Source organism: Lissotriton vulgaris, chromosome 7 (genome assembly GCF_964263255.1).
Source record: "Lissotriton vulgaris chromosome 7, aLisVul1.2, whole genome shotgun sequence".
NCBI lineage: Eukaryota > Metazoa > Chordata > Amphibia > Caudata > Salamandridae > Lissotriton > Lissotriton vulgaris.
This window is the reverse complement of record NC_141695.1, coordinates 937,582,831-937,653,013: the sequence shown is the minus strand read 5'-3', so window position 1 is coordinate 937,653,013 and position 70,183 is coordinate 937,582,831. Positions and strand designations below refer to the sequence as shown.

General features: G+C 42.5%; 1 protein-coding gene and 1 pseudogene across 1 annotated transcript; both read left to right on the top strand.

Moving 5' to 3' along the window:
• Positions 1–9,724: 9,724 nt before the first annotated feature.
• LOC147702748 (uncharacterized) lies at positions 9,725–36,963 on the top strand. The gene is made up of 3 exons (XM_086929444.1): positions 9,725–12,541; positions 16,838–19,174; positions 36,940–36,963. Exons 1-3 carry the CDS (start codon positions 9,725–9,727, stop codon positions 36,961–36,963), a joined length of 5,178 nt encoding a protein of 1,725 aa, XP_086785570.1.
• Positions 36,964–55,632: 18,669 nt separating this feature from the next.
• On the top strand, positions 55,633–57,819 carry LOC147702747 (protocadherin gamma-B5 pseudogene; annotated as a pseudogene).
• Positions 57,820–70,183: the final 12,364 nt, after the last annotated feature.

Genomic DNA, 70,183 nt, shown 5'->3' with positions numbered 1-70,183 from the left:
AATCTGCACTCTGAATCTGCACTCTGCACTCTGAATATGCACTCTGCACTCTGAATCTGCACTCTGAATCTGCACTCTGAATCTGCACTCTGAATCTTGAATCTGCACTCTGAATCTGCACTCTGCACTCTGAATCTTGAATCTGCACTCTGCACTCTGAATCTTGATTCTGCACTCTGAATCTGCACTCTGAATCTGCACTCTGAATCTGCACTCTGAATCTGCACTCTGAATCTGCACTCTGAATCTGCACTCTGAATCTGCACTCTGAATCTGCACTCTGAATCTGCACTCTGCACTCTGAATCTGCACTCTGAATCTGCACTCTGAATCTGCACTCTGAATCTGCACTCTGCACTCTGAATCTGCACTCTGAATCTGCACTCTGAATCTGCACTCTGAATCTGCACTCTGAATCTGCACTCTGAATCTGTACTCTGCACTCTGAATCTACACTCTGAATCTGCACTCTGCACTCTGAATCTGCACTCTGAATCTGCACTCTGAATCTGTACTCTGCACTCTGAATCTACACTCTGAATCTGCACTCTGCACTCTGAATCTGCACTCTGCACTCTGAATCTGCACTCTGAATCTGCACCCTGCACTCTGAATCTGCACTCTGCACTCTGAATCTGCACTCTGCACTCTGAATCTGCACTCTGAATCTGCACTCTCCACTCTGAATCTGCACTCTGAATCTGCACTCTGAATCTGCACTCTGCACTCTGAATCTTGAATCTGCACTCTGAATCTGCACTCTGAATCTTGAGTCTGCACTCTGAATCTTGAATCTGCACTCTGAATCTTGAATCTGCACTCTGAATCTGCACTCTGAATCTCCACTCTGCACTCTACTCTGAATCTGCACTCTGAATCTGCACTCTGAATCTGCACTCTGAATCTGCACTCTGAAGCTGCACTCTGAATCTGCACTCTGAATCTGCACTCTGAATCTGCACTCTGAATCTGCACTCTGAATCTGCACTCTGAATCTGCACTCTGAATCTGCACTCTGCACTCTGAATCTGCACTCTGAATCTGCACCCTGCACTCTGCACTTTGAATCTGCACTTTGAATCTGCACTCTGAATCTGCACTCTGAATCTGCACTCTGATTCTGCACTCTGAATCTGCACTCTGAATCTGCACTCTGCACTCTGAATCTGCACTCTGCACTCTGCACTCTGAATCTGCACTCTGCACTCTGAATCTGCACTCTGAATCTGCACTCTGAATCTGCACTCTGAATCTGCACTCTGCACTCTGAATCTGCACTCTGCACCTCTGCACTCTGAATCTGCACTCTGCACTCTGAATCTGCACTCTGCACCTCTGCACTCTGCACTCTGCACTCTGAATCTGCACTCTGAATCTGCACTCTGCACTCTGAATCTGCACTCTGAATCTACACTCTGAATCTGCACTCTGAATCTGCACTCTGAATCTGCACTCTGAATCTGCACTCTGAATCTGCACTCTGAATCTGCACTCTGAATCTGCACTCTGCACTCTGAATCTGCACTCTGCACTCTGAATCTGCACTCTGAATCTGCACTCTGAATCTGCACTCTGCACTCTGAATCTGCACTCTGAATCTGCACTCTGAATCTGCACTCTGCACTCTGAATCTGCACTCTGCACTCTGAATCTGCACTCTGCACTCTGAATCTTCACTCTGCACTCTGAATCTGCACTCTGAATCTGCACTCTGCACTCTGAATCTGCACTCTGAATCTGCACTCTGCACTCTGAATCTGCACTCTGCACTCTGAATCTGCACTCTGAATCTGCACTCTGAATCTGCACTCTGAATCTGCACTCTGAATCTGCATTCTGCACTCTGAATCTGCACTCTGAATCTGCACTCTGCACTCTGAATCTACACTCTGCACTCTGAATCTGCACTCTGCACGAATCTGCACTCTGCACTCTGAATCTGCACTCTTAATCTGCACTCTGAATCTGCACTCTGCACTCTGAATCTGCACTCTGCACTCTGAATCTGCACTCTGAATCTTGAATCTGCACTCTGAATCTTGAATCTGCACTCTGAATCTGCACTCTGAATCTGCACTCTGAATCTCCACTCTGAATCTCCACTCTGCACTCTACTCTGAATCTGCACTCTGAATCTGCACTATGAATCTGCACTCTGAATCTGCACTCTGAAGCTGTAGTCTGAATCTGCACTCTGAATCTGCACTCTGAATCTGCACTCTGAATCTGCACTCTGAATCTGCACTCTGCACTCTGAATCTGCACTCTGAATCTGCACTCTGAATCTGCACTCTGCACTCTGAATCTGCACTCTGCACTCTGAATCTGCACTCTGAATCTGCACTCTGAATCTGCACTCTGCACGAATCTGCACTCTGCACTCTGAATCTGCACTCTTAATCTGCACTCTGAATCTGCACTCTGCACTCTGAATCTGCACTCTGCACTCTGAATCTTGAATCTGCACTCTGAATCTTGAATCTGCACTCTGAATCTTGAATCTGCACTCTGAATCTTGAATCTGCACTCTGAATCTGCACTCTGAATCTGCACTCTGAATCTGCACTCTGAATCTCCACTCTGAATCTCCACTCTGCACTCTACTCTGAATCTGCACTCTGAATCTGCACTATGAATCTGCACTCTGAAGCTGCACTCTGAAGCTGCACTCTGAAGCTGCAGTCTGAATCTGCAGTCTGAATCTGCACTCTGAATCTGCACTCTGAATCTGCACTCTGAATCTGCACTCTGAATCTGCACTCTGAATCTGCACTCTGAATCTGCACTCTGCACTCTGAATCTGCACTCTGAATCTGCACTCTGAATCTGCACTCTGAATCTGCACTCTGAATCTGCACTCTGAATCTGCACTCTGCACTCTGAATCTGCACTCTGAATCTGCACTCTGCACTCTGAATCTGCACTCTGCACTCTGAATCTGCACTCTGCACTCTGAATATGCACTCTGCACGCGCACTCTGAATCTGCACTCTGAATCTGCACTCTGCACTCTGAATCTGCACTCTGAATCTGCACTCTGAATCTGCACTCTGAATCTGCACTCTGAATCTGCACTCTGAATCTGCACTCTGAATCTGCACTCTGAATCTGCACTCTGCACTCTGAATCTGCACTCTGAATCTGCACTCTGAATCTGCACTCTGAATCTGCACTCTGAATCTGCACTCTGAATCTGCACTCTGAATCTGCACTCTGCACTCTGAATCTGCACTCTGCACTCTGAATCTGCACTCTGAATCTGCACTCTGCACTCTGAATCTGCACTCTGAATCTGCACTCTGCACTCTGAATCTGCACTCTGCTCTCTGAATCTGCACTCTGCACGCGCACTCTGAATCTGCACTCTGAATCTGCACTCTGCACTCTGAATCTGCACTCTGAATCTGCACTCTGAATCTGCACTCTGCACTCTGAATCTGCACTCTGAATCTGCACTCTGCACTCTGAATCTCCACTCTGCACTCTCAATCTGCACTCTCAATCTGCACTCTGCACTCTGAATCTCCACTCTGCACTCTCAATCTGCACTCTCAATCTGCACTCTGCACTCTCAATTTGCACTCTCAATCTGCACTCTCAATCTGCACTCTCAGTCTGCACTCTCAGTCTGCACTCTCAATCTGCACTCTGCCATCGCACTCTGCACTCTAAATCTGCACTCTGAATCTGCACTCTGACTCTAAATCTGCACTCTGACTCTAAATCTGCACTCTGACTCTAAATCTGCACTCTGACTCTGAATCTGCACTCTGACTCTGAATCTGCACTCTGAATCTGCACTCTGACTCTGAATCTGCACTCTGACTCTGAATCTGCACTCTGAATCTGCACTCTGAATCTTGAATCTGCACTCTGAATCTTGAATCTGCACTCTGAATCTTGAATCTGCACTCTGAATCTTGAATCTGCACTCTGAATCTGCACTCTGAATCTGCACTCTGAATCTGCACTCTGAATCTGCACTCTGAATCTCCACTCTGAATCTCCACTCTGCACTCTACTCTGAATCTGCACTCTGAATCTGCACTCTGAATCTGCACTCTGAATCTGCAGTCTGAATCTGCAGTCTGAATCTGCACTCTGAATCTGCACTCTGAATCTGCACTCTGAATCTGCACTCTGAATCTGCACTCTGAATCTGCACTCTGAATCTGCACTCTGCACTCTGAATCTGCACTCTGAATCTGCACTCTGCACTCTGAATCTGCACTCTGAATCTGCACTCTGAATCTGCACTCTGCACTCTGAATCTGCACTCTGCACTCTGCACTCTGAATCTGCACTCTGCACGCGCACTCTGAATCTGCACTCTGAATCTGCACTCTGAATCTGCACTCTGCACTCTGAATCTCCACTCTGCACTCTGAATCTGCACTCTCAATCTGCACTCTGCACTCTCAATTTGCACTCTCAATCTGCACTCTCAATCTGCACTCTCAATCTGCACTCTCAGTCTGCACTCTCAGTCTGCACTCTCAATCTGCACTCTGCCATCGCACTCTGCACTCTGAATCTGCACTCTGAATCTGCACTCTGACTCTAAATCTGCACTCTGACTCTAAATCTGCACTCTGACTCTAAATCTGCACTCTGACTCTGAATCTGCACTCTGAATCTGCACTCTGACTCTGAATCTGCACTCTGACTCTGAATCTGCACCCTGAATCTGCACTCTGAATCTTGAATCTGCACTCTGAATCTTGAATCTGCACTCTGAATCTTGAATCTGCACTCTGAATCTGCACTCTGAATCTGCACTCTGAATCTGCACTCTGAATCTCCACTCTGAATCTCCACTCTGCACTCTACTCTGAATCTTCACTCTGAATCTGCACTCTGAATCTGCACTATGAATCTGCACTATGAATCTGCACTCTGAAGCTGCAGTCTGAATCTGCACTCTGAATCTGCACTCTGAATCTGCACTCTGAATCTGCACTCTGAATCTGCACTCTGAATCTGCACTCTGAATCTGCACTCTGAATATGCACTCTGAATCTGCACTCTGCACTCTGAATCTGCACTCTGAATCTGCACTCTGCACTCTGAATCTGCACTCTGAATCTGCACTATGAATCTGCACTATGAATCTGCACTATGAATCTGCACTATGAATCTGCACTCTGAAGCTGCAGTCTGAATCTGCACTCTGAATCTGCACTCTGAATCTGCACTCTGAATCTGCACTCTGAATCTGCACTCTGCACGCGCACTCTGAATCTGCACTCTGAATCTGCACTCTGCACTCTGAATCTGCACTCTGAATCTGCACTCTGAATCTGCACTCAGCACTCTGAATCTGCACTCTGAATCTGCACTCTGAATCTGCACTCTGAATCTGCACTCTGCATCTGCACTCTGAATCTGCACTCTGCACTCTGAATCTCCACTCTGCACTCTGAATCTGCACTCTCAATCTGCACTCTGCACTCTCAATTTCCACTCTCAATCTGCACTCTCAATCTGCACTCTCAGTCTGCACTCTCAGTCTGCACTCTCAATCTGCACTCTGCCATCGCACTCTGCCCTCTGAATCTGCACTCTCAATCTGCACTCTGACTCTAAATCTGCACTCTGACTCTAAATCTGCACTCTGACTCTGAATCTGCACTCTGACTCTGAATCTGCACTCTGAATCTGCACTCTGACTCTGAATCTGCACTCTGACTCTGAATCTGCACGCCTTAAAATCCACTCTCGGTTCCTTTGTTTGCCTGATGTTCGTTAAGAAATTTTATTAAAAGGTGAGCAGGAAGTTTCAAAGTGCGACAGCATAAACATTTTTTTTAACTATCAGCTTACGATTCCTACCTTATTTGGAAGTTTATCTACTTGAAATATTCCCTTTGTTCTGTAGTAAGCAGACCTTTTTATTCCTCGTGTTAATACGCATGAAATGTTTGTCAATGCCCAGCTGGTCAGGCAGTGTTCAGTAGCACAATATTGCTGCCTAGTGGCCTTTCGCTGCCGCGGGAACTGCACAATTAGGCGATGCTGGGATCCCGGGTGCACCTTTCTGGTCGGAAAGTGGAAAGTTAGTGGTTTCACAGTGGGGATCGGTGCCCTATAATAGGTAACACATGGGAAGCTCTAAATAAATAACTTCATCTAATGAGGCTGTCATTAAATAAAAAAAAGAAGCATGCTCGCCGCTGGGACATTTATCACCGCACAAATTAGTCTGTTTTCGCCTCATAAAAATAAAGAGAAACCAGCGTGAATTCGGTATACTTTACTCCCATGAAATAAAACACATTTTTTCCATGTTGCTGAAAAGGTAAACGATAGAATGCATACGGAAATGTTATACACAGGGCATCTTTAACATGGGATTTTTTTTTCCAGAAACGTTGCACCCAGCAAAGGACCTAACTCTAAAACGGATATTCACACGGTTTTGGTTTTTAGAATAAGATTAATATTATGTTAGAAACGTACAGTGTTGCATTTTAGTTTATATACCCGCCTGCTTCTGTCCGAGTGTGGCAGGCCTCCCAACAATGAAAATGCTGCATCGGAAGGCGGGTGCCGGCAATGCCGGACCAGATTCGGGGGCGTTCCCGAGGGCTTTTGGCTGACGTAGCGTGACGTAGCCAAAAGCCAAAAAATCTCGGGAACGCCCCCGAATCTGGTCCGGCATTGACGGACAGGCCCGTCTTCCAATGGCTAGCCTCCATTTATGGAGCTAGCCGATGAAAGACGGGGGCGTTCCTGTCTCCCGTACCATTCTCATCAGGTTTTCGCCTGCGCGAAAAAGATGCGCAAAGCGCATCTTTTCGCCAGGCAAAACCTAAAAAGTTAAGATGGGGGTCTCCAAAAGGGCGGGGAAAGGGAGTAATAAGTTGCATTTTATACCACAGGAGTAGTACTCACTTAGTCATATTTTATGTTCCACAAATCAATCTCATGCTTTAATGATTGAGCTAACTACACCCTCAATTGCAGTGAAGGTATTTTTTGTCTGAATGAAGGTATCTCCCCATGCGCATTTTCTTACTTGATGTGATTTCCCTTATTTCTCAGTTTGAGCATATTCATGTCGGTAGTGGATTAATTCCCAAATGGCTGTGATTCTGCTCAAGTGTGTGTGTATTCCCTTTCCCTCTGTAAGTGTATTTGCTGATCTGATATGAATGCTACCTTGTCCTCATATCTGTGTATTCCCTATCCCATTGTACTTGTCTCCCCGTCCAAATGTGTATGTTTTGTACCCCGCAGTGATGACCCCCTTTCATGATACCAGTGCTCAGCATGTTCCAGTATCCAATTATTCCTTCTGCAAGTTTTGAGATACTCCATCACAACGTTCACCTGTTTACTGGCCCCAAAAGTAACCCTTTCCCTGTGTCAATGTATTTCCTGTCACAGTGCTGTTCTAACTCCTGTCATAAGCCTGGTATCGCTCTATATTACATTGCAAGTGTCGCCCCTGTTGCATGTTGGTGTGTTATCGGCCAAAGACAGTGTATTAATGTTCATCTGTGTCTCACTGTCACATTAGTGTACTCATTGGCCCCGTGTCAGGGTTGGCCATGTCCCAGCACCAGTTACTCCACTTCTCACTGTTGAGATCTCATTTCCCTAGTTACACTGTAATCGATGTTCAAGTGGTTGTGTTATTTCCAGCGCCTACCACTTTATGGTATTTGTTTTGTAGACTTGTCTGTGTGTATTTATCAATGTTTGCAAATTACATTCATATCCTTTATATTTCCCTGCCCCGGAATTACTGTTACCAGGGAGCATGTAATTCCGGGGCAGGGAGATAACAGGTATTACAAGATTTTGAGAAACGACATGTGGGAATTGGAGTTTCCTTGCTGAATCCCATGTGTTCCCCTGGTCCTTCACACATAAATGTGGGCTACTTTCAGCTGACAAAATCTACAGGTAAAATAGCAGAAGACATAACTCTAAGTCACAATTCTAGTAGCCCAGCCCGTCTGAATGCTCAAGGCAGTCGGAATCAAGTCCTAAACTGACATAGAGTGTTATCTGACTTTGGAGTGACTGATGGCTGAAAGGTGTGTTTTACGGAAATGGAAAAAAGCTTCATCTGCGTGCCCACTGCCAGGAAATAGACTTCTGCAAGGGAGTGCGCTTTACTTTGTTTCCTCATATTGAATGGGAATTTATATCTGAAGAATTGAGTGAGTCACGCTGGTAGTAAAATATGTATATTGTTCAGAAAAGTATGCAGATTTCGTGATGGTAATGTCAGTTTCCCTCTCCCTCCCTTAATTTAAGTTTAGAAGCCCTCATTGGAACAAAACACCTTACATGTTTTAATGTGTTTATCACTTCAGTTATGATTCTTCCTCTCTCATTCTTCACATCTGTACAAACAGTAAACTGTAATTTAATGGAGATGTGTCAACAGTTTCATTTGATTTGAATTATTCATTTATTTATGTATAGGTTCGAGACTCGGTTCTTCTAGTTAATTTGTTATAGAGTAAGTGAATTTTTTTTTAACTCAATTTATCCTAAACTATACTGCGATGTCAGCAAACAAACACTCAAACCAAGCATATGCCTAATTTAGTTGTGGGTTGATATTCCATCGTTTTAAACTATCGGTAGTTGTAAAAACGAAATGACTAGACGTATATATGGGACAAGTGTGCTCTAAGCGCAGTGATTAGACTTGAGATGGGGAAAACAGTAAATAAAGTCTGAGCAGAAGGATTTTATTTAACACAACCCTTTTCAGTTATTCTGCCTTACTCTAATTCCTGGCCATCTTTAAAATATGCCCTGTGGGCTATTCTTTGGTCTCACCCAATCTATAGACCATACCCTTGATCCATCTGACTGCCAAATTCGATATGGAAATAGATTAGCGGATCTGATTGATCACTGTGAAAAGTATTTTAAGAATTGATCCCTCCTCGAATTAAATGTAAAAAAAAATCTGCACATCTTGCCTGCCCATTGAAAAGCAAATAAGGCCAGGACTTGAATTTTAGTTATCACCTCCAATAGAGGTCACCTGAATTTTTCAAGCCCAAAATTGTTTCTAATTATTAGTGAATAATGTTAGAAATGTAAATGAAGAACTGTATTGGTGTTCCTATACATTAACTAACAGAGAACGATGCACACAGATGTGTGGATACTACCTGGTGCAGTGTGTGTTAGGAGAATATGTTAGTGGACGTGTAACTGATTAACAACTCTAGGCTTAACATCGAAAGCTGTTTGCTCCTTCCTGTGAAACCCTTGTAGCAACTTGTTATCTAAAGAAAAATCCTGCTGCGTCCCCGTGGAGCTGTTCTACTATATGATCTGTGTAGAGCTATTTCGTGCTCCAATGTGCCATTGATGCGTATTCAGTCTTCATAAAATGCAATAACCACTCGTCGAATAATGAGAGAAGGTGGTGAAATTCTGCAGTCTGATTCCTTGCCCGTTGTAAATTCTGTTGAAATAAGGAGCCAAACTATCTCTATTATTCCCATTAGATTGACATCAAGTTGACTCGGCTGCAAATATGAAGTGAGACACTAGGTGTCGCTGTTCACCATAAAGAATGGAGAGGGAACTGATTGAAATTCATCAGGGTGCGTAATGCAAATAATACCGTGAATGATCGCATACAGGACGGGGGTCGGTAGGCAGCTCAGATCACCACAGGTTCTCCAGCAGCCAATCTAATTCGCCAACTCATTCGTGTTTAAGAGACTAATACAGAAAACGTAAAATGGAGCTTCTGACAATCCGAAGGACACCTTTGCCTGCAGGGGCTCTGACAGAGAGACTCATTTACTCCGGGGCTCAGTCACCGAGGCTCTGTTACTCGGGGGCTCGGACATCGAGGCGCTGTTACTCCGGGGATCAGTCATCGAGTCGCTGTTACTCCGGGGATCAGACACCGAGTCGCTGTTACTCCGGGGCTCAGGCATCGAGGCGCTGTTACTCCGGGGCAAAGGCATCGAGGCGCTGTTACTCCGGGGATCAGACACCGAGTCGCTGTTACTCCGGGGCTCGGGCATCGAGGCGCTGTTACTCCGGGGCAAAGGCATCGAGGCGCTGTTACTCCGGGGCTCAGTCATCGAGTCGCTGTTACTCCGGGGATCAGACACCGAGTCGCTGTTACTCCGGGGCTCTGGCTTCGAGGCGCTGTTACCCTGGGGCTCCTCTGCTGCTTCTTGTTGCTCTGCTGACAGTCTGTGGAGCCGCTTCCGGGCAGATTCGTTATTCCATTCCCGAGGAGATGAGGAAAGGCGCTTTTGTTGGAAATGTGGCTCTGGATCTGGGGATGGATACAAAGAAGTTATCAGAAGGAGGAGCCCGGATTGTGTCCAGAGGTAGGAAGCAGTACTTTGCTCTTAATATGAACAATGGGCAGGTATACATCAACGAAAGAATAGACAGGGAAAGCATATGCGAGCGCGTAGTCCAATGCCTGTTAAATGTAGAGATTTTTCTGGAGAAGAATATTAAAGTGTTTACAATGGAAGTAGAAATTAAAGATATTAATGACAACGCCCCTGCATTTATCGCGGATGAAATATCCCTGCAGGTCAATGAAAGAACGGCGCCCGGTGCGCGCATTGTGTTGCCTGGGGCGCACGATGCAGACGAAGGGCAGAATTCTCTCAAGAGCTATCGGCTCAGCGCAAATAAACACTTCACTCTGGATGTACAAAGAAGAGCAGACGGGTCGCAGTTTCCGGAACTAGTCCTTGAGAAATCTCTCGACCGCGAAGACCAGAATGTTTACCGGCTACTCCTGACAGCCACAGATGGAGGGGACCCGGTGAGGTCGGGCACGGCTCAGATTCACATTAATGTGCTGGATTACAACGACAACGCCCCGGTTTTTAACCAATCTGTTTACAAATTCGTTGCGCCGGAAAATGTGCCAACTGGAGCTCTTGTTGGCACTGTCGGAGCTACAGACATCGACCAAGGTTCAAACTCAGAAATAACCTATTCATTTGTCAAAATAAAGGATACGGCTCTAAAGAAATTCAAACTGAATTCTACCACGGGTCAGATATTTCTGACAGAACAACTAGATTTTGAAGAATTTGAAAATTATGAATTTGAAATACAGGGAAGCGACGGGATTCTGTCCTCGCGCTGCAGGGTTCTAATAGAAGTCATCAACATGAATGACAACAGCCCTGAGATTTTGTTGTCTTCTCTACTTAAAAAGATTTCAGAAAACAGCCCACCGGGCACAGTCATTGCTCTTGTAGAGGTCTATGATAGAGATTCAGGGGACTATGGTGGAGTTACTTGTTTCCTATCTCCTCACCTCCCCTTTCAGTTACAGAAATCGATTGGCAGTTATTATAGTTTGGTAACAGACAGTGCTTTAGACAGGGAACAGGTCCAACTATATAACATTACAATCACTGTCACCGACAATGGAAGTCCCCCACTGTCTAAGACCAAAACCATAAGCCTTGAGATTATAGATGAGAATGACAACCCACCAATATTTCCAAAGATGTCATACAATGCATACATTATGGAGAATGTACCTTCAGGAGCTTCCATTTTTGGCGCCAAGGCAACAGATTTGGATTTGGGCAAGAATGCCAAAATTACATATTCCATCCTCAATGGGAACAATAGTGATGCAAAATTGTCTTCTTGTATATCTGTGAATTCTGAATCTGGTGTCATCTATGCACTTCAGTCCTTTGACTTCGAAGAAATTAGAGACTTTCAGGTACACGTACAGGCAGAAGATGGCGGTTCTCCACCTCTTTCCAGTAATGTCACAGTGACATTCTTTATACAGGATCAGAATGACAACACTCCTGAAATATTATACCCATCGACCCCCCTAGATGAGTCCTCTGGTGTGGAAATAGCGCCTCGCTCTTCTGAACCGGGTTATCTGATAACTAAGGTGGTCGCTGTAGATGCTGATTCGGGACAAAATTCCTGGCTCTCCTACCAGCTGCTGAAGTCCACAGACCAGGGACTGTTTACTGTAGGTGCTCACACTGGAGAAATCAGGACAGCCCGTCCCATTATGGAAAAAGATGCCATAAAACAGTTCATTGTGGTCTTAGTGAAGGACAATGGACAGACCCCTCTCTCTTCTTCAGTTACAGTCACCATAGTTTTGGCAGACAGTATGCCGGAAATACTTCATGATATAAGTAACCCTTCAACATCTGAAGAGTTGGAGTCGAACCTCACACTTTATCTGGTGATCGCAGTTGCTGTGGTTTCCTTCTTGTTCCTTTTCCTGATCATTCTTCTTTTGGCCATCAGGCTTCACCACTGGAGGGAATCTCTTCTCCGAGACACATCCAGTGTTAACTTCACTGCACTTCCTGCCTCTCAGCTTGTGGGCATTGATGGTGTCAGGGCTTTTTTGCAGACCTATTGTCACGATGTTTATTTAACAGGAGGTTCAGACAAAAGCCAGGTGAATTTTCCAATTTCAAGCGATTCAAATACACCTTCGGGAAATCACAGTAATGGGATGCAAGGGTCTATGCTCATCGACGACGTTTTGAGTATGGCTAAAGAGGACCAGCCTTTTATTCAGGTAAGGGCATTTTGTATAGTATGTGCTATGATCAAGTATATACATGGTTTGTTGACTATCGTATGATCTCTGTTACCTTACCATAAAAAGGGGTGATATGTTTTGAGACGTTGATGTGCTCTTTTCCAGCTGTCAGAAAAAATGCCCCTCGCTCAGCAAATTTCACAGCATGTTCAGATGGGAGACTTTAAATGTTTTCAGACCATTGGTTTCCATCAAAGCGCCAGGATGGTGGGACTCATGTCAGATTTTCAAAATGTCAATATAAAGCAGAGGTCTTCAATCTGTGGGGCGCGACCCCCAGGGGGGTCGTGGAGTCCTGGGAAGGGGGTCGCAGATTCTGTTGGAGCGTGCAGCAGTTCCTGGCGTCAGGCTGATTGAGGCCGGGTGATCACGGTGGAGGCCTAATTCACGCCTCATTAACAAGTAAAGGTCTTCTGAAGACCTGTGAAGTACTCGGGTGTGCCTTTCTGTGGGTCCCGAAGCTGTTTCAGCCGGGCTCACTTACACGTGCTGGGGAGTGGTGGGGGGGGGGGGTCTGGGGGAGGAGGCTGTAGCCCTTTGAGTTCAATCAATGGACTTAGCTGGGGGGTTTATTTTTATTTTTAACGTTTTATATAGCGCTATCTTAACCCGTAGGTATCAGAGCGCTTTACAAACACACATAGCAAACAGCAGAAGGACATTACATTCATTGGTTCAAGTCCCACATACCTGGCGCCTGTGCAGGAGAAATGTGCCTGAAACTGTTCTTCACCGTGAGGTGTTTATACAGCCTGTCTGCTCCCCCCCCCCCCCCCCCAAGCAGGGAAGCACAGAGATGCCCTCCCATGAGAGAGGAAGAAGGAAGAAGACACAGAGAGATACTGACCCCACCCCCATGAGAGAGGCACAGAAAAGGTGGGTGGATGAAGGATGAATGTATGTGTGGATGGAAGGATGAAGGGTGGGTGGATGGATGGATGGAAGGAAGGATGAAGGATGGATGGGTGGATGGAAGGATGAATAGATGGATGTGTGAAAAGGTGGGTGGATGAATGATGAGTGGATGGATGTAAAGATGAAAGGGTAGATGGATGGATGAAGGATGAATGGATGGATGTGTGAAAAGGTGGGTGGATGAATGATGAGTGGATGGATGTAAAGATGAAAGGGTGGATGGATGGATGAAGGATGGATGGATGTGTGAAAAGGTGGGTGGATGGATGGATGAAAGGGTGGGTGGATGAATGATGAGTGGATGGATGTAAAGATGAAAGGGTGGGTGGATGGATGGATGAAGGATGGATGGATGTGTGAAAAGGTGGATGGATGGATGAAAGGGTGGATGGATAAAGGATGTATGTATGGATGGATGTGTGAAAAGGTGGGGGATGAATGATGGATGGATGGATGGGGGTGGATGGATGGATGGATGAAAGGGTAGGTGGATGGATGAAGGATGGATGGATGAAAGGGTGGATGGATGAAGGATGTATGTATGGATGGAAGGACAAAAGGTAGATGGATGAAGGATGGATGTATGGGTGGATGGAAGGATGAAGGGTGGGTGGATGGATGGATGGATGGAAGGATAAAGGATGGATGGGTGGATGTAAGGATGAATAGATGGATGTGTGAAAAGGTGGGTGGATGAATGATGAGTGGATGGATGTAAAGATGAAAGGGTAGATGGATGGATGAAGGATGAATGGATGGATGTGTGAAAAGGTGGGTGGATGAATGATGAGTGGATGGATGTAAAGATGAAAGGGTGGATGGATGGATGAAGGATGGATGGATGTGTGAAACGGTGGGTGGATGGATGGATGAAAGGGTGGGTGGATGAATGATGAGTGGATGGATGTAAAGATGAAAGGGTGGATGGATGAAGGATGGATGGATGTGTGAAAAGGTGGGTGGATGGATGGATGAAAGGGTGGATGGATGAAGGATGTATGTATGGATGGATGTGTGAACAGGTGGGGGATGAATGATGGGTGGATGGATGGATGAAAGGGTAGGTGGATGGATGCAGGATGGATGGATGAAAGGGTGGATGGATGAAGGATGTATGTATGGATGGAAGGACAAAAAGGTAGATGGATGAAGGATGGATGTATGGGTGGATAAAAGGTTGCATGGATGGATGTGTGAAAAGGTGGGGGAATGAATGATGGGTGGATGGATGGATGAAAGGGTGGGTGGATGAAGGATGGATGTATGGATGAAAGGGTGGATGGATGTATGGATGGAATAATGAAAGGGTGGATGGATGAAAGATGGATAGGTGAAATGGTGGATGTATGGATGGAAGGATGAAAGGGTGGATGGATGAAGGATGGATGTATGGATGGATGGGTAAAAGGTTGCATGGATGAATGATGGATGGATGGATGTGTGAAAAGGTGGGTGGATGAATAGATGGGTGGATAGGTAAAGGATGGACGTATGGATGGAAGGATGAAAGGGTGGATGGATGTGTGAAAGTGTGGGTGGATGAATGATGGATGGATGGATGTGATGAGGTCTAACAGGCGCATTTATCGTTGTCGATAGTTGTTGATGATGAGGAGTACCAGTTTCTAGAATCTTTTGTCGTAAGGGGGTCCTTACGCCTAAAAAGGTTTTACAAGGGGGTCTCGGCATCAAAAAGTTTGAAGACCTCTGATATAAAGTGAATAGACATACAATGGAATTGAGTGGAACTCATTCACATATTTAGAGAAGGTGGCATTGCATTGATCCAGCTGTGTTGAACCTAAGTGGACACTCCTGGTTAAGACAGTCTAAAACTATTTCACTGGCTTATGAAACCTGGATAGAAAAAAAATCTGAAACATACTCGGCTCACGTGTAGCAGAAGTTGTGTACAGATAACTCGCCCTTTTCCTTGAAATTTGTAAACATGATCTTAAGAACGATCAACAAATATGGCATGCTCGATAGAGTAATATTTGCCATTCACGCCTGACAGTACTTCATGGCTTTATCACGTTCCCTTTAGTTTTCCTGTTTTCTCGCTATCGCAAATTCGAACTGCAATTCGACACTTTTTTTTCTGACTGACATTTTTATACCTAACTAGACACATTTCTCCGACTTCCACTTTCCATTTGTCCATTTACAGACCTCCACCGGATTATAGAAGACACACTGTTACATGCGAAATGCGAGTCTATGTACCTTGCTTTTCAAAGCTGTGGCCTGAATCCTCGGCTTCAACTTCTCCCAGCCAATCAGCGTACATATCTTATCTTATTTTCAATTACATGTGTGCAACAAAAGCAAAATATGTCTTCTGTGGAAGAAAAAAAAACGGTGACAGGCACCCAAGGTTTGCAGCACCTGTCTAATGTAATTCAGTAAAAGCTCAAAGATCTCCTCGAATGACAGGGCACCCACTTGTAAAACTCGTATTCTGATTATCTTTGCCACCTCCGTTTGGTAAATTCCACGTAAAATGTATTTGCACGCCGTTTGCAAGGTGCACAAAAAACATTGTATTTTTCCATTCTGGTGGCAACCTAATGTACGCATTTGCTGCAGTGATATGTAGTGGCCTGCAGGTTAGTAGCTGAATCCCGGAGAGACTGACTCACGCTTTCCTCTTTCCGATGTCTGTACATTGAATGTCAGTAACTGCGAGATGTACAGATCTTATTTACAGCGCGTAGAAAAGGATGAAGCACAGTGTAAGAGGCTTTCCAAAATCATGCTTTCTTATTTGACCCCGAATCACTACGGCAAGAAAGTACATAGGTCAGGAATTATGTATTCTGCTAAATACAAATATGTGACCTACATTATGAAAAGGCAACGTTTACTTCTATTTTGTACTAATGATAACGTCGAGTAATCACCATGCTACGTTTGCTTGCATTACATTTTATTACATGGATTTATCAGCGAATTTGAGCGGTTTACACTGTTTTCGGTAAGGAGTACGATTCTAAAGTTTAACACAGGGTGTCGCTATTGCTCAGCGCACAGCTTCAGAGTCGCCATTTGATCCTGCTGTCGTCTCCGGCATTCTCGTTACTCATTCGACGCGGGACAGCAGCACCAAAGACTCGCCCTGCGCGGCGTTGGAGAGGATTCCGCCGGGATCGTTTGCCATTGATTGACGCGGAAAGAATCCGTTATTTATATAACATTTTTGAACATTATTGGGTGGAAAGCCGAACTTTTCGTCAAACTTTGACTCTGACGTGAGTGGCGCTGATTATGGCTGTAATGGCGCCCGGCTCCAGAGGAGCAGAGCGGAGAAGCAGGCGGCAAGTACTCCTTTCTTTGTTATTTCTCTGGGTCTGGCAGGGAGTGTCTGGACAGGTGAACTACTCTATTGATGAAGAAACGAAGAGAGGCTCTGTTGTTGGTAACATCGCTAAAGATCTCGGGTTGAATGTCAAGCAATTGTCTGACAAGAGACTACGCGTTGTTTCTGCCGCTGGGAATGAATATTTTACACTAAACGCAGACACCGGGAATTTGCGTGTGAATGACAGAATAGACCGGGAGGAAATGTGCGGAGAAGCGTCAGATTGTGTCATTAATTTCGAAGTTGTTGTGGAGAATCCTCTTAATGTATTTCACGTGGAAGTCCATATTCAGGACATTAATGACAACCCCCCGAATTTTTTGACCAACTCAGTGGATTTGGAAATTGTTGAGACCACTTTGCCAGGAGCCCGCATTTCCCTTGGAAATGCCCGGGATCCTGATATAGGCGTCAATGCCCTGCAGGGCTACACGCTGACCCCAAACCCACATTTTATCCTAGAAGAAAGAGTGAGCAGCGATGGCAACAAATATGCAGACTTGGTGCTGGAGAATCTTTTAGACCGTGAAAAAGAAAGTCATCATCACTTAGTTCTGACAGCTTCTGACGGGGGAGAACCAATCAGATCGAGCACAGTGGACATTAATATTAATGTTATTGATGCCAATGATAATTTCCCATTGTTTAGTCAACAGAGTTATAAAGCCAGCATAAGTGAAGTAGCAGAGCATAATTCTGTAGTACTCCAGGTGAAAGCCACTGACAAGGATGAAGGCTCAAATTCGAAAATCACCTACTCTTTCAGCAGCATCTCAGACAGTGCTCTTAATACCTTCAGCTTAGACCCAGATACAGGAGAAATTAAAGTGAAGGGGCATATCAATTTCGAACAAATCAAATCTTATAAAATGGTAGTAAAAGCGAAGGATGGAGGGGGACTTGTTGCTCACACGGGGGTATTGATAGAGGTTATTGATGAAAATGACAACGCTCCAGAGATCACCTTTACATCTGTCACCAGCCCAATTCCAGAGAATTGCCCCATTGGCACAGTGGTTGCCCTAATCAATGTTTATGACGAGGATTCGGGAAATTATGGCCATGTGGAGTGTCATGTTCAAGACAATGTGCCATTTACATTAATTTCATCTTCTAGAAAGTATTATAAGCTTGTGACATCTGGCTCGCTTGACAGGGAAACTGAGTGTGAGTATAATATCACTGTGACAGCCACAGACAAAGGCTCGCCTCCTCTGTCCACAAGCCAAACTATCCGCTTAGAACTGTCTGATATTAATGACAATGCTCCGTTATTTGACAAGCTCTTCTACCAGCTCTATATTCATGAAAATATTCCACCCGGTACCTCCATTTACAGTGTAAAGTCATCTGATGTCGATTGGGATGAAAATTCTCGAATCACATATTCTATAGACGGTCACTTAGGTGAATTCCCCTTATCGTCCTACATCTCCATTAACTCCCAGACCGGGGTGATCTACGCCCAGCGATCCTATGACTATGAGCAGCTCAGGGAGTTTCACTTCCAAGTCAAGGCTCAGGACTCTGGATCGCCTCCACTCAGCAGTAATGCCACTGTGAAGGTATCCATTGTGGATCTGAATGATAACCCCCCTGAAATCCTGTATCCTGCACTTGAACCTGATGGTGCAGTATTATTCGAGATGGTTCCTCCTTTCTCTGATGAAGGTTATCTAGTCACAAAAGTAGTAGCTGTTGATGCCGATTCCGGACACAATGCCTGGCTGTCCTACCACTTGCTTCAGACATCCGACTCACCGTTATTTAAAATAGGGATCCATTCCGGAGAAATAAGGAGATCGAGAGCCTTTCTTGAGAAAGATCTCCTCAAACATAAAGTAGTAATAATGGTGAAGGACAATGGTCAGCCACCTCTCTCAGCTACAGTAACTCTGACCATGGTGTTTTCTGAAAACATGCAGGACATCCTTCCCGAGCTCAACAACCAGCCCCAGGAATCTGACAAGCAACCACAATTAGAGGTGTATTTGGTCATTGCTTTGGCTGTAATTTCGTTTTTATTCATTCTATCACTGATGCTCGTGGTGATTATCAAATGTAGGAAGCCAAAGGGACTTGTGGTTTTAGATTCTTTGAGTCCTGCTCTGTATACACACATTGATCCACGACTTTCATCCAATTATCACAATGGAACCCTGCCATTGCCCTATTCCTATGAGATCGCTGCAGCCCTGAATTCAGGGAAAAATGAATTTACGATTCTTAAATCAAGTCAAGAGATTTCAACTGACATTGTTTTTTCTGCGAATGATTCTGGAATAGGGAGTGAGTTTCTTGGAGGGACAATTGCCAGTGAGAGCATAAAACAGGTGAGGCATGTTTACGATTTTATAGCAATATTATACTACTATAGTTTTCTCACTAATCTTATACCATTAGAAAAATATGGGGTGCTCATGTTTTTGCAGTGATTCTTAATACAACCTCTCTGAAAGTGGCACCATAGCTTGCTAGATCTCACATTTTATTTCAACAATCTCTGCTATGGATTGGTTTGTCTGTTTTATTGCCATTTACACATCTGCCAATCTTACGGGCTGCTAGCGTTTTAGTGCCCTATCATTTTAATAATTTAGTGTTAACACTATCAGATACATTACTGTTGTAATTATGAGTCACCCATGATGTGGCATGCCTTATGGACAACCTATTATATGTTTGTACAAATAAAACTAATAAGGACAGGTGTTTGATGAAAAAAAGTTTAATTGGAGGTATTAGTTACCCTAGGACTTATTACGAGTACAGCAGTCCGCGGTGGTGGTCTGACCACCGCCACACTGCGGGCCCGCCTACATTGTTCTGAGTGCGGCGGTCAGACCACTACAGGTCTGCAGATCTGTTGAGATCCAGGATCTCACAGTGGTGGCACAATGGTCAGGCACAGTAATATGCTGCGGTGTAGCTGTGGCACTGCAAAGCATATTACGAGTTGCCTGTCCACCGCCCATTCCATGGTGTTGAACCTGCTATGAAAAGGGTGACAGAGAGGCAGCTAAGCAGGCCTTAATAGCGCCTCCTGCTGCTTTTGTTGTGCCCCCCCCCCCCTAGAATTGCACCATGTTCCTGCACGGTATCGCATGCACGAAATGGTGCATGCCACGCCATGCAGGAACGTGCTGCAGGTGCAGTCACAGCAGTGGTCTGCCGTGCCCGACCTTGATTTAACTCTGAATACAGCAGACGGGTGCACCACAGTCTTGGCGGTCCTCCTGCGGATGAATCGGTTGGAGTACCGCAGGTGAACTGCCAAAGTCACAGTAAGTCCCTAAGTGTATGAGACGGAATAGGCCCCTAATCACGTAGCACATCTTATTTTTAGTTTTGCTACCCTTATTGTGCTCTTGCCTATGCCCAAAATATTTGGGGGCATATTCTTGTCAGCATTTCAGCACATGTGGGCAAATCACTCCATCAATCAAATATTTGTAGGAATGTTCTGTTCTTTCCATGGAAGAGTTGTTTTTCTTTTGTGACAACATATACAATTTTCCATTGTTTTGTAAGCACCCAAAGAGAGAGAAATTCATAATAGAACACCAACCCACAACATTTCACCTTTATTGCTTTCACACTTTGGATGCTATAGACTCTGAATATGTCAAATGCATTTTTGCTAACTGAACATTTCTCGGAATTTCCCTATTTAAATGTGTAACTATGCATTTTTTTTGCTGGTTATGGCAACTTATTTTAAACTTTGTATTGGCATAGAGTGTATTGTACAGCCCAGTTTTATGTTTTCTATTACAATACACTGTCACAGTCAGTGGCAACAGAGATCATTTTCAGTAAATTGATAAAGAATTGTAGTCCCCCACAGAAAGCTGAATAGCTCACATCAGTTATTGTGCTTTTCATTGATGTCAAATTGGCATTATTTATCTTCATAATGCCTTCAATTGAGCCCCTTTATTAAACGTACAATTTGTGTAAACTAGCAACAAAAGGCACCTTAAGTGTATTATATATATATATATATATATATATATATATATATATATATATATATATATATATATATATATAAATAATACATTTGCCCAAACTCTGGATAAACGTGCTGATGTAAGAGAGGGCGTGTGGGGGTGGAGGTGTTCATGAAGATATTTCATTGGTGCTACAGGAGTGCATTTCTAACCCCTTGCAAGCTATGATTGGTGGGATGCTTTGAAGGCCTGTGTGAAGAGGTGTGTTTATCAGTTTACTAAAAACATGCACGTTTTAATGTCATCTATAACAGAGCTCCAGACTTGATGGTCCTGGGCAAATCCTCTAAGAAAAACAATCTGGGAGCAAATTAGGATAAGCTTAGAGATTGTTAGTAAGGGCAAAGTTCTAGCTTTATTTAGTCACAATATATTGCACGTTTATCAATTTGTTGACTGCATATGATGGTTTAATGGATAGTGTTGTAATACTAATCTATTTGCATTATGTTCAGGAGTTGATGGCCATACAGAAAACAGAAACTGATAAAGTAACGCTGTTGTGGTCATTGGCTTGCTCACTCTAAAAATAGTAGGCCTGTAGCAGCATATAACCTGAAAATTGGTGGCAGCCACATTGCTGCCAACCTTTAAATGAGGTCCTATGTGATATATTTGATGGTGTTAAATAAGCGCAGTTTTATATGAAAGAAGCACATTTGACCAGAGTTGTATCTGTGTTAGGATTCTGAAATAATAGCCTGTGCCTACATCAACGTTTCCTATTTTGACAATGTATACACTATTGCATACTGTCTCTCACAAGTGTTTATTCTCTGGTAACTGGTGAGCATTTTCTGTGCAAGTACATACCATGCATAGCTTTTTCTTTCAAGGTACTTTGCAACCGTTTCATGCTAGTATATTGTAGGCATTTTGTACGTGACTTTACACCATGCTCAGTTATCCCCGAGTGAATGACTCGCATAGCATAATTTGCTTGGCTATTCTTCACGAGTGACTCGAGATAAATTACACTTAAGGCAACATGTTAGTGAAATTCCCAGCATAGACCTGAATGTCCTATACTTTGCTCTTGCACAGAACAATGGGTAATTTGCAAGGTGTTCATAGTTTCGGTAAGATTTGCACATAATTTGGAAAGAAAAATGCAAGAAATTTCAATACCCCTCACCACTTTGGTGCAGAAGTGGAGAATAGTGAAATCGAAGTGTATTGGAATAAATAATATTTTGACAAAAACTTGAAAACTCAAGACTTGAGTTCCGTAGTGAGTGTGAGATTTTTCACTCTTGGTCTCTCCCATAATGTCACTGCCTACTTGAAGAAGGTACTCACCCCAGTTCTTGCCATTCCATAGGATATCATTTTGAGCACAAGGCCTCAACATCAGTGCAAGGTGTGGTTGGGTTGGTATTGAATGGCTTTCTGCTGTATGAATACTGATCTACTGTCATACTAGTTCTTGGCACTACGCGGAGGACTCCAAACCTCATTTGTTAATGACAAGGCGCCCAGAGCAAACAGCAGTGGGCTGAAGAAAAATGCTCGGATTTCTTCATTCAAAGAATGAGTTGTAGACCATATTTGGTAGAGTGTATAGTGGGTTCAAGCGGTGCAAGGGAAATATCAATGAAATTATGAATTCTGGAGGAAACACACTCACCAACAGCAGAAATTACCTGATAGAAATAATGACAGACTGTGCATGATTTGGCACATTTGTAATAAATAATATTTGGAAACACATTAGAATAAAAACATAGATCATAAATTACTTTCTTTTTTTAGAAGAAGGGAAAACGCCAATTGCTGAACAGAATAATGTAGTCTCCTGCGTTAGTGGATCTGTTTTCACAAGCATTTCTGATCTTCATTACTGAGATTAAAATATATTACAAACACCCACCGATGAATGTCCAGTAATGCCAAGCTCATGTATGTTGATGATTAAGCAGACTTCTTGAGACTCGAGACCAGCTGCCTCCCATTTGTTTACATGAAACATTTTGCGCCATACGCATGGAGGAGTAAGACCAGATCTAGAGGGAGAAGGCAGATAAACCACTTATACAGCACCTCTCAAATCACAGCTTTTGAGTGGAATGAAAAGGGGCTTGTGCTACATATTTGGACCAAATAAAGTGAAAAAAGATCCCACAATGCAGTGCATTTCTAATTTCAACATCCAAAATGTATTGAAGTAGTATCAGATGTTCAACGGTGTTGGAAAATGCAGATATGTTCAAAAGGACTGCTACACTTGTACAACCACCACGGCCTACCTTTGATCAAATAGCACCATTGGCGAATAAGGAACTATTCTCACTGTTCTTGCCATTCTCACTTCTATAAGAGAGAATATACAAACCATTGCTTATTAAGGTAATAGTAGTTCCATGCACAATCAGTTTTTTGTTTTTAACATACCTTTTTGGTTGTAGGGAAACTGTTACATTCTCTTCCTTCTAGCAAGTAATAATGTCTACTATCAGTGTAGTGGCTTGGGCAGGGGTCTGTAGCTTTCTAGAATCTGAAGTTGAGACTGTGGGTGAGGATCTAAGGCGTAGTTTATGGTAGATGGTTTTACGTTGTTATTAAATTAATTAAGATGATTGTTCAGTCTCGGATAGTCATATTAAAAGTTAATGGGCTCTATTTAAAGCAAATTAAATTGATTCTTTTAGCTGAAAATAGACATAACAAAACAAACGACCAGGTTATATCCCTAAATGTTCCAAATAAATTGCCTGGATACCCTTGCAGGTATGTTCCAAATACAGTGCCTGGATACCCTCACGGATGACAAGAAGTGCTCTACTAATCCACCTTTTCATTACATACATAAGCCAAACAACTTTGACACTAAAGCAGACGTAAATGCAGTAATAAAAAAACAAAATGGGCCAAAGTTATCCAAAGGTTTAATGATACTTTTTGGCCCAATACTACAGCCCTGGTGCTGTCCTTGGTTCCACTGTTCCTCATATTGACGATCCATGGGAGAATTCCATGGTCACAAAAGGATCACTTATTTTGGGCAAGTAGGTTTACATGCCCTCGGTGTTCAATTTTTCATGCCACCCTTGCATTTCTTCCTTCTAAATTATCTAGGTAAAGATATAAAACAATAGCCATTAGAATACGTTTTTGTCTTCAACCTATATTGATTACTCCTTCTCAGACTGCCCTGACCCTAGTTTATTTCATAGTTATATTAGTAGCCTTTAAGAATTGAATGGTCTCGTAGAGCGGTGGATTCATCCAGAACTTATTGGTCCCCACGATAATCCCTGAGCTGGTGAGAGTTACTGTTATGTTTAAGGATTCATGGGAGGCTGTTGTTTGATTTTGTTGTATTACTTTAAAGCTTCTCAGCTTGAGAGTATCTCCTGCAGTTGCAGCTTCATTGTGAGGACAGAGAATCAATATAGGCATAATAAGTCAAGGTTATTTGATATAGTCATCTGTTTGTTTAGTTTACTGTTTCTGTACAGCAATTAGTACCATTTGGGGATGGTCTTAGAGTTCTTAGAGGAGGAATATGAAGGGCAGGGGGAAATAGCACTCAAGGGCCTGCATTACACGTAGGGTGCTCTGCCCTGGTCTGCACCACAGTGCAGTTTGAAATTTTGTGCGTCAGTTGCAGACTTGGGTCTGTACGCCCTATCACAATGAATGCATTGTTGCCAAAGTGAATGCATTGTTGCCAGTGCAGTTGCAAACATGCACCTGCAAAAGGAGCAGCACATTAGTGAAATGCAGACTGGCTGATTAAGACCGGCAGTCCGGCCTTCATTGTGCAGGTGGCAATCACCCTGCATTTCAAAGGGGTGCAGGGATCCTGCATCAGCAATTCATTGAGTGCCTGCACCTGCCTGCATAAGGATGCCTGGGGGTTCCTGAGACACATTTCTCCCCTTTTCAAGGTAATTTCAAGGCTGACTGCAATAGCCTTTTTTACCCTCTGTGTGTTCCTCTGTAATATAGCATGGGCACAGAGGCAAAATATTTCCGCTTTTGCCTGGGTACACACTCCCATGCAAGTGAGGGAATGCTTTTTTGTGAATTCACAGAAGCACTTTTAGCAACGGTGTGATCTGTACTATAGAAGAGGCTGTGAAAGTGTCTAAGGCACCTACTTTAACACGCAAAGAGTGATCTGTGGGGGAAAAAACTAGGCACACATGCCCTTTATGCCCCTTAGCACTTTTTCTAATATGACCGTGAGTGACTTTATTCAAGCAACTCACCAACTGAGGGTTTGCGTCTTTTTGTGAGAACTCCCTCCTTGTTTTGGAATGCATTATGGATAAACTTTGAGTGGACACACCACAAAGTTGTGATTTTATTTCTGGAATGGTAAAGTAACAGCCTTTCTTGTGTATTTGACCTGCAAAGACCTAGATCAATAACAGATAGCCACTTATCACCGTAAAATATTCTAGAAGAAGGCTAACTGTAGGCCAGGATAAATAGATGAGTTTCCATGGCCCTCCTGAATCTGAGGAAGCTGTTTTACAGTCTCTGTGTGACAATAAAGTGTTGCATGAGGAGCAGCAGAAAGTATAGTCAAATTTCCTGTATCTGGTTTACTGTAAACTGGGTAAACCTCTTTATAGTTGACGATGAAAGGACAGCTGAGGAATAGCCAGCTTGTAAAAATAAGTAGGCAAGGGGCAATGTCATGCTTGGTTTAGTGATATTGGAATTCTAAGTGTAATCTTTATTTTTCTCCATACCCATTGCAGGGATGTTACTGCAGCGTGATGTGGTGGTATGCATTGAAATCGGAATAGGAGATGAGCAGCATGAGTCTGACTTCTTCATAGTTTATAGAATGATTTTGGTCTTGATTTAAAGTTTGGTGAGCTGGGTACCCCACCAAAAATGTGATATAGTACATTGTTCACCAAACTGATGGTCTGTCAGCTCTGTTTAGAATCTGAAGGACTATCCTTTTTCCAACAGCGGTGTCTTACTGGTGCCACCGATGGAAACTCTACACCAACAGAGTTGTGGCCGTTCGTGTAAGTGCATTGGGCTCTCTACCCAATTTCGAGCAGACCACCTGGTGTACTTTGTTTCTTTTTGTTCAGGACCACCAGGGAACCCCTGGTGGTCCAGAATAGTCTAAAATTGACCAGTGGTTACAGATGTTGATGTCATAAAAAGAGCACCGTATGGTCAGTGGTATCTAATGTATATGAGAAGTCTAATAGAATTAGTGCACTATATTGGTCACACATGTTAAGTTAATTATTTCCTGATTCATAGAGCCATTGTCTCAGTATCTAGTTGTCCCAGCTATTGTGGATGATAATAAAAGTGTTTTTTTTGGTCAGTCGATAGTAATGACAGTCACAGGGGCAGGACCTCAATTCTGTCTGTTGGGTGTCAAATTGTTTTGAAGGTGCAGTACTATGAAATTTCGCTGCACATATCTTAAAGGGGACAAGAGTGTTAGCTAGTCAACCACACAGGAGGAGAATTGGTTCTGTGTAGTGTATCTGGTAATGTGGCCTTTCAAGGGAGCAGAACCAGGCCTGGACTTCAACAGATGGCCCAGAGGCAATGCTCCTTCTTCATCATAGATGTTGCCACCTTCTTGGCTCTGCGCCTCTAACTGAAGTGTGGTTTTGTCCTTGTAATGTTGATGATCCCATAAAAGATTCTTAACACACTTGGGCTCACTTACTTTTGTTACTGTTGTTTTGTTCTATACCTTAGCAGGCTCCTCTCTGGCACAGCTGTTTTCTAGCCAGGCAGCTTCAAGGATTTATTACTTTTGGAATGGCTGGTCATGCTTTATATCTGTCTGTCTTTTTGTTGGGATGCTTATGGGCCAGCATGCATGCAGAGTATGTCCAAGACTTTGTCCAATTAGCCTACCTAGCTACAAAGTAGGCATTTCCTGGTCAGCACTATGAAAGTTTTGTCAGGTCTTCTTGTAACCATCAAATGATTTAATGTAAAGGACCCAGTAGGCTACTACTTCTACTGTTTTCCACTTTTCCGGGACAAACTGACAATTCCCAGCCAGGTCGCAGCAAGGTTTGTATCTTGTTACCCTGGACACTAAACAAACAGTGCATGATTGTTGGAAAACCCATGGGGGATTAGAAAAGAGTGGCTTGGATGTAATATTTCCAGCCTGTCCTCCCCTCCATTAGAAGAAACACCTTTTCTTATGATTGTATTGCCAGTTTGGGTGGTGCTTTTAGGAAGAGGGCATGTGCAGAGAGAAAAATTGTGCCCCTGTAGTACTCCTCTAAATCAAATAGAGATGTATTGTCTAGCTCTATTCTTCAATGTCTTCAAAATGTCTCCTGTTCATTGTTAGGGTACCACACCTATGGCAGGGAATATAGGATATATCTGTATGTAGTTGTGTGAATTTTATACACAGTGGATGGAGGGAAGTGCCCCCTACTACTGTACCTCCAAGACAATGAATTGCCTGCCTCCAACCACGCATTTATTCCCCAAAACAAGAATGCTCTGTTTACTCACTTGACACTTTAGCTTCCCACCCTCACTCAGAGCCAAGAACAATGTAGACTGTGATGGTGCATACCTTTACGAATTAACATCCTTGTGCGATCTGAGAAACAGTGTATTGGGAGTGCCATCAAGCAAGGAACCAAGTAATGAACAATTGAAAAAGTGGGACTGCACCTTGATCCATCTTAGGTTTTCATCACTAACCGTCAAATTAGGTTTTATCCGAATTTAAATGCAGAAATATACCAAGTAGTAGAAAATAACATTTTGGATGATATCCTCACACCTAAATCCCGCTTTTATGAGTTAGACCTCTTGTAATGGCAAATAACATGCCATCCTGGTTCTACCAGTTTAATAACTGCAGTTCCGGGCTGAATAGCATGCCCTTTTCTGCTTCCATTTACCATCTTCTTCATCTATGCAAGTTGGATTAGGGGTCAGGAGGTGGTTTTGGCATTGGGAGCCAGGAAGGGATTGCTGGCTGCTATGGTGATCCTTCTACGCCAGTGCGATAGGTGGAGGTTGGGAGAGGCCCAGGATTTGCCAGTATCACCATTCCCAGCCCATACTCTCATGCCAGGTGATTTTCACAGGAAATCCTGGTGCAGGAACATCAAGCTAGTAATCTGGGTTGAAGGAACACCACCTTAGAGGTGTCACTTACATTCATTGCAATAAGATTTTCAGACATCAAGCTTTTATCAAGCATCTGTCTTTATTAAAAATACATTTTCTTGTGTGTAGGTTGCTTGCATGATTAAATCATTTTGGTTTGCAGTAAATTTCAGCCTTTCGCAACATTAGGCTATTTCCATATTTGACAAGGCATTATTTGAAGTTATTATTCAATTCACAAATAAATAAAGAGTTCCTATAAAGTGTTAAATACCTGTGCTTCCAAATGCCGTACAATTATGTGTAGCATCAAATGTGATGTTGTTATCTAGCAGAGACATACATATTTAATTTATAAAATGAATGCCTCTGTTAAACCACAATTACAAATGTTAAACAGCTAATCTGTAACTTTGTTCCTAATTGCAATTCAATACAGTTGTGTGATGTTGCTTTACCTCGGGGGGTTCCAACCTCTTATGTAATAAGAGCTACTACTGTTCAATGAAAATCATCACAAGCTACTAAATTAATGATGTACCTGTGACCACATACATCAAGATTACATTGGTTGGCGCCTCATGCAAGATTATCAGTAGCAATCATCCCAGTTCTTCAGGTAGTGTTTGTTGCCTGCAGTAGTGTAAAGAAAGAAGCTGTATCGACTTGGAATGCGTGTAAATGGGTAATGCATGCCAGCTAAAGTCGCAGTGTACCAAGTTAATAAATCTCCCCAATGTTGCAGGTTTTATCAAATATTATCTTCAAATAGAACCGAACATAAAAAGTGCAATCGTAAAGCGCATGTTCCTCCTCAAGTGTATCATGACGTTGAAATAACATAAGATTGTTGTTACCCAACTCAATGATTCGCATGGTTGGAAGGGAAAATGATTTGGAAAATCAACCATTTTTCTTCAAACACCAGCTTATGAGTTCTGGAAATTCACTCATTTTCTCCCTCAAAACACACTTTTCAATTTTAGTTAACATACATTAATTCAATTTAGAAAATGCATATAATTTAGTAGGATCTGCTGCACACAAAAGAGCTATTTACAGCTACCTAGAGAGCTACCAATATCTCACAAGCTACTAGTTGAAGAAGCCTGTTTTACCTAATCAATGTAAATGTGTGTTCTTAATGTTCTAGTAGGCTTCACGGGTAATCAGTCACTGAACAAACTTTATTCGGTTCCGCAACCATAAAAGTAACATAAAAATACATAAAATGCAGGAAAGACATCAGCATAATAAAAAATCGTTACACACATTATGCATAGGCAATGTCAACTCATCTAAGATATTATTTCCTCACACAGGGATATAAAGAGCATGTGTTAAAATGGCCTTATTCATACGCTCCAATGCTCAATTGATCACTAAAAATAAATTTACACTCATACAGGTTTCATTATAATTTGCAGTTCATCTGGACATGAAAGACATTTAAATTGCAGAGTGCTTCAAAAAAGTGCTACTAATTGATGACCTTTAAAGAACAAGTATTTTCTGTATGAGCAATTTTTTAACATAAAATGTAGTGCTAAATTAAAATTAATCATTTCCCTACTAAACTCTTTAAACACACGCAGCCGAGAGGAATTTATAAATCATTTTACATATGTGTTCTTTTTGAAGGAGCTGAAGGTAATCGCGTGTTGACCTACATTTCCTAATATTATGTATTCTCTGTAATGGAATAATACATTCTCTACGTGTTGTAGAATATAGATTGCAGAAAAAATGGAAGTAAGCATATTCTGGGATGAGTTGGAGTCACATGGACAGAAGTCCAAGTGAGAGTCGCAATAAACTTTGCTGGGATAAGAAACCAGTGAGTGGGCAATATTGAATGTAAATCTAATAATATAAAACTTTTAGAGTGCTCATAAGGAAACAGAAGGTATGGCTCTATTCTTTCAGTGCTAACCAAGGGCAGATAATCAGCTACACTCTTATTGCTAAATTCCATGCATTTCCTACACTCAGTCAGAACAGTTAAAACTTCTGCTCTGAGATTTTGTGACTGTGGTGATGCGCTGTGGGTTGGAAGAGCAGCTTCACCCCCCCTATGAGTTCCAACTGCTTTGATGTAACTGGGCCAGGTATTTTATGAGCGTGATCCAAACTTAAACAATCCTGAATTATAGCTCAATTAAGGGCTGGTTCATCATTCATCCAAATTGAGCGTCCTAACATAATGGGGGCAGTTTAGATACAATGTGTTAAGGGAGTCAGTCCTAGCTTCATATGGCAAAAAATACTTGGCAGGCTAAAATGGAGTGGCATTAGTCTTCTGAGGAAGACATTTTCTGTTGTTTGTAGGGTGTAGACATTACAAAATCCCCAGATCTCTGCCCCATGCAAGATGAGCACAACACTGTGCAATATAGATGTTAAATATTGCATCAATAGGTTTGGATCCCAATTTCTTTTTGAACCTGGATAGAGCCTCAGGAGTGTTATCAAAGCTCCTCTTCCTGACCTCAATAAGATGGAGCCAATAGTCTTTATGGTCGAAAAGAACATCCAAATAAGAAAAGTTTGATACTTGAAGTAATTTATCCTTATTGATAAAACAAGATCTTAATTTGGAGTGTGCCTTCCCCACCTCCATAACATGTGACTTAGTTATATTAGTATTTTGGCCCAAAGTACTCATAAAATTGTTAAATCTATTTAAAAGAATTTGTAGGTCCACTCCTGTTCTCGAGATCAGAACACAGTCATCTGCATATAATAGTGCGGGGAGATTTCTCTGACCCACCCTTGGGACATCAGCAGCCCCCTCATTCAAATAGCTCTCCAGATCATTAATATGTAAGCACAACAATAAGGGGGCTAACACGCACACTTGTCTAATCAAGGGTCATAAAACAGTAACTGGTTTTAGGATATGCAGTGGGATTATTTTATAATGTGACATAGATTAAAGAGATTCTGCTTGCCATTGATTGTTTTTTACAGTGTGTGTATCAAGTTACAGTTTTACAATTTTCAGAGGTCAAAACAAAGCTCTTTATAATTTTTTTAAGCAGTCTCATTTCAGAATTGTATGAACTTGTTAAAGATAATACAATTTTAGTAATTAGAATGTAATATTACACTAATAATTGTATTACAGTGATATCTTTTAACAATCTTAATAGATTTATATAATAAAATCTTGAAACACCCAGTATTAGCATATTTTATTTCAGATTCAAACATGTATGTGTATGTTAGTCATTCCAATGATAAACTTGTTTAACCCTTTCATTACAGTTCTTTCATGGCCACAGGCCTTACTAATGTTTACATTACAACTGTTTGAACAACCCCGGTCCCTGTGTTCTTCCGTCAATGGCTTATGCTACCTGTGTGCCCCACCTGTTCTTGTTTAGGTTTGGGTTCCCTTTCTCAAGTACTGCTACTGATTTTGTGAGAGCCTGACTTGTGTCTTTGACCGATGAGGCAGTGTCACAAGTTTGTATTGTTCACATGAAATAGCTGCCAAGTGTGCTGTACTAGGTAACCTGAGTACTGACTTAAAGGAAATAGAAAGTCTTTCTCAATTCAGGGCTGGTTTGTATCTGGACTGCAATGCTCCTGGTGGGTAGCAGCAGTAGTCTTATTTACAGAGTGGAATTAATGAGTATCAGGAGCAGAACATGGACCACTTTTCAAGATCAAAACTACTGAGAAGAAAAGTGACTGTGTCTCTTGTGCAGTCATCTTACTGACTTGCAAAAAGGGATCGACTTGCTGAGGAATAGAGAGGCAACTTCAGAGGTTTAAAGTGTCTGGTCTGCCTTGAGCTATTCCTGGGATATCCTTTATAGTACTGTGTGTAGAGCAAATGCCAACAGACTGCTTTGTTGCTGGGAAAACATTTTCTTTTTTAGTTTGGTGCAGTTTTGAAATTACGTATGAAGCTGAAAGAAGTTGAAAAACTGGGATGCAATAGCTTTGGATGCAGTGGTCGCCTATTTTCTAATAAATAAGAGCACTGATGCCCCAAACTCCTCAGAGTGGATTATCACAGCCTCCGTTCAACTTTACTCAATGAACAGGAGGCCATTGCCTCTGCCTGTCGTGTGCTTTGTGGCGTGTTTGTGCGCATGATCGTGTGTGTTTGTGTGCCTGCATGTATTTGTGTGTTTGAATGAGCAGTCCAGCCAAGTACCACACATCAGGGGTTAGACTAACACATTTTAGTGCCTAAGCACACATAAGAGAAAGTAAAGTTCATGTGAACAACTAGTTGAAGAACACAAAAAGTCTCATTCGGTTGGAAGGAAAAAAGTATTGCGGTAATTTGAATTCAAAGTTCATTCAGGTAGATTCTTTTTATTCCGTTTCAACAGTGAGGGTACATAGAACAAGCCAGCCGACACGTGTTTCGTCGCTTAATGGAGTAATGGTCCGCAACTTCTTCAGGGCTGGGGAAGAATACAATAAAAGTACATGAATGAATGTATTGTAATAAGGGCTTTACAACATGAGCCCTGTGTGTCATTTGTTAAGGTGTTAAGGTGATTAACCGCAAGACTTTTTCCCTTCCATCCGAATGAGACTTTTTGTGTTCTTCAACTTGTTGTTCACATGAACTTTACTGTCTCTTATGTATGCTTTGGCATTTTGTTTTTGTTTGCTTGGTGTGGTTTGTTCCACACCTACTCAAGGGGTTAAAGGGCTTATCCCCTTGCCTAGTGAGCACCATATTGTATCTACATGCTTCTTACATCATACTCAATAGCGTCTAATTGCTGAGTGCCTAACCAATCCCTGAACTAAAAACCCTTCCCAGGTGTATTAACACATTTTAGTGCTGGTGTCTGCATAACTACACTAAAATGCATTAGTCGAACATTTATGGAACTCCTCCACACTGCAGAGATCATGAGGCGCCCTATTAAATAGAAGCATCTCATGCTCAGAGCTGGTTATTTACTGCTGTGGCTCTCCGCCTGTCCAGGCTGACCTGTTGCTATGGTGACCTGGCATAGTGTACTGGAATGGATACATTGTTTCTCCGCCATGCGACAAACAAAATTGTGCTTTCTGGTAGAGCCCGACCTCCAAGGGAGACCATGGACATTTACCACTGCCGGGGTCATTCTGCAGGAAATTAAGTCAAGGAAAGTAACATTTAAAAAATAAAACAAATACACAAACACTAGGTCCAGTCTCGTGTAGATCTGAGGCATTCTGCTGTTTTCCAGACCCAACTCACCCCTGTAGGTCATTGTCATTCCAGCTGACTCTCTGCAGGAAAAAGTGGCTGTTTCCCTCTTATCTACCAGCATACGCAGGTGAGGTTGTGTTGCTATGGGTATGTGTTTTGGGGGACAAACATAGACCTGAGGGTGTCACTACTCTGTATTCTCCCGGCCCGCAGAAATCAGATTAACAGTTCACAGCTAGGACAGATGCTGCCTGTAACTTTCCATCTGCTCACAGGCTCCAGGCACAGGCATGTGGGTTCCACAGCGGGCTGCAGCTACAGGTTATGTAGATACTTTCTCCTGTGCAGCTGTGCCCGTCTCTTCCTTGACTGTGCTGGTCATTGAGAAAGTGCCCCACTGCCCAGTATTTGTTTGACCATCTGGTGGCGATATGATATAATTTATCTAAAATCTGTCCTGCTTGTTTCCCCAAGTCCCTACAACCTCCCAAATACCATACTTTTGCTGAAGATTGTTTAGTTGTTGACTGAACACAACTGTTTACAACATGCCCTCTTTCGATAATGTGACACACTCTTACTGTGCACTGGCACAGGGGTCCCATGACTGCCCTGGCCACAGCGAGCTCAGACAAAGCGCTACCCAGTGCAGCTTGCTTTAGGCCTCGGAGCAGTTCAGCCCCTACAACACACAGGCAGCAACCCCTCTCTGCTGAAACAGACCTTTAAGAAGCTCTTTTCTGCATGCAATATCCACAATGCAGCACGTACAATCTGAGGCCAGCTCTAACAGGACAAGCTCTTAGTCTCTCCTGCAATAATGAGCAAAGCAACGCCAATGGCCCATAGCCCCGTCTCAACCTAGCCTGAGTTTTGGCATAAGTGAGAGTTATGTGAATTGTGTTAAAATGTACTGGAAAAGGGCAGGTTGGTTCTGGTGGATATAAATGGAGTTAGTTCTGATGGCTATGTGGTATTTAACTCACGGGTGGGGGCAGGTTGGTTCATTTTGGGAATGGGGTTCTAGGGTACTGAGTAGAGCCAGACTGGTTCCAGTGAATGTCATAGAGTATACCGAGCAGGGTCACTCAGGTTCTGGTATAGGGGAAAGAGGCTAGAATGGATTGAAATGGCTAGGCTAGCTCTGATAGATTTAAATGGGATTAGAGTGCCTTCAGAGCAAGAACCAGATGATGGATACATATAGGAATTGAATGCACGTGGCAGGGTTAGCTTGTTCTGATAATGATGGACTCCATTAGGGCAGGCTACTTCTGATGGCTATTAATGGGGATAGAATGGGCTAAGTTGCGTAAGGCTGTTTCTGCTCACTGTGAATGGTGTTATAATATACCATACAGAGTCATGCTAATGCTTCTTAGTGCTGCATACACAGATTTTTTTTTATGTTTAGCTCTGGTCTTCTTTGCTTGGTTTTACTCACATGAAGTGTTACTCTAAGTGTCACACAGTTGGTCGCTGAATGAGCTGAATGACATTCATAACTGCTCTGAAACCATGGAAATATCACAAATAACCAGTCTGTAAACTTGGCAGCTATGCATGAGTGTGCATGACTTTGCATGCTTCTTGCACATGTCCGTCGCTCAATTTGCAAGCGTTACTGTTTTTTACATGTATTAAGCTTGTGGATAGTGCATGTTCCCTTGTCATGTTCTGCTGCAATTATATGTGTGTGTCTTTACATCAACCGTGCCTCATACAAGAGGGCAGCCAGGGCTCTTTATTCTGGGCTGCAAACTTTTTAAGGGCCTGCGCTCTTGCTTTAAAAGCTCTGTATAGAATTTGTTTTAAACACAGGCCTGGCCTTTTCATTAATGATGAAGCAGCGTGGTGGCATCAAATGCTGAAACTACGTATTAAAGTAAAACTCTTTCCCAGAAACCATTGTTCATAAAATGAAGGGTCCCTTGTTTGAAAAACTGGGTGGGGCAATCCATACCGTTTTTGACATAAAATCTGATAGGCTTGGCCACAAAGTGTACTTACCGTCATCTAAATCTTAAGTATGTTTGATTACTTTTCTTTCTAGGACTGTTAAATACTGCCTATAATTCTTTCAAAGTGTTACTTATTCAAGTGCAACGACCATGATGATGCTTCTGGTGTTTACATGTGTCTTTTCTAAGCCTCTTTTCAACAAGTGAATTTGAACAGAGGTCGTACATTCATGCCTTGGTAGATAGTAAAGAGAATGCATATGGTACTGAGTAGAATGTTGCAGATTTCGACAGGTGGTGTGCCATTAAGGTAGATATATGTAGGGTCTCGGAGTAGCGTGCTACTCGCCAAAAAAGCACTTCGAGGCCTCGTCAGGGGTAGTAAGCGCTATATAAATGCAATTACAATACAATACAATACAATATGTGATACACTGATAATTCACCCAGTAAAGAAACAGTGTTTATTGTGCTTAACCCCTTCGCTGCGGCGGCTATTCCGTCGCAGCGCTAAGGGGGTGGGGCGGCCGCGCGGCGGCTCCATACTAGTGACGGAACCGCTCCGTCACGGCTCGCGGGTGAGCTGTGCTTGTGACGGAACGGTTCCGTCACGAACCCGCCCGCCCATTAAAGCGTCAGCGCAGGCGCGTAATCAGCGCCGCGCAGGCGCGGCGAGCGGGCCGTGACGGAACCGTTCCGTCACAAGCACAGCTCACCCGTGGCTTGTGACGGAGCGGTTCCGTCACAAGCATGGAAGAGGCTAATGCTTCTTTCATTTTCGGTAGGGGGAAACGATTAGCTTTATTAAATTGTGGTTATTCTGTGATTTAGCTGCAAATGGGTACTTAGAATTACACATTGTAAAAAATATTGAACGCAGAAATGTTTACTGCATTTTTCAATGATTTTCACGGTTATGGGTATGCGACAATTAATATGGTTAATTTTGTATTCTTCTTTTCCCATAGACTCTTAGGTGTGGTTATGTTTGTTTCTATTTTGAATTTGTTCAGTGATAATCTTTGTAACTTTGCTATTTGCTTTGCATGGCTTGTTGTGTTCTGGTGATTTCATATCTCATGGGTGGGACGGCTTGTTTGTTTTAGTTGTGTGGGGTGCTCATGGCATTGTTAATTGGAAAGTGGGGGTTTTCCTGTGCATATTAAAAGGCGTTTTGGGCAATGTGGGGTCATGACTCCACTGCAACACTAAGCACAAAGAGTGACGGGACGACTGTGCATTCTGCTTGTGAACTATATGCATGGGTGGGCATTGATAGCTCCACTGGACATTTTGTGTTGAGCAGTAGCTTCTCTGAATGTTTTTCTAATGAGCTATGTTCACTGTGAAATAATGTCTTGATCTTTTCTCATTTGCTATGCAAAGGTGGTGGAATGAACTCCACTGAGTGATACTAGTTTGTTTTGTGGGGGTTGGGGCAGTGGTGGGCGGGGTTATATACACTGAGTAGGAAGCCAGTGCAGTGTGTCAGCCCGTGGAGTATGTGATTCAGTCAGGTGTGTGTCCTTTTATGTTATTGAGATTGTGTCCATACTGTGTTTCATACACAAGAGTTTCTCATTTATCAGTTTGCTCTGTATAGTGTGATCATGTTGTGAGGAGTTGTTGACAGACAATGTTGAGGAAAGTTATTGTTTTATATGGAGTGTGTATGTATGTGTCAGTGAATTGCTAATTATTCGTTTTTGCAAAGTGTGCGGCTGTAAAGGTTTTTAGGTTGCTGTATTTTGGTAGTTGTACATTTTACAATCTGAATTTACACTTCATATGCATACGTTATCTGTTTCATATGCAAGTTATAACTTGTGTATATAAGTTGTGCATGTCTTATGTTTTCTTTGTACTTGCAGCACCAGAGTAACAGTTCCAGGTAGCACCTTTAGCTCCTGGTGCAGTGTTGCATCTTCTCTGCATATTGAATGAATGAACCTGTATGAAGCGTGGGGTGTGCCATGCTCCTAGTGTACAATTGTTATGGAGAGTTCATGAAACCATACACGAGCATACAATTCAACTAATCATGAAACTCATCACCATGCATCAGGCATGTAACTTAAAGCTTTCTCTTTTACAATAACTCTTGCATACATTGCGTGGGGTTCAGAAATGTGCAGTTTGCCTGTTATATATACTACAATACAGAGGACATATCTTTCCAATTCTGAGTTACACGACCTGCCAGTGGCAACAATTGATTTTACGGGTTGTTACTTTAGCACGAAGGCTTGTTGTAGGCCTTGTGGAGCATACTATCAATGTGGTCCCTCATGTCTAATTAACAGCTGCTGTTCTTTTATCAGCACACAGTGTTATGAAGTAACTGTGTTCTCGAACTTTCTCCTGCCTGGCCGGTTGTTCTTGAAAAGAATGTAATTGAAAATTAGGAAAACAGATGATCGTTCGTCCTTATGCAGACTTCTTAAGCCTATTTATTAAATTATTAACTTTCCTGTTTTGTGTCTTAACCTTTGCTCTTCCCTCCCTTTTCGAGCTTTAAAATGTTTAACGGAAACCTGTTTATAGTGCCTATGTGAGCACTGAGATACACTCGACCAATTTTTGTTGTGCCACATATGCCCAAAATAACATGGCATGATATGACATGACCTAGCATATCATACCATGTCATACCACAGCTTGACCAAACAAATTAACCCACAGAACAAAAAATAACACAGCAAGTCATATCATGATAACAGTTGTCCAAAAATATTTAGATATTTTACTGATTGCTTCAACTCACGGGTATGTCTGAGAGAGAGAAATTGTGAAATATATGAGTTTTAGCCAGATGTCTCATTAAAACATTGTGTTTTGCCCCTGGGTGGTCATCTACTTGAACTCTATATGTGAGGTATGCTCTTGAATGCAGTGAACGTCGCTAGCACTGGAACGTTCTGGACTGGCCCTGTCTAGTTTTTACAATTCCTGCGAGAAATCTGATTCAACTAAGTCTCCCATGAGTGAAAATTCCACAAATCGCATTAGCATCTGCAAAAGAAAAAATAAGCAAACTGTATGGAAATCAATAATCAAGAATGTGTGAGATTGTACTGATATAAAAAATAATAATACTCTGCCTCAGGGGCTGTATCATTATTCGATTCTGCCCCATGCTACGGAGGAAGAGTGGGCTATGTGCTGCTTTTGTAAAATAATCCTGCCTGTAATGCATGCACTAATCCAGTAGCTGTGCACGTGGACTGCCAATCTATGGAGCCATTTGCAAAGGTATTTATAAGCATTGCTGCAGGAGTGCAACTTCGCCTAATCAGAAATGTCTTTGTGAATTTGCCTAAAAACATCTAAAATTGGAATAGTCAGGGAATAATCATATACAATTGGTACAAATAAAAAGGGCTTTACCCTTTTTTGCACTCATACTAATAGGGTGTTGGACATTTTTGGAGCCAACTAATGAAGTACATAATGACAGGCTCCTGTCCCGCTACTTTACATACTCATAAACCTCTTTATAGATTGATCCCTGTGATTCTGATCTGTGCGGTCTTCAGCTTATACACTCACTCAAATTAACAAGTTAATGTATGTTCTGTAGATAGAGTAATTGTGTTGACAATGGGTAAAATCCACTATTCAGTGCCTGTCCTTGTGCACAGAATGGAACATGGTAGAGCCTTATGTATTTATCTTTAAATTTCCATTATCATTAAATATCCATGTAAATGAATCAGCAGCACTCCACATAAAACCTTTTGATACAGCAGTTTTGGAGACAGGGAAGACCAGACCATGGATTCAATTGAAAGCTACATTCGTTAACTGTGATCCAGATCTCTGTTCGCTCATGTTCCCTAGTAAATACACACTTTGTCCCAGCGCGTACATGACAATAATGCCTTAATGCTAAATGTTCTCTGTTTGTCTCACATGTGTTATCACAGGCTCTGGGGAGTCACACTAAATTCTACAGTGGTAGGCGATGTTTGCTCTTCAGCAAACTCAGACCCCTCTAATTTGTTCTTGCAAACTGAATTTTAAAATGAAAGACTTTGTTAAAATTGCATGCACTTAGAAGGGGGGCAATGAGGACACATATTTAGAATGACACAGGCTTACCGTAATAAATGTGTGTAATTGAAAAACTGCAAACTTTGAATGTACAGTTGTTATAGCAATCGGCCTCAACAGTTAGAATGAAGGCAGGACTTCAGAAACATAAAGCAGCCTCTGGGCATTGGTATGTTTTAACGAGCTCCAAGAATGACCTTGTGGACCCTCAGATACCCCAGAAACTGAAGTATTTCTAATGGCAGAGGTAAGTGAAGGGCAGCAAACAAGTCTGAACAGCACAGAAACAATGACTGACTCGGTAACTACAACCTGAGGGAACCCAGATGGAGAAAAACGACAAAGGTGCAAGAGGACAGGGCTGATTAAGGAACTATGTGGGACCAAAATGCTGAGTGCAACTTAAAGTGTTTACAAGCAATGGTGTGCTGAAGGAACACCCCTCTCCTGCTGACTGTGATTTCTGTGACCAGATACTTCCTGATGGCCTGTTATAGGCCAGCCATCACAGGCACAGTCTCCACATTCCCTGAGCTTCTGCCATCTTGCTCTTAGTGACTATGCAGGTGCAAAGTGTTGTTGAGTGGATTGCATAGGGAGAGTATCAAAGTTTGTGATATTTAGGAGTTGTCTTGACGTGTATAATTTACCATTTGAGTAGTGCCCTAATCCTGAGGTCTGACACGTTTGAAGTAATCTCAGCCACTGATTTTTACTCCGGGGTGCCCCTCATTTTTTTCCACTCAAAACGTAGACCAGCCATATGCAAAAAAAAATGTGGTTCTCCTCCAATTCACCTCCAAAAAGGAGCATAGACAACCTTCGACTGGTTTTGCCTCATGGAATCTCTTCAGTGACTGCTGCTTTAGTCCTAAGACACAATGAGCAGGGAGCCTCATACTTGGGGTGTCACATGTTGAAAAAGGAAAAATGATAGGTGGAATGCTTGAATTTGCCTCCACCACTTGTACGCGAGGACCCCCGTATTTTGTGCACATTAGGACACTGCTACAGAGACCAGACATAGAAAAATCTATCTTGGACCTGCTTAAATCTGTACATTTCTGTCCAAACTGCCTAGGAAGGTCCACGAAAGGCAGGAACCCAAGCAATCCCAAAATGACTTCAGTTTTTTTGTGCCTCATCAGTGAAGTGCATCTTGAGACCCAAGAGGACAGGGCTGTGCATTACACTGATCGGTGAAGCCATTACCTTCAATGCATAGTTTTACTTCCTTGTTATGAAGACAGCCCACTGTAAGGAACAGGGATCCAAATGCCCCTGAAAATTGCATTAGGTTCACTTTCCCTTCTGTTGAATACAACTACAAAGAATGCGAGGACACACATGTGCTTTTCAGCTCAGAATTTCTTCTTCTCACACTTGCACCTTGGGTTATGATTTCCTACCTCGTTGGCACTGCTAGCAATTTCCAGCCATTGGTGTACCATGCATCTCCTCATAAGCTTTGTCTTCGATACTGATGTGCTGATATGGGCCTAGGCTTCAGCCACTCTCCTCTTGCTGTCTTGTATAATCTTGACGACCTTGTGCATTTGAAAGGTTATGATGCTCTGCAGAAGTTTGCAGAATATATTCACTCACTACACTAAATGCATATGCTTCATTAATGTTCAATTGCGTTCCTGTCGCAGAGGGCCACCAGGGTGGCTGCAATTATACTGGCTGATGACAGACTCAAAAGAATCCCTTATTTTGGTCCATGACTACACTTGTGGCGCATTGTCAAAGGATGGGCTGTGCTCCATCATTAAAACTGCACACTTCCTTGAATTGTGCTCTGATTTCTCCATTGGAATCTACCAGAGAACATTTGCTGGCTAGACACAGAAGCCTGTCTTGGAAAAATGCACCTTAGCTCAAGAGAGTACCAACCTTTTGTTATCCCTATTTACCAATGGCCTGATGCAGGCAGCATGACGAGTCATGTTGGGTATCATCTGGAATAAACTTTGAAACTCTGGACATTTCGGCCTGCCAGGTGGAATGGAATACGTCTCTTGGCTGTGATATTAGCGTGTTTTGTTGTGAGAAAGTCCCTTCTTGGTTCTGCCACCCAAAGAGTGCTCACTTTGGACCCAATGTAGCGCGGACAAAGTGTACCCAGACCACACATTGAGGGGCGATGACAACCAAATGCGCCCACCACATGCAGAGACCTTGGTGAGAGATAGTTGCATCTGCTGACCCTTGCTGGAATGTGCTCATTGTTGCCACATTCTTATCATGTGAAGATTTGTAGTAGTTGTCCACTCATTTCCTCTTTGACCCCGTTGTATTTTACTTGATTGGACTGTCATATCACGAGGGAATACTGTACCCACCAAGATACTAGAAAGTGTGCTGAACCTGGCACGTGAACAGACATGAGCTCGTGGACTGTGGAGAGCGGATCATGGTTTGACCGAAGGGGTGGCTGCTAAGTTTTGCAAACCTTGCTGAACATTAGAGCTGCAAGAAAGTACTCATGCTAAAGTTAAAACGCACGTGTCCTTGCTGTGGACTATTTTAGAAATTCACACTATCGATCTCACAGTCTAGAAGAAGGTTAGTCATTCCTCAAGGATTTCACCAAATCTGTGAATCAGAGACTCACGCTTTGAATTAACTGTTCCCGAGACAGTTCAGCCACAATGATGTGCGTCTAGAATAAGGGCAGTTTATCAAGGCTTCGCTGGATGTAAATAACACCTTTCTATGAGTTTAAAAAGAAAATAAAGTCATATTACAAATATGCAGTTGGGAGTAGACATCCGCATTTGGAGATTTTTCCTGTTATTGAGTCACACTCGACGATGATATGCTACAACAAAGCTGGTGTATTTGTGTTAGATGTTTTTTTTTACATATTTTTTTTTACTGTAAAGACTATTGTAAAATCTACTTTAGTAGAGCAAATAAAAATGACTGTATCGACGCTTTATTTTTAAGATACCATATGTTGCCTAAATGATCACTTGAGCAACACATCTTGCTTTGTTGACACTACATATGACGATGTCAGTGCAGTTGTTTCTCGCATGAGGGCCCTAACTCAAAACTGAGCTTTTTAACCGTGAATTGCAATTATCACTCGTCAGCTCAAAAGAGAATCTTCCTATTCTATACTGAAACGTTGAAAAGTTGATATAACAAAATGAACGTGAAATTGGCTGTAAAATCCATGCTGAAGCTCCCGTTTATCTTTATCGGTTGCATGTATCGTTGAGGACTCTGGGTGTCGCTGTTAACCAAGCAATGGGAGAAGCACAAGCGGACGTCGAGCCCACAACAAGATCCAATCACAGCAAAGCGCATTCTTATGCCATTTGGGGATCCGGGGAAATAAAGGCACATCGTTCAGCAGGTCGACGCACAGCCTGGTACAGAACGTGTCACTCCATTCAACCCCGAACAGCAGCAGATTGGAGGCCATGGTAATCCAAGGAACAGATCTAGGGGACATGGCGCAAACGCCGGGGCGCTGTTACTCCGGGGCTCAGGCATCGAGGCGCTCTTCTTACTCCGAGGCTTCGACACGCAAAGAATGTTACTCCGGGGCTCAGACACCGAGAGGCTGTTACTCCGGGGCTCAGACACCGAGAGGCTGTTACTCCGGGGCTCAGTCATCGATGCCCTGTTACTCCGGGGCTTTGGCTTCGAGGCGCTGTTACTCCGGGGCTCTGGCTTCGAGGCGCTGTTACTCCGGGGCTCCTCTGCTGCTTCTTGTTGCTCTGCTGACAGTCTGTGGAGCCGCTTCCGGGCAGCTGAGTTATTCCATTCCCGAGGAGATGAGGAAAGGCGCTTTTGTTGGGAATGTGGCTCTGGATCTGGGGATGGATATGAAGGAGTTATCAGAGGGAGGAGCCCGCATTGTGTCCAGAGGTAGGAAGCAGTATTTCATTCTGAATATAAACAAGGGACATTTATACATTAATGAAAGAATTGACAGAGAAAATGTTTGTGGGCACGTCGATCGCTGCTCATTACATGTAGAGATTTTTTCTGAGAAAGTTTTGAAAGTGTATACAGTCGATATAGAAATTCAAGACATTAATGACAATTCTCCCACGTTTATTGCTAATCAGCTGTCATTGCAAATAATTGAAAACACAGTGCCTGGCAAACGTTTTCTGCTGCCCAGGGCCCAAGATGCAGACGAGGGAGAGAATTCTCTTCGAAATTATCAGCTGAACCCCAATACACACTTCACCGTCGAAGTACAAAGCACGGCAGATGGGGCAAAGTACGCAGAATTGGTCTTAGATCGATCACTTGATCGAGAAGAACAGGATGTCCACCAGCTAATCCTCACAGCCACCGATGGAGGGGACCCGGTGAGATCAGGAACATTGCAAATACAGATCGAAGTCCTCGATGCCAATGACAACGCTCCTGTTTTCAACCAGTCTGTGTATAAGGCCAGTGTGTTGGAAAGTGTGCCTAAGGGAACTCTTGTGGCAACGGTGGGAGCTACTGATGCTGACGAGGGTTTGAACGCAAAAATAACCTATTCATTTGACAAAATTAAGACCAGGGATTTGCAGACATTTAAACTGGATTCTCTAACTGGGGAAATAACCTTGAGTGAACCATTGGATTTTGAAGAATCTGAATTCTACGAATTTGAAGTCCAGGGAAGTGATGGCAGTCTTTCATCAAGGTGCAAAGTTTTGATAGAAGTTTTAAATGTTAATGATAACAGTCCAGAAATCTTGATGTCATCTGTGCTTACGCAAGTGGCCGAAAATAGTCCAACAGGCACAGTCATAGCTCTACTGGAAATATTTGACAGAGATTCAGGAGAGCACGGAAAGGTTAGTTGTGCCATCCCTCCTCAACTCCCTTTTCAGTTAAAGAACTCAGTAGGAAGCTATTACAGTTTGGTAAGCGATGGCGTTCTAGACAGAGAGCAGATATCAAAATATAGCATAATTATTACAGCCACTGACAGTGGAACTCCTCCTCAGTCTAAAAATGCAGTCATAGACTTAGAGATTACAGATGAAAATGACAACCCACCCGTATTTCAGCAAACGTCATACAGCGCCTATATAAAGGAAAATATCCTGCAAGGCTCTTCAATTTTTGTAGCCAAGGCAACAGATTTGGATTGGGATAAGAATGCGAAGATCTCTTACTCCATCACCGATGGACACATAAGAGATTCACCTTTGTCATCTTGCATTTCCATTAATTCTGAATCTGGTGTCATCTATACGCTTCAGTCCTTTGACTTCGAAGAATTCAGAGAATTTCAGATTCAAGTCATGGCTCGAGATGGTGGTTCTCCATCTCTTACGGGTAATGTCACAGTGAAAGTATTTATACTGGATCAGAATGATAACACTCCTGAAATATTATACCCATCAGTCCCTACAGATGGCTCCGCTGGGATGGAGATGGCTCCTCGTTCCTCTGAACCAGGTTATCTGATCACTAAAGTGGTCGCTGTTGATGAGGATTCTGGTCAAAATTCCTGGCTCTCCTACCAGCTTCTTCGGTCTACAGACCAGGGACTATTTTCTGTTGGTCTTCACACCGGAGAGATAAGGACAGCCCGCCCTATTATGGAGAAAGATGCCATAAAACAATTCCTTGTGGTCTTAGTGAAGGACAACGGGCAGACCTCACTATCTTCTTCAGTTACAGTCACAATAGTTTTGGCAGACAGTTTGCCGGAAATGCTTCTTGATATAAGTAACCTTTCAGCTCCCACAGATATGGAGTCAAACCTCACACTGTATTTGGTGATCGCTGTTGCTTTTGTTTCCTTCTTGTTCCTTTTCCTGATCATCCTTCTTTTGGCCATCAGGATTCACTACTGGAGGCAATCTCAACTTTGTGAGTCATCCAGTGTTAACTTCAATTCACTTCCTACCTCTCAGTTTGTGGGCATTGATGGAGTTAGAGCTTTTCTGCAGACCTATTCTCACAATGTCTGTTTATCAGCAGATTCTGGGAAAAGTCAATTTAATATTTGTAACACAAGTCATTCAAATACCTTGTCTGAAAATCAGAATTGCGAGAAACAAGAGTCTGCTATTATTGAAGATTTTTTAAGTATGGCCACAGAGAACCAGTCATTTATCCAGGTACGTTATTTATTTAACAATTTAGTTCTTTGAATTTGTTTTTTTTAAATAAATGCATGATATGTCGAAATTATACAAAATCACTTATGATTAATGCAAATGTAAAAAACAAAAGTGTCTTGCTGCCTAGCTTATTAGTAAGTAAGATATGTCCAACATGAAAAAATAAATTCACCCGACCTAAATATCCTCCAACTAAATCATATTTGTGAGAAAGAATGACCTCTCTTACTTCAAGATATGTAAGCTTAGGAAAAGAGACTGGTGAATTTATTTTGCAGTACATCATTTGAAATCCATATATGGCTTGATCCATGTAGTAGTTGTATTTTGATTTATTCCGCACTGGTAACTAAAATATGTTCAACTATGATTATGGGTCAAAGTGCACACTAACCAATAGACTGTCTTCTTTAAATGTTAGACACGTTTAGTTTCAGAAAGCTCAAAACCCCCAGGCAGTATTAGACACATCTATTACCTTGGAAAAATTGCATTTGCTTAAATGAGAAAACGATATATTAATCTGAAGTGTAACTGAAAAATTGTGGTCATTAGTCATGACATTTTCAGTGGGCTGACTCACAGATTAAGTTCTGTGAAAATGTCGCTGCTTCCATGACAATTTCTAACACAGGATCTAAGTGAAGGAAAAATAAACTGTATGTGGAAATGTAGAATTGTTGACTTGTTTAATAATGATCCAGAATGGCATCTATACTAAGCTGCCCACTTGTATATTCAAGTTACCATATTTTGAAAATTGGTTATCAGACATGGCCTTTAAGACACTACAAATGATTTAATGTCATAATTTGCCAATATCCTCCTCGCTGTCTGTCATTTAACTCTATAATCATTGAAAGCTGGTTCTTTGTTGTACATGCAACAGCGCCATTTATTGGTATGAGGTTTGTTGAAATAATTTTTTTTTAATGTATTTATTTTGGTTTTTGAGTGCTCTGGTGATCCAATGAAACTATGAAAGGGTGCAAGAGCACTTGATGTAAAACAGAGACTAGTTCAATCCGACAATTTACAAAAGATCCATAGCAGAAAATAACATGCAAGTGATGAAAACTCTTACAGAGGTTTCACTCTTGCATCAGCCCTGTCTACAGGGAATGTTGGACCAGTAGTTTCAAAGAAGTCTTGTTCTTTATTCACTCCATATTTACTCCACAACGTGCAGCCATCGTCAGGACACAGTTTGTAGCCCTCCTAAAAACTTTGTGACAAACTTTGTGCCCATCCCACACTTTTATGTAAATATATAGTTAAGTGTGATGCTGCAATAAATCATCGCCTCTAATGGGTTGAGCTTGTTAAAATTAACATTGGGTGAAGTCAAGAAACTTCACCAGCTAACAAGAAGGGGAGAGTGGCCAGGTCCATTTTAAGTTTTGCTTAACCCAGTGTATACTAAGATGACAGCTTGTTTACAAACATAAACAGTACATATGAAAATGATTGGATTCTCTGGTTAACATAATGATTCAATGATTTTTAAACCGACAGTCGATGGCTTTACCACTTGGCCAATATGGCATATAATTTAGAGATAAATATTTTATTTTACTCTCTTATACGTTTTGAAATCTATATACAGGACAATGTGTTTAATCCCCTTTCGATAAGTTCGTGTATAAACATTAAATGTGTTAGCAGAATGTGTTGATTTACATTGCAATGCCTTACGTATTACACCACTCTGTAATGGCGGATCCATGTGAGGAGAAAATCATGTGACCTGTAACTATGGTAGCCATACCTTGTTTATGTTTATTTAACATGCCGGCAGTGTTGGAGCATTACCATGTGAACAAGACACAAGTTAGTGTCAAAACGCATAGCGTTATCTGAGAATAAAGAAAATTCTTCAGCAGCCTGTTTCCGAGTGCGCATTGCTTACGAGCGCTTTGTGGATTTTGGATTCAAACTAAACGGCATGTGTTCGCCGTCTTATTGCACCACCTGACTTGGGAGCGGATCTCAGCAGGACCCTCTTTGTTTTGGAATTAGAATTGAGAGATCCAGTGCCGGCCACTGTGTGGATTTTAGCACCGCTGAAGGAAACCGGAACGTGCAGCCGCCTTTCCCAGCCGGTAAGCCCATCTTCATTCTAGCTACTGCTTCGAAGGGAAGCAGCGGGGCAGGAATGTGCCGTGGCTCTCTGAAGGGTAGCGGCTGTTGGGGGTTTGGGCGCCGGAGGATGGGAAGGCGTATGGCAGGACAGATAGAGAAGCAGGACATCTGAACAACAGATACCGTCCGAATGTACTTTTGACTATCTGCATTTCCTGCTGCCTAGATTACCGCAGTATCGTGAGTGGCATCAGGAACTGCCCATCTAGGCGGGGAAGCATTGGGACTGCAAATACAATTTAACACTTTAGAGCAAGGTGGTATTTGTTACCACGTTTATTCTCAGAGTCTCCGACAACTGTGAAAACAATAACTGTGACCATTGGAGTACATACTGACCCAAGTCGTGAATTGAAGCTCACCGCTGCTGCGGGCCCATTCAGACACTACGCTGGTGTTTGCACTTTGGGAGGAAGATAAGCTGTCACTTTGCTGGGAGTTAACAGCCTGACGCTCTAATTTGCATCTACAAAGCGAGGCAGGCGCCCGCCAGTACTGCACATCAACCCACTGGGGATTTAATTGTTAAAAGTTGGGGAATGTCAGCTCACCCACTAGGGACTACAAGACAGCACTACACTTCCCAGAAGGCCATGTAAACGACCACGCCCACTGAGGCAGGTATGTGAATAAAGGTGTGTGTCAAAAGCGGTGCTTTCATTGCCCCTAAAAACTTACGCTGCTGATGAAGGGATTGACTTCCTGAAACGCGTCCAGGCGTATGAACTTTGATGTGTTTTCCTGTGCTGAATACCTGCCAGCAAGCTGCGAAAATAAATAAACGAGCAGATGTAAATCTTCCTGTGGCTTTGACTCAATTGGGTTCCTCTTTGTGTGGATGTAAAACGGCCTACCCAGGTCGTGAATGAAGCTCACCGCTGCTGCGGACCCGTTCAGACACCACGCTGGTGTTTGCACTTTGGAAGGAAGACAAGCTGTCACTTTTCAGGGAGTTGCCAGCCTGACGCTCTAATTTGCATCTACAAAGCCAGGCAGGCGCCCGCCAGTACTGTGCATCAACCCACTGGGGTTTAAATTGTTCGCAAATAGGGGAATGTCAGCGCAACCACTAGGGACTACAAGACAGTATTACGCTTCCCAGAAGGCCATGTAAACGAACACGCCCACTGAGGCAGGTGTGTGAATAAAGGTGTGTGTCAAAAACAGTGCTTTCATTTCCCCTAAGAACATACGCCGCTGATGAAGGGATTGACTTCCTGAAACACGTCCAAGCGTTTGAACTTTTGATGTGTTTTCCTGTGCTGAATGCCTGCCAGCAAGCTGCGAAAATATAGAAGCGAGCAGATTTAAATCTTCCTGTGACTTTGACTCAATTGGGTTCCTGTTTGTGTGGATATATATAAATATATATATATATATATATACACACACACACACACACACACGCAGACAGATGGAGAGAGAGATGTTTAAAAAGTGAAAATAGATAAACATTGATTCATTGTAATATTATTTCCTATTGGGTTCTAGTTTAAGTCCATACAGCCAATATATTTTAGGGGAGAGTGTTGCAGTACCGTTGTGTGCCCATATGTGGTGCTGAATTTACTCCAGGTCTGAGTTGGAGTACTTTTACGGCTTTTTTTGGTTCATGCATTTCTGTTGTAACTTTGAAAATGCAATTTTTGAATAAGAATGGGCTTACTCTTTTTGGGGTGAGTGCTGTCCCTGATTAAACCCCTCCTTCAACTTCTATTAGCCCCACTTTTCTTCTCCCTAAATTCCTCCCATTTGGCCATAAGTATTCCGCATTTTCCATTTACTTCCCTGTCCCTTCCACATGTACTTCAAAATTGTATGCCTACATGTGCGAGATTCCATAGTAATGGTGGAGCTCCCCACGCATAAAAGATAGTATAAGCAAAGGCAGAGACCTCTGCATATAGTTTTGTGAATTGCATTTTGTAGTAGTACTACAAAATGTACTACACGACGTAGTGTGCAATCAGGCCCCTGAGTATTAAGGAGTGACAGAAGGCCAGACATACCTTTGACCCAATACCTCTACCTACACTGTGGATTTCATTTGTCTTGTCGACTGCTTGCTACTTTGTTGTTGGGGCCTTTGCCCCCCATATGGCCTGTCTTCAGAGCTCGTGAAACTTCTTTTTTTCACTTCTCAAAGCCCATGGCTTGAAGTTGAAGGTCATGCTCTAACTATCGGTTGCTCTGAAGCCCTGATATCCTAGGACACACTGAATGCGTGAAACTGTGCTCAGTAAACTTCACTGAGTTGATAGGTTACTCTCTCTCTCTGGAATGCTAACGGTACTAGTGAATATCATTCATATCTTAATTCACACGAACTGCCTTTTACCCTCTTGGAGAGGTCAGAAGCCTCCCATTGGAACAGAGCAGTTATAGAGGCTTGCCTAAAGCTGCTGTAGCAGTTGGACCTTGGTTTGCCCTGGCTTGAACACATTTGGTTTGTGCTTTTTTAGGCTTCTGCAATGATCACATGCATTTTTAAAGTCACTTACCCACTGAAGGTTGTCCAATTACGACATATATATCGCAAATGTTATACCAAAAAAATAATTGTAACAGTGATATCGGTAGGTCATAGATATGTCTCAGAAATAACCATTATATTGAGTTTCCTTGAGCGAACTATTCCTTTTATATAGATTGTAAAAATCGAAGTTTCTTACAATGTAAATATTGAATGTGCTCGTTCGCAACAAAGCTATATTCTCCCTTTGCACAACCCATGTCTGCAGTGATTATTATTGGTTTTCCACCTGAATGCATTAAGTTGCCTGCAAACTACATCGACTGTTCTCGTATGGGAGGAAAGACAATGCAAACAGTGTTCAGCACGAAAGCAGCAACAGTCAGCTGACCAATCACAAATGCTCAAGAACGAACTAATCATGCCATTTATTAACACGAGAGTAAATGTGAAATTTAGAAGTTGAAGTTAATATCGAAGTCTAGGAAAACGTGACCGAACAAGATTATATTGGGAGGCGTAGACAATACTGAGAACGAGTTTATAATGCTACCCCGCTTGTGGATTTTTCATCACGAAGTTGAAAATGGATCATTATTTAATAAGGACAGCGATTGCTCTTGGCTGAAAGGTTCTTCGATACAGGACACTGCAATTGTGAATGGACTGAAAGTCAGCTTCTTATGATAGAGCTGCCCCACCTTTGTAAATTCTGCACAGCACACTCCTGTTATGTGACCAACATAGTGCTGCAGAGATACAGAAGAGCCGCGTCAGCTTGGACACCATAACGTTTACAGTCTATCAATAGTTAAATGACGCAAGAGAATCACAAATAATATATATATATATATATATATATATATATATATATATATATATATATATATATATATATATATATGTGCATTTAAAGACTGCATTTATATGTAAAGTGTGCAGTGGCATTGTATTTCCTACAGAGACACAAGATGTGCGATAGTAATAAAAACCCGAACCAGGACATAGAATGACATAATTAGTTCTTCCGTACTTCTTTCATGATGACACCAAATACGTATCAACATCTTGACCCGGTGCAGCAGTTTGTAAAAAGATTCTCGCAGATTACTCTCTCCAGTAAAATACACCTCAGAGAATAGATGAAGCGTATGATATTTTAATTTTCCATGCTGATTAATGGCGAACGTTAGAGAGGAAACCCTCTCTTCTTATTCTTTGAACCATGGGAATGTAAGATTAACGGAGAATGTAAAACTAGTTATAAATCACATGGCGCGGCTCTAATCTAGTGTGAGCAGTTCGTCACTGAGACACTGAGCGTCGCTGTTTACCACGTAGAAAGAGTACCGCAAGGAGCTGCAGTCCACGTCATACTAACGCTGTGCGGATGAATAAGAGACAGGCTGGGTTCAAACATTGTCACAAGCGCTCCAACCACAGGGCCTCGCTGCTGCTCTCTCCTGCCATTTGATTTAAAAACAGAGCCTTTCTCTAGAGTAACTGGTAATCCGAGTGACTCTTCTGTCTGTCATGGTTCAAACACCTACTGTCTGCTACAACGGAGCTCAGTCATCGAGACGCTGTTATTCCTTAGCACCGACACCAAGGGGATGCTTCTCCGAGGCTCAGACATCGAGGCGCTACTCGGAGGCTCAGTCATCGAGGCGCTGTTACTCCGAGGCACAGACACCGAGGCGCTGTTACTCCGGGGGTCAGTCATCGAGGCGCTGTAACTCCGGTGCTCAGTTTTCGAGGCACTTTTACTCCCGGGCTCAGGCTTCGAGGCGCTGTTACTCCGGGGCTCCTCTGCTGCTTCTTGTTGCTCTGCTGTCAGTCTGTGGAGCCGCTTCCGCTCAGCTGCGTTATTCCATTCCCGAGGAGATGAGGAAAGGCTCTTTTGTTGGGAATGTGGCTCTGGATCTGGGGATGGATACAAAGGAGTTATCAGAAGGAGGAGCCCGGATTGTGTCCAGAGGTAGGAAGCAGTATTTTATTCTCAATGTAAACAACGGGCATGTATATATTAATGAAAGGATTGACAGAGAACAATTATGTGGACACCTCGTTCGGTGTCTTATAAATTTAGAAATATTTTCTGAGAAAACAATGAAGGTGTATGCAATCGAAGTAGAAATTCAAGACATTAATGACAATTCACCCACGTTTGTTGATCAGAAAATGTCCTTACAAACCCTTGAAAACACTGTGCTCCTGACACGTTTTGTGCTGCCCGAGGCTCAGGACTCAGATGAAGGGGTGAATTCCATTCATAACTATCATTTGAGCGCCAATAAACACTTCACACTGGACGTGAAAAATAGCGCAGATGGAGCAAAGAGTATCGAGCTGGTCCTAGAGAAACCTCTAGATCGGGAGGAACAGGATGTCCATCAACTGATCCTGACGGCCACAGATGGAGGAGATCCGGTCAGATCAGGCACAATGCAGATTAATATCAATGTGCAGGATGTGAATGACAATGTCCCAGTGTTTGACCAGCCTATCTATAAATTCACCGTGCAAGAAGATGTGCCCAAGGGCGCTGTGGTGGGCAGCGTCAGAGCTACTGACATTGACCAGGCTTCGAATGCGGAAGTACGATATTCATTCCACAAAATTAATGATATGGCTTTACATACATTTAAATTGGATTCTATCACGGGGGAGATATCATTAAATGAACAGCTGGATTTTGAAGAACTTGAAGTTTTTGAATTTGAAGTCAAAGGAAGCGATGGAAGCTTCTCATCTCGCTGTAAAGTTTTGATAGAGGTCATTAACGTGAATGACAATAGACCAGAGATTTTGATGTCATCTCTTCTCCAGGCAGTTTCAGAAAACAGCGCATCAGGTACAGTCATTGCTGTTCTGGAAATGTTTGATCAAGATTCTGGAGTCAATGGTGTGGTTAATTGCTTCATCCCGCCTCACCTTCCCTTTCAGTTAAAGAGGTCAGTTGGAAGTTATTACAGTTTGGTGACTGACGGTGTTCTGGATAGGGAGGATGTTTCTCAATATAACATAACAATTACAGCTACAGATAGTGGAATTCCACCACTTTCTACAAGCAAAACCATAAACCTTCAGATTACAGACGACAATGACAACCCACCAGTATTTCAACAAACGTCATATATCGTCCACATTATGGAAAACTTACCACATGGCTCTTCCATGTTTGCCATTAAAGCGACGGATATTGATTGGGGAGAAAATGCAAAGATCACTTACTCCATCATTGAAAGTGACATTGGTGGTATACGGTTGTCTTCTTACATATCGATTAATTCTGAATCTGGTATTATCTATGCACTTCAAGCATTTGATTTCGAAATGTTTAGAGAATTTCACATCCAAGTGAATGCACACGATGGCGGCTCTCCCTCCCTTATGAGTAATGTCACTGTGACATTCTTTATACTGGATCAGAATGACAACACTCCTGAAATATTGTATCCATCGACTCCTGTAGATGGCTCCTCTGGTGTGGAGATGGCGCCGCGCTCCTCTGAACCAGGTTATCTGATCACTAAAGTCATTGCAGTCGATTCTGACTCTGGGCAGAATTCCTGGCTCTCCTACCAGCTGCTGAGGTCCACAGACCAGGGACTGTTTACTGTAGGTCTTCACACCGGAGAAATCAGGACCGCTCGCCCCATCATGGAAAAAGATGCCATTAAACAATTCCTTGTGGTGTTAGTGAAGGACAACGGGCAAGCTCCTCTTTCTTCTTCAGTTACAGTCACAGTAGTGCTGGCAGATAGTTTGCCGGAAATGCTTCATGATATAAGTAACCCTTCACCTCCTGCAGACATGGAGTCAAACCTCACACTGTATCTGGTGATCGCTGTAGCTGTTGTTTCCTTCTTGTTTCTTTTCCTGATCATCCTTCTTTTGGCCATCAGGATTCACCACTGGAGACAATCTCAGCTCTGTGAGTCATCCGGTGTTAACTTCAATGCACTTCCGGCCTCTCAGTTTGTGGGCATTGATGGAGTCAGAGCTTTTCTGCAGACCTATTCTCATGACGTTTATTTAACCAGCTCTGGGAAAGGCAATCTTCAGTATCCTGATTCAGTTGACTCTAATCCCCATCTCGGAAACCAGAATTATGAACCTCAGGGTCCTCTCCTGGTTGAAGATTTTTTGGGGTTAAGTAAAGAAGATCAGCCAAGTATTCCGGTGAGTCTTTTTTATTGTTTTTTTTTATCAACAGCACAAGACACTTGTAAGCTACTGTCAAAGTCCATCTGTATTTGATAAAGAAGGAATGTAGAAGTAGAGAATGCATTTGTTAATGAAAGTGTATGTGGCCTTTTAAAAAAAAAATGGAACAGCTTGCTCTTAGACTGTCTCCATAAATAGGTGTTTGACGTTTTTTGCAAGGTGGTACCTGGCATGCTACAAAACAGTAAAATATATGCATGCACTTTAAAATAAATAACACATTCTAGATACACATCTTATAGTTTATGACAATTTTAGTTAATATTTTTAAAATTTGTAAAACTGAAACTCTTTAGCATCGCCCACTGTACTTCCCACTGCCTTAAACTTCTTACGTGCCTATTAAATAAATGTGCGCCTTATTTGTCTTTGCAGTGAAATCATTTGGACGTTCTAATAGTGGTGGTGTGGGTTTTGTATACAAAACCAGATGTGTGAATATCAGTGCATCCGTTTAAGATTCACATTACATTGTTTGCACGCTATTGAACTCTATGTGCATCACAAGCACGCGTAATTAGATTTATCATAAACAAATAAGCACTGAGGGGACCTTAGTTTAACCCCTTCGATGCTCATGACGAGCTCAGCTCGTCATGAGGCACTGTGCTCGTGTGCTCATGACGAGCTGAGCTCGTCATGACCACACTCAGTTCTATTATGGCCCAGCACCGGAGAAGAATATCTGCAGCATCGATGAGGTTAAAATTCTTTCATCAACATGAAAGAGAAAATAACGTGGACACTGAGTGTGATTTACGTGTTATTTTTTTAGCAATGTATTTGACCCCAGTAACTTTTAGTGCACAAAATAGTGCATGAAATGTGCGTACATATTTGAAATAAATAAATGGTAAAATGAACAGATGTAGCTTGGGTGAGACACGCAGAAATGGGTCCGCTGAATACTTGGGTATGTGAAGGAGGATTGTGTGTGAACAGACCATGTGGGCGTGCATCCCAGGCCACTAGGTGTATTAATTATAGGTCTACTTAATGTGCGCTAAGTAGTGTCCTGATATCAGCACCTCCCGGTGACTGGCAGTATGACATTGTCTGTAGAGGTGGCCCTTACACCAGATAGCTGCGTTGTTTTTTCCGGTATTGTGAAGATGAAATGTGCGCATTTATTTTGTGTTTATGGCCTGCGTGCCTGATTGAATTGGTCTTCTATATTGATGCGAAATAACAGTGTTATAAAAGTGTGTTTGACTTTCCAAAGTGTTCTGTGGAATACGAATGCAGTTTTGAGATTTAACCACATGGAGCCGCTGTTGTCTGTATTTACGCCGCACCTGGAGCCTGAGCTCCACCCAATCCTCTCTGTTTCATTCAGCAGTCAGTGCTAGGGGGGCAGTGGCTCGACAGAGAGTGGTTTTAGGGTGCTACTTTCCCTGCAGAAACCACCGACTACCTTTCCGGTGATTGTGGGGGTTCAGAATCACTTTGCTTCTGGCTGAGCGTGGTTTGATTTGAACATCCTTGAAAGGCTGGGCATTTCTGAACATTAAGGAGAGTGGATTATGACTGGAACGGCAGCTTGCCCCAGAGCAGCACCAGGGAGCGACATGCGGCAAGTACGCGTCTTTTCGCTTCTTTTGTGGCTCTGCGAGGCAGTTTCCGTACAGGTACAATTCTCCGTCCTAGAAGAAATAAAACCAGGGTCTATTGTTGGAAACCTTTGGAAGGATTTGGGGTTAAATATTAGAGACGGGACAGACCGGAATCTGCGTGTGGTGTCAGCCATAGAGAATCCCTATTTCACCATAAATGCAGAAACCGGGGAGCTGCTCATGAGTGACAGAATAGACAGGGAGGAAATGTGTGGAGAAGCGACCACTTGTTTCATCAGCTTCGATACTATTGCCGACAACCCAATGAATGTTTTTCACGTGGAAGTGCTCATTCAGGACATCAATGACAACCCGCCAAGTTTTATTAAAAATTCTATTGATTTAGACATCACAGAGTCCACGTTGCCAGGAGCGCGCATTGCACTCGGAAATGCCCGAGATCCTGATATTGGCATTAATGCCCTGCGGGGCTATAAGCTGAGCAGTAACCAGCATTTTATCTTAGAAGAAACCAGAAGCCGCAACGGCGTCGCATTTGCAGAATTAGTACTGGGGAAGGGTTTAGACCGTGAAAAGCAAAGTCATCACAGTTTGATTCTGACCGCTTATGACGGCGGAGATCCAATCAGATCGAGCACTGTGGACATTAATATTAATGTTCTTGATGCCAATGGCAATTTCCCAGTGTTCAGTCAAGAGGTCTACAGAGCCAGCATCAGTGAAGGGGCAGCCAATGACTCAGTTGTGCTTCAGGTGAAAGCCACAGAAGAGGATGAAGGTTCATATAAAAAAATTACTTATTCTTTCATCAGCATCTCAAACAGTGCATTTAACACTTTCAGTTTGGAAGCCGATACTGGAAAAATTAAAATTAAAGGGCTACTCGACTTTGAGAAGGAAAATTCTTACAAAATGGTGGTGAAAGCGAAGGATGGGGGAGGGCATGTTGCTCAAACTATGATATTTATAGACGTTTTTGACGTCAATGACAATGCTCCTGAAATAACATTTGCATCTGTCACCAGCCCAGTCCCAGAGGACTCCGCTCCAGGCACAGTGGTAGCGCACATCAATATCCGAGACCGCGATTCTGGAGAAAATGGCGCGGTGGAGTGTCATATTGAAGAACAGATGCCTTTTAATTTGATATCATCCTTTGGAAAGATTTACAAGCTTGTATCATCCAACACATTAGACCGAGAAACTGCTCCTGAATACAACATCACAGTTACCGCCATAGACAAAGGATCTCCTCCTTTTGCCACTAGTAGAACTATCCGATTACAGCTATCCGATATAAATGATAATTCTCCAGTTTTTGACCTATCTTCCTATCCAATCCATGTCCCTGAAAACAATCCATCTGGTGCTTCTATTTACCGGGTACAAGCGTCAGATCTCGATTTGGATCAACACGCTCATATCATTTATTCCATCCTAAATATTGACAGCGAGGACCTTCCCCTTTCTTCCTACATCTCCATTAACTCCCAAACCGGTGTGATCTACGCCCAGCGCTCCTATAACTATGAGACGCTCAGGGAGTTTCAGTTCCAGGTGAAAGCTCAGGACTCTGGGTCTCCTCCTCTCAGCAGTAATGTCACAGTGAGGGTGTTTGTTGTGGATCAGAATGATAACCAACCGTAAATCCTTTACACAGTACCAAATCCAGATGATTCTGTTTCTTTCGAGCTGGTTCCTCCTTCTGATCCTGGATACCTGGTAACAAAAGTAGTTGCTGTGGATGCTGATTCTGGACACAATTCATGGCTCTCCTACCTTTTGCTGCAGGCACCTGAACTCTCTCTTTTTAAAATCGGTCTCCATACTGGTGAAATCAGGACATCACAAACCTTTATGGGAAAGGAGTCACAGAAGCAAAGCGTGGTCATATTAGTGAAGGACAACGGACAGCCACCACTGTCATCCACTGTTACCCTGCAAGTGGTCTTTACAGAAGATCTACAGGAGATGCTCCCTGAACTAAGGAATCATCCCAGCGACGAGGATGATGAATCCAATTTGAAGGTCTATTTAGTTATAGCTCTAGTTTTAATTTCCTTCTTATTCATTGTAACTCTAATGTTGGCAGTGATTTTCAAATACAGAAGACCCAAGAGCCCACTGATTTGTGATTCGCTAGTTCCTGCTCTTTATCCCCACATCTATTTATTTATTTAATTTGTATGGCGTGTTATAACCACAGGGGTCTCTAAGCGCTGTCTGTCCAGATTTACGTGAAAGATGTTACGTGATGAGATGTTACATTCACTTGAAACCAGCTGTGCACCTAAGAGCTACTCCATGCTTGTTTAAACAACACAGTTTTTAGTTTTTTTCTGAAGAGAAGTAAATTACTTTCCTTCCTGAGATCTGAATCCAATTTATTCCATAAGGCTGGGAGCATGTTGGAGAACGCACGGCCCCCCACCGTGGTCAGTTTGAAGCGAGATTGGGACAGAAAAGCGGCGTCCAACGAACGCAAAGTCCTACCCGGCGTGTAGGGGGATATTCGGGATTTCAGGTATTTGGGTGCTTTGCCGTGCAGAGCCTTGTGAGCAATACACAATCCCTTGAATACAATTCGCTGACGTATTGGGAGCCAATGCAGCTCCTGCATCAGGGGAGAGGCATGGGCAGTCCTGGGTTTTTTGAATATGAGCCTAGCTGCATCATTCATAACTCCCTGAAGCTTGTCCAGCAGCCGCTGAGGCAAGCCTAGGTATAGGGAGTTCCCGTAGTCCAGCCTAGCCAGAATTGTGGCTGAGACCACGTGTCTCAAAGTAGGGAATGAAAGCAATGCAGAGATCTTCCTTAGTTGTTTTAAGAGGCCTATACAGGTGCCCACTACAGTGGAAACCTGTTTTTCCATGGATAATTTGTTATCCACATATAGGCCTAAGCTTTTGACTGCGGCTGCCGGTTTTGGTGGTGTACCCAACTCCTTAGGCCAGAATTTATCGCTCCAGGGGTTGCCCGAGATGGAAATGGGCAACACTTCCGTCTTGTCCGGATTGACCTTCAGAGAGTTCTCAGACATCCAGTTAACTGTGGTTTTCAGTATGTCCTGTAGCCTAATGGAGGCTCCTGGACCATCATCCAGCCGGATGATAATCTGGGTGTCATCGGCATAGTTATACACTAGGCAATCCATCCTGTTCAGGAGAGCAATTAATGGCTGCAGGTAGATGTTAAAAAGTAGGGGTGACAAAGCAGAGCCCGGTGGGACCCCGCAGGTGATCGGCGCGGGGGTAGAGAGTAAATCGCCCAGCTGCACTCGTTGTGTCCTACCCTGCAAGAATGATGCAAGCCATGCATGTGCTGTGCCCATGACACCAAAGGATCTCAACCGCGACAGAAGCTGTTTGTGACACACGGTGTCAAACGCCGCGGAGAGGTCCAATAGTATCAGGGCACTTGGTGTTTTTACATCAGCCCGGGTTCTTAGCTCATCTAGAATAGATAGCATAACTAGTTCCGTGCTATGATTAGCACGGAACCCTGCCTGATTGGTCTCCAGCAGGTTGTTACTCTCTAGATGGGCCGAGAGTAGAGCTAACACATGCTGCTCAATCACTTTGGCCAAAAAAGGCAACTGAGAGATGGGCCGGAAGTTTTTCAGACATTTTGTGTCTGCACCGGGTTTCTTCAATAAGGGGATCAGGCGAGCCTCTTTGAAGGCTAGAGGGATCTGTCCTGTGCGAAGAGAAGTGTTCAATAAGTGCAGGACCTCTTCCTCTATTCCTGGCATTGCCACCTTGAATATATCAGGAGGGCAGGGGTCTACCAAGGAATCCGATTTAACTCGGCCTATGATGTTAAGTAATTCTAGTTTGGACATAGGGGCGAACTCAACTAATGATGGGATGTTTAACGGGGCGATAAGGTCCGGTAGGCGAGGGCAATCGAGGGGTACAGTTTCCTCAATTTCGTCTAAGATGTCAGATATCTTCTTTACGAAGAAATCCTGAAACCTCTGACAGTCCTTCTGAGTAAACTCGGGACTTTGTTCTTTGTTGACCCTGAGCTCTGCCAAAACCCGAAAGATTTCTTTTTGCGGGTTTTTTGCAGCCGCTATTCTCTCCTCGAAAAAAGTAGCCTTCCTAGATTGTATGGCTAGTTTATACTGGGCTAAGGATGAGACATATTCTTGTTTGGAGATGGCGTCATATTTTTTACGCCATGCCCGTTCTTTCTTCCTCACCCCACGTTTCATCTCCCTTAGGGAATCATTGTACCAAGGTGCCCCAGCTCCTCTTGCCACCTTCTTCGTCCTGCGAAGAGGTGCTACCACATCAATGGCACTCCTCAGTTTGTGCTGGAGGTGTCCACATAGAGCATTAACGTTGGCATCCTGCTCTTTTATTGGAGGGCGGTGTTTTAAGAGGTGGACCAATTTCTCTCCATCTAGATTTCTCCATTTGCGGGCCGTTTTCCATCCCTCCCCAAGTTTGGACGGAGGGCCCTTCAGTATAAGTCTGCCCTTTATTAAAGAATGGTCGGACCAAGCACAGGGTAGAATTTCCGTGCTGCCCTGGACTGGCATATTGGTCCAGACTAAATCGAGTACATGACCTTTGTCATGTGTTGGTTCCTTGACCTGTTGAATAAGACCTAGTGAGGAGACCGCCTCCTCGATCTGTAGCGCTTGTCCTTCCTTGGGGGATTTTTCCCAATGATAGTTGAAGTCCCCAACGATCACCAGTTTGTCATATCTTGTGCATAGGTCCTGGACCAATTTTACAAAGAGCGTGGGGAAGTCTGGCGACGCCCAAGGTGGCCGATAAACCACCAAGAACACCACACAGACCGCTCCCCTCCTAAGCTTAACCCCCATGACCTCGGCTCCTCCAAGGGTTTCAGAGAGGAACCTATCCGCATGGAGGCATGACTGATATAAGAGGGCTACTCCTCCTCCTCTCTTGGCCCCCGCCCTGTTGAAATGAATGGCTAGATAATTATCTGGAAGGGCCGCCACTAAATCCGGCGCTGAGCAAATCCTCCAGCCATGTTTCGGTGAGCGCGAGGACATCTAACTCCCCGTCTTCCAAGAGTGTGAAGACCTCCAACCTATGGCTCTGCAGAGAGCGGGTATTCAGTAAGCCGTAGCTCAGGGTATGGGTGTTAGACGAGCGCTGCCGCCCTCTAATGCTCCTGGGTGAGATTAACAAGCCCTCACAAGCCAGCCGATGTATAGTAGCTGGCTCAAGATGAGACTTGCCCAAGTTAAGCTGCAATAAGTCATCCCTAGAATAAAACACGTTTTGGGCAGGGGTTCTGGTCAGCTCTCCAAGATGGCCCCCGGAAGTGAGGGTGACGGGCTCTGTACCGCGTTAGACACTCCCTCCACACTCGATCCACCATTCATCTAATTACCAAAACGGGACTCTGCCCTTTCCCTATGCATATGAGGTCGGCGTGGCCCTAGATTCTAAACAAAATAAGTTATCTTTTCTCAAATCAAGTCAAGATCTGTCCACTGACGTCCTCTTTTCTGTGAGTGACTCGGGCATTGGGAATGAGTCTGGTGAAGGATCCATTGGCAACGAGAGATCCCAAGAGGTGAGGCTCGATTCAATACCCTTAGGACGTATTTACAGTATTTCATTGTGGTCTCTGTTTCTTCAGTGACTCATCGTCAGAGAAGTGTATATTTAAAAAAAATTATCTGACATAGATCAACAGCGATGTTAATGTTTAGGCAATGCTGCAGCAAATCACAATTCATATTACAATGTTTGAATAAGGAAGACAGGGAAGTGTTTATGTATTTGCAATACTTGTGAACTCGCTTTTATTTTAACACAAATATATATCTACAATGCAAAACATAATGATGTGTACAGGGTCGGATTGGGATCACAATTCGGCCCGGGCACTGACGAAAAAAGTGGCCCACATTCAGGAGGCGTGGCCCACATTTAAGGGGCGTGGCCCACATTCATGGGGCGTGCCCTTTCATGAAACACCATTTCCACAGACAAGGAATTAAAGTGGGAGGATACTGTTCTTGCACACAACACAGGGCCAAGGTGACAATGGCCTACCTGCTGAGCAACTTAAAAAAATAGCAAGGCCCCTTTTTGTCACAAAATTATTCCAGCTCTCCAGCACAGGAGCACCTGAAAAGCAGCGAAGCCCCTGATATTACTAACCTACTCAGCCCTCCCCAGACCTTCAGCTCAGGAGCACATGAACAGAGGTAAGGCCCCTGCAATTAGTAAATTAATCAACCCTCCAGGCCTTTGGAAAATGTCCTTGCAGGGGAGCACAAAACACAGCTTTCTGGGTCATCCAAGGTAGCCAGGTAGCCGGGTAGCCAGGGGGGAGGCTGAGGTGAAGCTGGTGCATGGGAAGTGCCTTCCCAGTGTGTTCTGGCAGTTTGAGTATTTACCATTTACTGTAGTATTACCCTTGTACCTGTGTATGGTACCCTTTTGTAACTTGCACAAGTCACTTTTCTCTTGTAACACACTGTTTGCTACCTCTCACTTTTGTTTGCTTTAGATACTTGCACAAGTGCCACCATTGCCTACGTAACGTTTGTTCTTGTGCTGGAGTGTCTGCCATTAATTGCAGTATTATACCTCTAGTTGTATTTTGTACGCTTTTGTAACCTGGACACATATCTCTTTTTCCTCCTGTAATGTATCGTTTGCTCCTCTTGTATTTTGGTTGCTCACTATTGTCACTTTTGATTCATGTAACTTAACGTTTGCTTTTGTAATTTGTCCACTTATAATTTTCTCCTCATGTATTATTGCTGTTCCTAGTGTGAGGCGCTCTGCCACCTTCGGGTAAAGTCCGCGCTATATAAAAATCGCATAAATAAATAAATAAAACAAAAAAATTCCAAACATCACCAGGCCCCCACAGCAAGACCCATTCTTCCTCGCCCACTATGCCCTGAATGTGAAGGGCTGTGGGCGAGGTGTTAAGACTAACACCGTTTCTGGGCTGCATGGGCGCCAGGGGGCCGAGGTGCAAATGGCTCAAAGGCCTGAGAAACACCTGGCCCACAGGGAGGCCGATTATTGCAAACAATCACCCCTCCCCAGCCCAGCCTCAGCTTGATTGCTTGGCAGGGTAGGGGTGAAGGAGCTGACAATCGCTGTCTGGCCGCACAGCGAGGCTGCTTTCATTTTCTCAGTCTCTGTCTCCGTGCACTCTGTGGGCCGGTTTTTTTCTCCCCTTTCCTAGTCCACTCTCTGTGGACTGGGACAGGGGAGAAAAAAACAGCCCACAGAGGGCACTGAGGCACCAGCCCTTCGGGCCATTCCCGAATGCCCGCCTTGCCAATCCGCACCTGGATGTGTATATTGTGTACAGATTTAGCTGGGCGTATTGTAGATTTTGATTGAAAGTCTGATATTAATGCACATTTTTTCGATTGACCTTTTATCTTTTTTTTGTTTTCGTTTTTTTTTATAAAAATGACTGTATTTTATTGATAAAATGTCTCTTAGTGGTTTTCTTCCAAAAACGGATTCTTTGTACTAAGCAGGTCATTGGAGCAAAGGGCCAGTATTTAATTCCCTACTAATTGTATTATTTGCTTTTCAAGTAGTCATTTATGTTTACTGTGTACTGCAGAAACCGTCTGCGCTTCGTTCGTAGAGGTTACGCTGATAGCTGAGGCGCGCATCTTTCATGACATAGGGTCGCTGGAACTATTTTCTGAGTGGCGGTGTTGGCCATCCGTGTCACTTCATATAAGTCATAAAGTTTGTGAAATATTCAAATGCTAAATAAAGAGTGAGTGTATCAACTGAGCCAAACACATTCAGCTGGGCAGCCTCAACGAGCAGTGAGGTGTTCTGGTGCTGTTGTGAAGCATTGTTACAAGTATACAGCTAAAGCATGTTTTGGTGAGCTATTGTCCGTTATAGACAGCAAAAATTACATATGTGTGTAACTGAATTATTAGAAAGAAACACCACATTCCAAGCTAAGGTTTGATTTGGGAAACGTGAGACCTTAACAGCATCTCCCAACTTATGAAGTATCGTTTTAGGAACAAACCTGAAAAACCATGGGGCTCCATTTATGACTTTTTGCCGTAGGGAAGCGCAGCAGGCCTTCCTGTTGCGCTTCCCTACGGCAAAAGAAAAGGGCAGAAATGCGTCGTATCTATAAGATACGGCGCATTCCTGTCCTTTTCCCCTGCGCCGGCGCACAATGGGCTGCCTGTGCCAGCGCAGGTCACCCTTGCACAATGGTGCAAGGGTGTCTGCGTTGCGGGAAGATTATTTTTGTACAGGAAGGGAAACCTTTCTGTACAAAAATAATCACAAGAGGCTTTTCCTCTTTCTATGTGTGCTGCAGAATGCAGCCCACATAGAAAAAGGAAATACGAGGAGAAATAAAGACATTTCTCCCTGTTGCGCCTCCCTTACGCCTCCCCTGGGGAGGCGTAAGCTTTTGGCACTGCTTCAGAGTTACGATTTCTCGTAAATCTGGGGCAGTGTCAAAAGGCCATGGATGTTGCTGGAAACGCCCCCAGCAACACCCATTGCACGCCCCTTTAACGCAGAACACTGCGTTAAAGGGACTGATATTTATCAGGCAGCAGTACGCCACAAAAACTGGCGTACTGCTGCCTGATAAATACCACGCAGGCTTCTGCGCCACGGAACTTCATGAAAAGTGAAGTTCCGATGGCGCAAGGGGCCTCTGAGGCCCCTGGAGTCTTAGCACACAGCGGCCCAGTACCTAACACTTTCTAACTCGAGGTAAACAGATTCTCCCCTTACCCCACTGCTAATTGCTCTGGGTGAAATCATGAAATGAGTAAGGTGTTCTAACCCACACTCCTGGCTGGAGTTCTTTGCCTGTTTGGGCATTGCTGCACCCCATGACAAAAATGCCCTCATCATTTTACACATTGTGAACAATAATTGCTTAGAGGAAGTGCTAGGCCTGCTGTGGCTCGCATAGGAATTTCTTGATATTTCCACACGGAATCTGAAAGAGATTTACATTACTCTGTTGTTGAAGGTATATTCGTGCAAAGCCCTCCGAATTCGGGCAGGTGTCCAGTATGTAAATAAATCCCTCCCCCGAAGTGCAAGAAGTATCTAAAATTAACATCAATAAATCATTTAACACTTGACTAATTTAACCAGTACCTGGAACGGTTAGAACACTATTGTTAAAACATATGAATATTCGAATTAGAAACATGTTGTGCACACTTTCTGTAAATTCAGACATTACCTTCTTCTGAAATACTTACCTTCTTCTAAAATACTGACCCTCTGCTGAATAATGTGCACATGAAATGATGAGCAAAGAGTAGCAATGGCTCTGAACAATATTGTGTATTATTGGTAAATGAAAAAAAGGAGTTGCATTGTGCTTGTCAAGGGCTGACCGTACAAGTTCTATGTGGGCAGTAAATGTAATGCAACATAATGCTTCTCTGAATTAAGATTACACTTCTTAATATAGCACTACAAAAGTGTTATTCTTAGAATACTAAACCAGAGGTCAATTTCAACTAAGTAGAGCTTTGTGAATTTTGCAAGCTTATACAATGTGCTTATAGTCCACGTTGCTGTACATACGTTTGTCATTTCATTCTTTTTACAGATCAGGTGTCAGAGTCCAATTTGCTTAATTAAACACCAATTAAAAATACATTTAATGGAATGCAGTGAGTTGTTAAATGAAATACTGGATCTGGAAACAAGGGGGCTTATTCACAAACTGATTTTTGTAATAAATGTAATAGTACTACAATAGTACTTCTAAGTTACTATAAAATGCTATTCACGAAGCTGAATGTAAATATCCACCTCTATCTCTCCTGTCTTGTCTATGGAGAGAGCTTTCCGCGTATACGTTTACTACATAGGGACCAATTCCAGTGTTGTCGGAAGCGGCTGTTTGGATTCCTTTCTGACCAACCCATTTTGATTTCTGAATGGCTTCGGAAAGCCCGGCTGCCATTCGGAAATCTTCTAGCAATCCCTTGGGCAGCTCTTTCCGGCCGAGGGATTACAATGGATGATTCCCACAGCCTTTCTGTGCCTGCCTTTCTGACACAGAAAGACTCTAGGAGTCCAACTTTGGGAGCCCCAAGCAGAGCCCCATGGCTGCAAGGCCTCCATATGAATACCTAGGGTGCACCTATGTAGCCCCCCCTGTTGATCCCTGCACCCCGTGGCAGGCACCTTGAGGTTCCTGCCACCGGGTGCTGGGATGACCTGCGCCTCTTCACTTTACACTGACAGCATGCATTCCGTTCGGAATGGTGTAAAGAATAGGAATGTGACCGTACAGTGTTTCGTCGCATCCTAATTCCTGGGCTGGAACCGACGACAGGTCATTTGGTTCCAGGTCCCAAACAATGTCAGACGGACTCCAGTCCGTCCGACATCCAAATCGGCCCCATAGTAGGAAATGTGGGAGAACCCGAAGGAGTGGCTGGAAAAAGGGACCTACATACTACTGAATGGGAGCGCTTTTGGAAAGAGTAAGGAAGGGTTTAAGGATTCGTTTACGGAGAAACATGCACCCACCCACAAAGAGTAAATCCACTTTTATGCACAAACTGCATGTCTAAAATACTACAGCCTAAAAGGGACCCACTACAGTAGTACATTGTTGCAGCAGAGCTGGAGTAAGTCCTTCACCAAAAATGGCCAACCACTGGTGCATCAGCACCCTTCCTTAGAAAATAATTGAGGTAGGGACTTGAAATAAAACCCTATAGGAAACAATTTTAAATTATTTAAGATAGTTGAAATATAATAAGATAACATAATTGAATATATTTTATAAAAAACATATTTATTATTTAATTGTAAAATAGTTTAACAATCTTTTATCAATTTATAAATTAGTCTAATATTATATAATATAATAAATACAAATAATACTTTTAATTCTGTACAACCTGTATAATGATTGTTATTGCATAATTTATATACATATATATTTATATTCCTTTTCGGTGGGAATTTATTTGTTAACTTAAACTTCAGAAAATATTTGCTTATTTCATTTAATATTTTCAAATTATTAACATATTGAAAAAAATTATAGTTCTTCAGCATTTTTATAATTGTATTGTATATTTAAAATACACATATAAACATAACTAAAATGAATATTTAACATGAAAATATTTGTTTACAATTTTGTTTCTTAAACATTTCTACTTTTGTTATGCTTTACCATAAGGAGACTTCACAGTTGGGGTTGGAGATCTCTCTATGTCAAAGTATAGGAAACATTTACTTTAAAATAAAGTAGTAAATACATTGGTATGTTTTATATTATTGTAAATTATGTTTATGTATTAAAAAAGTTGAATAAAATAAAAAGCATCTTTACCTTAATTTTGAATTAAATCATCAATCAATTTAAATGTGTCAAATTAAATAAACTTTTTTCTGAAATTTAAATTTAAAAATAATTATGCTTATAAGTATAATACATATGTCAACACGAATTATTAATTATTAAAAGTGATGTATAGAATTAATTCAGAGTGATTTAATTAGATTTTCATTAAAATTAACGTTACAATAAATCATGAATTCAAAAGGATTTTTGAATATTTTGTAATTAAATAGTGGCTTTTATTTTTTTTATTTTTTAACATTATATTATTTTTATTTATACTTCCAACTATGTTAAATATTAAAATGTTATAACATTTCCGATAAGTTTTTATTTTAAGTCCCTCTTTCCATTATTTCCTATTTCTTTTTATCAGCGTTATCTTACACTACTGCATTTGGCTCCACTCCTTGTTATCAGGGGGCAGTGACATATGTGAATGCTTTTGAGTAACTTTGCACTCTGATTTTGTGATTAACCAAAATTAGTAAAGTTTCTCCAAAGTTACAAAGGTAAATTATTCACAAATGAAACTTGTTGACCCTACTGAGCATAGCCAAGGGCCCATTAAAATCGCCAGTTTTTGTCAGTCTTGTATTTAATTTTTACACAAACCCTCGCCAGGAATACATTTTGTTATAGGAGTGCCTACAGTCAATTTTAACCTCTTTATCACAAATCTACCCTTACACAATATCCAAAATTCAGGGCTGCAACATCAGTGTTGGACAATACCAAGCCAGGAAAAAGATCCCCTTCAAAGTGCTGCAGGGGTTTGTGACCCTCTGGGTATTGTAACCCCCACCTATTGAGGAGCTAGTCCAATGATAAAGCATGCCATCTAGGTGTGTGAGGGCTATTGCATCCTTCAAGTAAGGATCACCCAAGATCTATGGATATCAGTGGACTAAAGTTTATATTTAATTCTTGGTTACATGGTGGAATAGCACACCAGTTTGCTGTATGACATGCCCATGATGTCATAAAATACAGCGCTATTGAGGTTTGCCACTGTGTCCGTTTCAAATGAAAATGAGGGCATATTTAAAATAGAGAATTGTAAAATCAAAGTTGTTTAACCATTTGTGAACTAAACATTTAAATTTAGTGTCGCGTGGTTTGTTTTGTCTGTACTAAGAATTGTTTTTCATCACACTTCAGGTCCTCCAGTCAAAATGCCTCTTTGCAGAACGTTGTCTGACAGCTTGCCTGACATTTGGCAATGCTTTTCAATGCTCTGTAGATTTTCTAAGATACACAAAATAAAGGTTCTATTAATAGGTTATCTTGACCTGAAGCTAAATCAAAACTATAAGAGGATGCTGCAGCACCTCACTTACCACCAGTTCATGCACCACTGAACACAGTTTGTAAAATCTGATAAAAGACCATCGAATATGACACCTCCTTCTGCGCACAGTAAGGTCCAATCTGCACTCAGAGGCCTCAGTTGAAAGTGGTGGAAGTTGAGGATATCAGTTTTTAAAGGTTCCTTTCTATGAAAAGCCTGCACAATTCTGTAGATTTTTAAATGTTTTTTTACCTATGTTGGTAAGTGCCCTGTCGCATAGTTCTGTCTTCACAGTATGAGAAAATACATTATTTTTGCTCTGCTACTGTTAGAAAAACATTAAGATATGTATAAGGGATTTTCATTTAGAATATTAGCAGTATATAGCAATGGGCAATCTGATTGCAATTATTTTTCAGAGAATAGGGCTGTGTTGTGCACTGTAGTCATGTATCAGTGCTGTAAACATGAATGTTATCCTCCCCTTCTGGGACTTTTTCTTAAATACCATGACGCCAGCAAATCAAAATGGCAATGGGTTTGTAGTTTTCCCACACACAAGAGATGAATGTCTTTTTTAATTTATTTGTATTTGTGTACGCATTTATTGTTGACCGCCTAGTTTGTAATATGTTTATATTATTTAGTTGCACAAGTATTACTATATGCAGTAACGGGAATGTGAAACAGTGATTTACAGTTGCTGATTCAATATTATGATTATTGAATGTAAAACATGTAGGGGAACATTGTGTATGTATGTGTGTGTGTGTATATATATATATATATATATATATATATATATATATATATATATATATATATATATATATATATATATATATATTCTCCTTCACCACACGCTGACAAACGTGTAAATGCACTCGACCTCCAGACAATATTCACCAATAAATTAGGCCATCCAGCAAAGTTCGTAAGTATGTTCTTTATTCCAGCATGGAACACAGTTCATATGAACTGTGTTCCATGCTGGAATAAAGAACATACTTACGAACTTTGCTGGATGGCCTAATTTATTGGTGAATATTGTCTGGAGGTCGAGTGCATTTACACGTTTGTCAGCGTGTGGTGAAGGAGATTACAAACAGGGTGCCTTTGACCCTGGTTTGCACCGCAGTCCGAGGGTCCCGGTTTCTCAAAGGATGTGAACTGGTAATATATATATATATATATATATATATATATATATATATATATATATATATATATATATATATATATATATATATATATATATATATATATATATATATATATATATATATATATATATATATATATATATATATATATATATATATATATATATATATATTGGCAGCTCTGGCTGGACTGTTCCCTTGAGGAGCAGGGTCAGGACTGATTTACACATGGCTGGGTCTAAACTTGTGTTGCACGGTGAGCAAAAGAACAATGGATTTAAGCCAGATCTCTTTACTGGGAGTGAATGTGTGATTTGCTCCACATTCCATCCATCGTTTGTGTGTCCTATGCAAAGTGCTTGGTTTTCTGAAAAGTGTTGAGAAAAATCAGCCTCAGACTATCACACTTAGTCAAGTGTTCCTAATTTGCCTTTTAATCCTTTATATTATTGAGTGTTTCTTGTTGTACAACTTAACCTCAGTGTGCTTTATGATGTCCCCATTGTTTTCCTATGGGTCACAATTCATATCAATTAATCAATGATGCTCCATATCGTAGGGTTGTGTGATACTATTTAGTCATCATCATAACATCTTTATTCAGTTTTGAATTTTCAAAACCAAAACATAAAGACAATCAAAAATTAATTGCAAACAGCATTGATTAAAAAGAGAAAAACAGAACAGCATAGGAGAAACAACATTCCCTGGAATAGCCAGTTGGATAAAATGGTGGCATAAA

Excerpts from the sequence above, each read along its gene's own strand:
- LOC147702748 (XM_086929444.1), top strand. The coding sequence starts at position 9,725 with ATGGAGCTTCTGACAATCCGAAGGACACCTTTGCCTGCAGGGGCTCTG. Across the intron at positions 12,542-16,837 it reads AGGACCAGCCTTTTATTCAG|GGAGTGTCTGGACAGGTGAA; the intron begins GTAAGGGCATTT and ends TGGGTCTGGCAG. Across the intron at positions 19,175-36,939 it reads CCAGTGAGAGCATAAAACAG|CACCAGAGTAACAGTTCCAG; the intron begins GTGAGGCATGTT and ends TTGTACTTGCAG.